The 72,089-nt window shown below is 39.2% G+C and overlaps 3 protein-coding genes across 3 annotated transcripts; all 3 read left to right on the top strand.

Moving 5' to 3' along the window:
- Positions 1–27,642: 27,642 nt before the first annotated feature.
- On the top strand, positions 27,643–32,396 carry LOC114291648 (acetylajmalan esterase 2). The gene is made up of 5 exons (XM_028235504.2): positions 27,643–28,057; positions 29,844–30,053; positions 30,151–30,302; positions 30,762–31,035; positions 31,919–32,396. The coding sequence occupies exons 1-5, from the start codon at positions 27,766–27,768 to the stop codon at positions 32,134–32,136; spliced, it is 1,146 nt and encodes a 381-aa protein (XP_028091305.2). The 5' UTR covers positions 27,643–27,765; the 3' UTR covers positions 32,137–32,396.
- A 12,464-nt stretch (positions 32,397–44,860) lies between these two features.
- On the top strand, positions 44,861–49,656 carry LOC114291656 (Ribosomal L18p/L5e family protein). The gene is made up of 3 exons (XM_028235513.2): positions 44,861–45,159; positions 46,216–46,299; positions 49,187–49,656. Exons 1-3 carry the CDS (start codon positions 44,958–44,960, stop codon positions 49,531–49,533), a joined length of 633 nt encoding a protein of 210 aa, XP_028091314.2. The 5' UTR covers positions 44,861–44,957; the 3' UTR covers positions 49,534–49,656.
- Positions 49,657–56,710: 7,054 nt separating this feature from the next.
- LOC114291657 (dormancy-associated protein homolog 3) lies at positions 56,711–59,747 on the top strand. Its single transcript, XM_028235516.2, has 3 exons — positions 56,711–57,031; positions 57,501–57,647; positions 59,397–59,747. The coding sequence occupies exons 1-3, from the start codon at positions 56,917–56,919 to the stop codon at positions 59,504–59,506; spliced, it is 372 nt and encodes a 123-aa protein (XP_028091317.2). The 5' UTR covers positions 56,711–56,916; the 3' UTR covers positions 59,507–59,747.
- The last annotated feature ends 12,342 nt before the right edge of the window (positions 59,748–72,089 follow it).

The raw sequence follows: 72,089 nt of genomic DNA on the forward strand, positions 1-72,089 counted from the left end.
GGATGTTTGTGGTCCTTTGAAAGTTAGAACACATAGTGGTGCACTTTATTTTGTTACTTTCATTGATGATTATTCAAGGAAAGTTTGGGCTTTTCTACTAAAAACTAAAGATCAAGTTCTAGAAGTATTTAAGCATTTTCAGGTCATGGTTGAAAGAGAAACATGACAGAAATTGAAGTGCATCCGATCAGACAATGGTGGTGAATACATTGGGCCATTTGATGAGTATTGTCGCAGCTAAGGTATTCGGCACCAAAAGATAGTTAAGAAGACTCCTCAACAAAATAGCATTGCCGAGAGGATGAATCACACCATTGTGGAAAGGACAAGGTGTTTGCTTTCACAAGCTAAATTGCCAAGATCCTTTTGGGGTGAGGCATTAAGGACAGTTGTTAACGTGATCAATTTGTCTCCTTGCTATTCTTTGAATGGTGATGTTCCTGAAAGAGTTTGGATCGGTAAAGATGTATCTTATGAGCACTTGAGAGTGTTTGGTTGTCGAGCCTTTGTTTACATTCCAAAAGATGAGAGGTCCAAGCTTGATAGTAAGTCAAGACAATGTATTTTTCTTGCCTATGGCCGTGATGAATTTGGGTATAGATTGTGGGATCCGGTCGACAAGAAAGTCATTCGAAGCCGTGATGTTGTGTTTCTTGAAGACTAAACAATTGAAGACTTTGGCAAAAGTGATCAACCGGAGCCAAAAACTAGTGATCTCATTGACATGGATCCATTTCCTTCATCTTCAGTTGATGATGAAAATGGGGGAGATGTGCAGCCACCCATTGAAGATGCAGAGGATGATGTTAATCCTAATGGAGTTGAGCCAGAGATTGAGGAAGAGCATCCAACTCAAGAACCGCCACTACAACTTGAGTTGAGAAAATCTACAAGGGACCGACAACCTTCAAGAAAGTATCCTCCCAATGAATTTGTGTTGATTTCCGATCAAGGGGAGCCTGAGAGCTACCAAGAAGCAATTGAGCATGCAAAGAAAGATGATTGGAAAAAGGCCATGGAAGAGGAATTGAATTCCTAACTTGAAAATCACACTTATGATTTAGTGAAGTTGCCTAAAGGGAGGAAAATTTTGAAAAATAAGTGGGTTTTCAAATTGAAGAATGATAGCAAGAATCTGAGGTACAAAGCACGTCTTGTTGTGAAAGGCTTTGGGCAAATGAATGGTATTGACTTTGATGAAATTTTTTCGCCAGTTGTAAAAATGTCTTCTATTCGGGTTATACTTGGCATGACTGCAAGTATGAACCTTGAAGTTGAACAATTTGATGTGAAGACCGCATTTCTTCACGGTGAACTTGAAGAAAAAATTTACATGGAGCAACCAGAAGGTTTTATGGAAAAAAGGAAAGAGAAATTTGTTTGCAAATTGAAGAAAAGTTTGTATGGCCTCAAGCAAGCCCCGTGGCAATGGTACAAAAAATTTGACTCTTTCATGATGAATAATGGTTTTTCTAAAACCACTTCGGACCATTGTGTGTTTGTGAAAAAATTTTCGGATCGCAAACTTATTATTCTTTTGCTTTATGTTGATGACATGTTAATTGTGGGTCAAGATTCTACCATGATTAACAAGTTGAAGATAGAGTTGAGTCAATCTTTTGCTATGAAAGATTTGGGATTGGCAAAGCAAATTCTTGGTTTGAAAGTTGTCCGTGATCGCAAAGAGGGACTGATTTGGTTGTCTCAAGAAAGCTACATTGAGAAAGTTCTTGAGAGGTTCAATATGGATAAAGCGAAGCCAGTTAGTTGTCCACTTGCGAGTCACTTCAAACTTAGTTCGAATCAATGTCCTACACGTGAAAAAGACAAGGAAGAGATGTTGAAAGTTCCTTATGCTTCAGCAGTTGGTTCTTTAATGTATGTCATGGTTTGTACAAGGCCGGATATTGCTCACGCTGTTGGTGTGGTGAGTCAGTTTCTCTCTAATCCGGGTAAAGAACATTGGGTAGCGGTAAAATGGATTCTAAGGTATCTTCGAGGGACTTCGAAGGTATGTTTGTGTTTTGGAGATGGTAAGCCGATGCTTGATGGGTTCACAGATTCTAACATGGCTGGTGATGTTGATTCTAGGAAATCTACTTCGAGGTATTTGATGACTTTTGCAGGGGGAGCTGTGGCATGGCAATCTAAATTACAAAAATGTGTTGCTCCCTCAACTACCGAAACTGAATTTATTGCTATTACGGAAGCTTGCAAAGAAGAGTTATGATTGAAGAAATTTTTGCAAGAGTTGGGTTTGAAGCAAGAAAAGTATGTGCTTTATTGTGATAGTCAAAGTGCTATTCACTTGAACAAAACTTCTACTTTTCATTCGAGATCGAAACACATTGATGTGAGATACCATTGGATTCGTGATGTGTTAGATTCGAAATTGTTACAACTTGAAAAGGTTCACACGGATGATAATATTTCGGATATGTTGACTAAGACTTTGTCGAGGGACAAACATTTGAAGTGTCAAACTTTGGCGGGTATGGTTGATCTCATGACCTAAGTTGGTAGGGAGAGAATTGTTGGGTATACCTCATTTGTGGAGTTTGGAACCCAATTGGTTTTGGTTAAAGAATTCTAATTTGGTTTGGTTTGGGTATAATATATTTTATATATATTATATCTAATTTTAAGAGACCTAATTCAGTTTGATAATAACTAGAGATTTGATAAAAAAAAAAACCCTAGATTCACAATATATATATATATATATATATATATTGTTTTCTGTGTGCTGTAGGTAAGCAGCAGCTGTGGCTCAATATTAATAATTGATTGAAATCAATTCGGTGGAGTGGAAAGTTTTGCGTCAAAGAGGCTATTTTTGGTTGCTAGGTTGCTGCGTGTTATGGGTCACTTTGGAGCATTGGTTGCGAAAATATTCGGCTGATTTGGGTCGATTATTTTGGGTCTTCTATAACTTTAGTTTCGAAGATTTTTGCTCATCTATTTGGTGAGGTCTTTCCTCTTATTTATTTGTGATTATTTGGAATTCACCTAAGGGTGGTTTTGTGAGGCCATTTGTGTCTCGTTTATAATCGTTTGGAAACTATTTGGTTGATAGTGGAATCGGATTTCGATCCCGTGGACGTACTTCACATTGAGGAAACCACGTAAAATTCTTGTGTTGTCTTTAATTTAATTTTTTCGGATTAATTTTTATTCCCATTGCTTGATATACTTGTGGAGAATCATATATTTCCCTAATAGAGGTGACTATAAATTCAGTCTCATCGATGGTTTGTGGAGATCCAAAAATTGAAGTATGTCTAAACGTTAATCAACACATTAGTTGGGATGGAATTCATTTGACTCAGCAGATATGACTTTGGCTGGATGGCTCATTCAAGTCATCTTGCCCAAGCTTCAATGCTTTGTTTAAGTTGTTTTTGATTCCTTTGGGCTAATAAATGACATGGTTATATTGAGAAAGTTATATTCATAGAAGACTATTTGATTATGTTGGTGTATAATCTTATGCATATTATATTTTTTAACATCCTACTTATTATATTATGCAAAGACTGTTATGGTCTTTTGATGGAAGTGAATAAGATGAGAAACTGTTTGGAAATAATATAAGCAATTATGTACTTTTAAATTGTGTTTGGATTACAAATTTAAGTAGGGATTTGAAAAGAAAAAAAAGAAGAGGTGGATAAAATATAACTGTATTTTTATTCACATTTTCTCTTTCCATTTTTTCTTTCCAAATCTCTACTTAAATTTATGATCCAAATACAACCTTAATTAATGTATCAATTATTTGGTGTTTGAGAGGGTAATTTTTGGGAAAGAATTGGGCCGAGCTGTGAGTTGGGCCCTGCGGCCCAAAGTGTGAAGGAATCGGTAAGAAGCCGTAATGTTATTTCGGCCCAGTAGAGGCATAGATACTCCAGTCCAGGAGAAGTGTAGGTATTCCGGCCCAGGAGAGGTGTGGTTACTCCGGTTCAAGAATGAGTAAAGCAACTCCGGTCCGGTGGCAATTTGAAGTAAGTCTGGCCTTACATTTAGTCCGGTCGTGTCATAATTTGGTTAGGTCGGTCAGAACTTGCTACTTGGAAGTTTGATCTAAACACACCACGGTTGAACAGGGGAAAGCCGAGATAAGGAGTTGGAGGAGAAGACCGAGCTAAGGACAGTTCGGCCTTCTCTGTGGCTCTGCATAGCCAAGCTTATTTCGGTCATATAGTAGTTCGGCCAAAGTAGAAACCATCCCACTTGGTTTAAGCAGTGGGGGAGGATGTAAAAGGATAAGCATTATCCTTAGGAGTATGAATCCTAGGAGGACTCTGCATGGAGAAATAAAAGTCCTACTAAGATTATGCCACTCGAAACCTATAAAAGCTCACAAGCACCACCTTGGAGGAGGTAATTGAACACAATTCTTTCTAAGAACATAAAACTTTGTCTATTTGTCAAGCTTACTGACTTAGGCATCGGAGAGGTTTCCGGCACACACCCGCCGGCTAGCTCACGTTTGTGTTTTCAGGTGATAAAGCGACGTCGTACGGAGGAGCGTGGACTTGGTCAACAGGATTATACGAGGAGAATTATTTCTTCCCCGTACAATTGGCGCCGTCTGTGGGAACAAACAGACAAGAACAAAAACCTCTTGACTAAGCTTCTCCTTTTCTCAATCAATGGCACACATTGAAGAATTACCGCAGTCCGCCGTCGACGGGCTAACTCCAGACGGGGGCGCAAGGCGAGAAGGATTACCCTCTGTCCCTCCTATGGCAGATCTGGAGCCCCAACAACATAACTCCAGGAGGAGTGGCAGGGGAAGGCGGAATAGCAGCCCTCGTCACTCTCAAAGTCCTGACAGGCAAAGGAGGAGGATTGATCCTTAAGCCCTGGAAGATCGCGTGAAGGAGCAAGATGAACTAATTCGGAAGATGGCGGCGGACATGGAGGCTTTGAAACGCCAGATGAAGACTAAAGATGTGGCGACAGGAGAGGGGCGCAAGCACAAGACGCCCCCTCGCCACTCAGAGAATCGTAGTAGGAATACTACACCCTCCCAAGGAGAGAGCAGAAGCCTCAGGACAGGCGACACTCATTCCTTATCTTCCAGAACTCGTCACTCCAGGTCTGAGAGGACGAGATCCGAAAGATCATACACTAAAGGAAGCACGTATTGGCCTTCGCACTCACACCAAACCAGATCTAGACAGACAGAGCTGCCCAGGTCATCCGACTTACGAACCGTGCTCGAAGAAAAAGCACGATGCAAGGAGGATGCCAGGGCACGCGATCCACACAGAGTCTCTGCCTTACAACGGTTGGCTCCTCGGACGCATGAAAGCGTCGAGGTTGGAATGCCAATACCACGCCCAGCATATGAACCAACGGACAAAGCCTTAGCAAGACTACAGACCTCGCCGTTTGTTCCCGCAATTGAAAACGCGCCCCTACCATCAGGCTTCCTTCAGCCGAAATTCACTACATATGAAGGGAAGACGGACCCATATTCACACTTGAGCCACTTTCGCCAAGTCATGGCTGTGTACAGGCGAAACGAGGCCTTGATGTGTATACTCTTCCCGTCAAGCCTTGGCGACCTAGGCTTGACTTGGTTCGAAAAGCTCCCAGAGGGCAGCATAGCCTCCTGGGCCCAATTGGCAGAAGCGTTCGTAACAAGGTTTCGAACAAACACAAAAACGCCGGTGGAAATAGACCAGTTGCTCTCCATCGACATGGGTGAAAAAGAGACCCTCAGATCTTACAACAGTCGCTACTGGGAGACATTCAACCAGATTGGAGACTGCCCCACCAATCTAGCCATTGCGCAGTATAAAAGAGGCCTTCCAGTCGGAAACAGACTGAGGGACTCGATCACCATGACACCACCCCTTACCATGGAAGCCCTGATGGAGAGAGTGCATCAGCACATCAGGATAGAAGAGGATGGCGCACGTGCCAAAGCAAAATCTAGTGCAACCGCAGTACCAGAAAAGAAGACCTCGGCAAAGGTCAATGCAGTAGATCGGCAGAATAAAAACGGGCGTGGCAGACGAGATAACGGAGAAGACCCAGATAAAAGATGGTTGAGAATCCGCACTGCCATAACAACGGTGTTCAAAAAACCAATATATCGGATTCTGAGCGAAATAAAAGATGAGCCTTTCATCAAGTGGCCAGCCAAGCTAGGGGAAGCTCAAAAAGATTACGACGACAGATCATGGTGCACTTTCCACAAAGAAAAGGGGCACCGAACTGAGAATTGCACACCGTTAAGACAACACTTGGAAGAGTTGGTGGCAGCAGGCCACTTGGACAAATATATTGAAGGAGGGACGCAACCAGCCCTCCAAGATCATAATAACCATCCCAATGGAATGCCAATCGATGCACCGCCTCAAGGTATTATCAATGCCATACATGGAGTTTTTGAACCTGAGCGCGTATGCGAGCTCAGAGGGTCAATTAAAAAGGCTGAGCACTTTAGAGAAGTGCTAGGTGCCCAACCTACCACCAAGAAAGGGAAGACAGAGGCAACAAACGTCATGTCTTTTTCGGATAAAGACCTGGATCGAATATACTGTCCTCACAATGATGCTCTGGTCGTCACTCTCCGAGTCAAAGATTTTGACGTCAAGCGGATTCTGATCGACCAGGGTAGTTCATGTGAGATCATGTACTACGAAACATTCAAACAGCTGAAGCTGCAAGACAAAGACTTGGCGCCTGTAGTTTCTCCCCTAATTGGATTCAACTCCATGCCAGAATGGCCTGTCGGCAAAATAATTCTTCCAGTCAGAGCAGGGAGCGTAACGAAACAAGTGGAGTTCTGGGTATTGAAGGTCCCCTCCACCTACAACATCATCTTGGGCAGAACATGGCTGCATGCCATGCGTTCGGTAGCGTCATCATACCATCAGGTAATGAGGTTCCCCAACGACACCGGTATAATTGAAGAAGTCTATGGAGATCAGATCATGTCAAAACAATGTTTCGCCACGGTGAATGGCAGCCGCGCTGCCAAAGGATATGTTCATTCGGTGGAAGAACCAAAAAGCAATGAACTATTCGCGGACGTCGGTAAAGAGGCTGATCAGAAAGCGGTGGAGGAATTGGTGGAGGTAAAAATAGATGAGAAGAACCCGGATAAGTTCTTCTTGCTTGGCTCATCGTTGTCCAGCGCTGAGAGATTAGAGGTCTTGGAATTCTTGACCTCTAACATCTAAGTGTTTGCCTGGACGCCCTACGACATGCCAGGCATTGATCCAAACTTCATCAGTCACCAACTCAATGTCCACCCATCCGCCAGACCAGTCATCCAACGCACACGCAGATCGGCACTCCACCACGCCGAAATAGTGGCAGAAGAGGTAGACAACCTGCTGGAGGCAGGAGCAATAAGAGAAGTGCACTACCCAAGATGGATCTCCAACACAGTCGTAGTGCCAAAAAAGAATGGTAAATGGCGTGTCTGCGTCGACTACAAAACAGTCAACAAGGCGTGCCCAAAAGATAGCTTTCCTCTACCAAGGATAGATCAACTGGTGGACCTAACGGCAGGGCATAACCGACTTAGCTTTCTGGATGCATACAGAGGCTACCACCAGATCGCCATGCATGAACCAGACTAGGAGGTCACATCCTTCACGACACCAAGGGGATTATATTGCTACAAGGTCATGCCCTTTGGCCTAAAGAACGCAGGGGCGACATTCCAACGGATGGTCACCAAGATGTTTGAACCATTGTTAGGCAGAACAATGGAGGCCTACATCGACGACATGGTGGTCAAAAGCAAGGATGAGAATGACCATCTTAAAGATCTAGGCGAGATGTTCCAGATCCTGAAGAAACACAAGTTGCGCCTCAATGCGTCCAAATACGCATTCGGAGTTGGATCTGGCAAATTCTTGGACTTCCTGGTGACCAACCGAGGTGTAGAAGCAGACCCCTCTCAGATTAAAGCAATCCAGGAGTTGGAGAGACCAAACTCAGTCAAAGAAGTACAGCATCTCACTGGTATGGCAGCTGCGCTCAACTGGTTCATAAGCAGGTCATCAGACAGACTACGACCATTCTTCCAAGCTTTAAAGGCCAAACTTGAGTGGGATGAAGAATGCGACCGAGCTCTGGAAAGCTTGAAGGAGTACATGTCTTCCCCACCACTACTTGTTACTCCAGTACCTGGTAAAGAACTCTTTTTGTACCTGGCAGTCTCTCAGCACGCAGTCAGCGCAGTGTTGGTTCGTGCAGAAGGAATACAACACTTGTCCATCTTTTATGTCAGCAAGACATTGTTGGGAGCCGAAACAAGGTACTTGCCCTTGGAGAAACTAGCATTAGCATTAATGATGGCATCCAGAAAATTGGCGCACTACTTTCACGCCCACACCATAGTCGTCTTCACAACCTTTCCACTAAAAGCTCTGTTTGAAAGGGCGAACTTTAGTGGGCGAATTCTGAAGTGGGCAGTAGAGTTGGGACAATTCGACATCAAGTTCCAACCCAAGACCGCAATAAAAGCCCAATCTTTGGCAGACTTCGTCGCAGAGTTTACTCCTGGAAGTCATCATATCTGCCCAGTCAACTTAACTGACACAACCGAACTAGGGACAGAAGTTGACGCCGGAATAGCGCAACCCCTAGTAGAAGGTAGTCAATCAAGCACCAGGGCAGACCATACTAAGGACAACAAGGAAGAGACAAACAAAGGCTCACCAGCAGTTCAAACAGAGGACGAAGGGCAAACAGCCAACATGGACCTTGAAGAAAACACCAATCTAGACCCCACGACATCATCTGATCCTTCCACTTGCTGGAAGTTATTCGTTGGAGAGATGTGGAAGCTCTTTGTCGATGGAGCATCCAACCGACATGGTGCAGGGCTTGGCATAGTCCTCATCTCTCCAGACGGCCTGGTTGTAGAGCAAGCAATCAACCTTGGCTTCCCAGCATCCAACAATGAAGCGGAGTATGAGGCGCTTCTCGCAGGACTCAAGTCGGCATACTACATGAAGGCCACCGAACTAATGGTATACAGTGACTCTCTGCTGGTGGTAAACCAAATTTCTAGCGAATACGGAGCAAAGGACGACAGAATGGCCAAGTACCAAGAGTTAGTCAGAACAGAGATCAAGAAATTTGATGTAGTAAGGATAGAACAAATTGGCAGGGAGGAAAACAGCCGAGCGGACGAACTAGCAGGCCTTGCCTCAATGGCAGATACATCAATCCTTCATCTATTACTCATCGACTTCTTACCAAGACCAAGCATAGAAGACCCCGAAGCAGAAGAAGTATGTTGCACAGAATTAGGCCATTCTTGGATGGATCCCATCATCCTGTTCCTAAAAGACGGCATCCTACCGGAAGAGAAAAAAGAAGCCAACAGAATAAGGGCAAAGTCACAACGATTTTGGCTATCTCCATCTTTGGCATTATACAAGAAGTCATTCTCTGGGCCTTACCTCAAGTGCGTTCATCCCAGCAAAGTAGAAGCATTCTTGTTTGAAATACACGAAGGGGTGTGTGGAAGTCATCAAGGGGGAAGGTCGCTCGCTTACAGGGCTATTTCGCAAGGATATTGGTGGCCCTATATGCAAGCAGACTCAGAGAAATATGTGAAGAAGTGTGAGAAATGCCAAAAATTCGCGCACCAAATACATCAACCAGCAAGAGAACTCCTACCACTGACAAGCCCATGGCCTTTCGCAATGTGGGGCTTGGACATAGTAGGACCACTTCCAACAGCGCCCGGCGGCAGGAAGTTCTTTCTCGCAGCAACAGACTACTTCACAAAGTGGGTGGAAGCAGAAGCATTAGCATCAATCAAAGAAAAAGACGTGAAGAAGTTTGTTTGGCAGAATATCATCACTCGGTTTGGCATACCAAAAGCACTGATCTCAGACAATGGTACTCAGTTCGACAGCAGAATCTTTAGAAGCTTTTGTGAAGAGTACAAGATAGAGTTCTACAATTCTACACTGGCATATCCTCAAGCAAATGGGCAAGCAGAAGCATCAAATAAAGTCGTCTTGGATGGATTAAAGAAAAGGCTAGAAAAGGCAAAAGGCAAGTGGGCAGATGAACTTCCTCACGTTTTATGGGCTTACCGCACCACACCTCGACGATCGACAGGAGAAACACCATTCTCCTTAGCCTATGGAATGGAGGCAGTAATCCCACTAGAAGTTGGCCTCCCCACAATTCGAAGCGAAAATTTTGATCCAAACTTAAATGGAGAAGCCATAGCCTTAGAACTCGACCTTGCAGAAGAAAGAAGAGAAAGAGCACTAGTCCACATCGCCTCATACCAACGAGAGTTAATCAGAAAATACAGCAAAAAGGTCCATCCAAGACAATTCAAGATTGGAGATTGGGTACTGCGCAAAGTAATGGGAAACACCTCAAACCCAGGAGATGGCAAGTTAGGCCCAAACTGGGAAGGTCCTTATAAGGTGGTTGGGTTAGCAGGCAAAGGGGCATACCACCTAGAAGACAAGGATGGCAAAGCAATCCCTAGGCCATGGAACACGGCCAATCTCAAGTTATTTTACTTTTAGCTTTTCTTTTTTCAAACATGTGTAATTTTTTCTTCCTTCAATAAAACAAGCAATTCCTTTCAGCACAAGATGTTCTTTATAAAAGTTAGCCTTAGTAAAGATTAGGTATATTGCAAGCATTGTTCTAAGTTAGCTGGAAAAAACTAACTTAGAGGTTGGCTGGAATAAACCAACTCTTGTTACTCTTCAGCCGAAGTAAGTGCAAGGCTGAAGAGTGGTTGGCTGGAATAAACCAACACTTGTTACTCTTCAGCCGAAGTAAGTGCATGGCTGAAGAGTGGTTGGCTGGAATAAACCAACACTTGTTACTCTTCAGCCGAAGTAAGTGCAAGGCTGAAGAGTGGTTGGCTGGAATAAACCAACTCTTGTTACTCTTCAGCCGAAGTAAGTGCAAGGCTGAAGAGTGGTTGGCTGGAATAAACCAACACTTGTTACTCTTCAGCCGAAGTAAGTGCATGGCTGAAGAGTGGTTGGCTGGAATAAACCAACACTTGTTACTCTTCAGCCGAAGTAAGTGCATGGCTGAAGAATGATTGGCTGGAATAAACCAACTCTTGTTACTCTTCAGCCGAAGTAAGTGCATGGCTGAAGAGTGGTTGGCTGGAATAAACCAACTCTTGTTACTCTTCAGCCGAAGTAAGTGCATGGCTGAAGAGTGGTTGGCTGGAATAAACCAACACTTGTTACTCTTCAGCCGAAGTAAGTGCATGGCTGAAGAGTGGTTGGCTGGAATAAACCAACACTTGTTACTCTTCAGCCGAAGTAAGTGCAAGGCTGAAGAGTGGTTGGTTGGAATAAACCAACTCTTGTTACTCTTCAGCCAAAGTAAGTGCATGGCTGAAGAGTGGTTGGCTGGAATAAACCAACACTTATTACTCTTCAGCCAAAGTAAGTGTATGGCTGAAGAATGGTTGGCTGGAATAAACCAACACTTGTTACTCTTCAGCCGAAGTAAGTGCAAGGCAGAAGAGTGGTTGGCTGGAATAAACCAACTCCTGTTACTCTTCAGCCAAAGTAGGGGTATGGCTGAAATTGGATTGGCTAGATTAAACACTTTGTACTCCTCAGCCGAAGTGATTTTATCGGCTAAGGAGTGGTTGGCTAGTAAGCATAGTTTAACCAGCCAAAACCGAAATAACAGTTGGAGTAACTGAAGGCATTACAAAGTACAGACATACATAGCAGAACCGGAGCAAGAGTTAAAACAAAATTTTTCATTCATTGAAACTATTACAAAGGAGGTTCATAGTTCGGTTACAACGGCAAAGAGCAACAAAGAAAAGAAGAAAAAATCAAGAAAAAAGTTCTTCAATATCAGCATCAAAAGCTGCATCACCATCAACTTGAAGACCGGTTTCTTGAGGGAGCTCATTCACAATAGGGAGAGTCACTTCGGCTGGAATCACGGTTTCACTGGGAAGACCAACTGTTAGGTCTTCCACAATGGGCTCCGACCGGACTGGCTGGTCCACATTATCGACCGGAGTATCTTCAGAAATGGAGTCATCGGATTCTGACTCTTCCAGAAACTCTTGTTGCAGAGCATTGGCGTAGTCCGCAAGAGAGCTTGGTATAAAATAGGCTGGAGGGTTGAAAACCTCGGTCTGTGGATCAAGACCGAGCTTCTCAACGGCCGCCCTCCAGCCGCACTTGAAGAACAACTCCTTGGCAGCATCGCACTATTTCACATAAGATTCCTCCGCCTTCTTGTAACCCTGCTTGTAACCCTGCTTTTCGGCCGCCTCCACGCTCTTTTTTAGTTGGCTTATTTCGGTATCTTTTCTCTTTTCAAGTTTTACCAGCTCGCGCAGATATTTGTCCTTCATAGCAATAGCCACTTTCTGCCTCTCTGCCTCGGCCGAACTAACCAGATCGACAAGACGGTCGTTCTCCGCTTGTAGCTCGGCCATTTTCTTTTCGACTTCTTCTAGTTCAGCCGCTTTTGCTTCGGCTTCAGCCATTGCCTGCCTTGTGGTTTTTCTAAGCTCCTGGACTTTCTTGAAAGTAACGTTGTTCTTCTGTAAGGCCTGACAAAACGAAGAGTCTCTTGAGCCGAAGTGAAAGTTGGAAAATTTAAACAAGAAAAAACGAACAGAGCTACTTACCAAAATCATGGACTTCGATGTAGACCGAATGAACTTCATCTCGGTGTTCAATTGCTTGAGGTGGTGCTCCATGTCCTTGGGGAGACACACACTTTTGGCCAGATTAAAAGCCAACAGATGATCTTTTTCGGCAACAACCGAATCAGTAGCTTTGATGTCTCGGTCGTTGAAGGTCAGCTGCGGAGCCCATTTCGAAGATTCTGCTCGGTCAGTTTGCTCCGGTTGGAGGGCAGGTTGAGGACTTTGGGGGATGGATTCGACCTCATCGACAAGTTGCTGTTCGGTCGATGTAGATCGGGCACGTTTGGAAGGGCGAGATGAAGAAGGTTGCTGAGAAGGGAGGGCCACAACGGCAGGCTGCGTTTCTAAGGATGGTTGCACTTCGGCCCTGGTTGTTGCGGTCAGAAGGGCCCTCACTCTGCTTTTCTTCGCCATCTCTTCTTCAGCTGTTAGTGGGACAAGTCGTATTTCGGGCAAGTTGGGGTCCGGTTCAGGTGCTTCCTCTAGAAGGAAATCGGTCACTCGGGCCTTTCGACGACCGCTATATCGGTAGGTCGGTTCAAAGCTTAGAAGCTTGGCCCAACCTCTTTCTTTAATCCGTAGTGCGGCTCGAAGTGTGTTCAGATGTGGGTAACTATAGTAGGAAGCAAGGTGGGCCAAGTCTGCAAAAAATATACGACTGTTAGATCGGTCATAACGCCTGAAACCGAAGTAAAAGAAAGACATGCTTAAAACCGAAGTAACTTTACCAGGTTCTCCTTTCTTCCAGTTAATACTTCGGCCTGGGATTTGGGCTTGGTGATCCTCAAAATTGCCCGATACCCAGAAGAAGTCGTCGTCATTAACATCTTTATCTGGGGTATCTTTTATTATCTTTTCTCTACGTCGGCGTATCCTAAGGTAATAAACCCAGCCATCATCTTTGGAACCTATGGAGTACTGGTGGAAGATTTCGGCTAAACCGAGGTTTAAGCCTGGTTGGCGGTTTAGCTCGGCAATACCCATTATTATCCGGTATGTATTGGTGGATAGCTGGGTTGGGCATAGTCTGGCTTGCCTAAGAAATTCATAGATCAATGGTTGGACAGGAAACCGTAGTCCGATTTCTATTATGGATTGAAGGGTAAAAGGGACGAAGCCTTCTTTTTCCCAGGGAATAACATCTTTTTCGGCCAACATCAGATGGACGTCATCAGGAATTTGGTAGTCTTTCCTAAATTCGGCCATGCCACCAGGGGTCTCAACTAGATACCTATACTTACCCATCTGATGTATAATTTACTTATAATTTATATCGGTGCAAAAATCGTGCTCAGCTCGGTTAAGCACAAGAAGGAGGGCCTGGGCAACCTAAGTCTGCAAAGTAGAAAACAGAGGGGGTTAAAGCACTGATCATTGGACCGTGCTACAATTTAAAAGCAAGGTATAAGAGCCCTACTTCGACCTCAAAAAATTGGTTCTATCTCGGTTCATCAAAAGGTTTGGTAGCTCGGTTTGAGCAGTTTGCTCGTTAGACCGGTTTATCGTCTAGGGGTAGCTTTCTGAGTTCGGTCTAAAAAACTAAGAAAGCTGGTTTAGCCCCAAGGCCTAAATCGGTTGCAGTGTGAATAAAGTTACTTTGGTTAAGCCTCTAGGGGCAGCTTTCTGAGTTCGGTTTAGAAACTAAGAAAGCTGGCTTGGCCCCAAAAGCTTAGTTCGGTTGAAAACCGAGGTTCCTAGTTTGATATGTTCAAAACTCGGTGATCTTATTTCGGCTAAAGTGAGTCAGGCGTTGGTGACTCTTTGAGACTTTCAAGTTCTAGTTCGGTTATTGACTACAGTGATCTGCCTATTTAGGGCAAACAGGATCCTAGTTCGGTTGCTACCTAATTTTGGATCTAAGGCAAGTTTTTTACAGAAGTTCATGCACGTATGAGCTCTGCTATTATTTTCATAAAAGTACAGAAGCAAAGCGACAAATGAAAGAAAATGTTTGCAAAAAGCATACAAAACAAAGCTATACAGATACGAAAGCAAGATAAATGAAGCAAAATGAGTTTACTTACCAGGTTGAAGAAGGGGAATCTGATGATGGGAAAGTGGCAGCCAAGTCAGTCTTCAGAAGCAACGGAAGAACAGTAAAAACACAGAGAGAAAAGATGAAGAATGGAAGGTGAATGATTCAAGAAAAAGAAAGGTTATTTTGTGAAAGAGGAGAGAGAAAAAAGCGGCAAAAAGGGGCGGGACTGTTCAAAAAGTTCGAAGTACGAAGGCGGCGTGATAACAGCTCACAGCCTATCAGAGCCCGCCACGTGGCAAGGGAATGGGAAGCGGTACAGTCGTAATTGAAGAGACGTTTTGACCGGATAAAGCAGCGCTCGGAGTAGAACTAGCTCGACTGGATACGCTGAAGGGTTTATATCTCGGCTGGAAAGACTTGTAGAACTTCAGCTCGGTTGAAGGATTTGTAATCTCAGTCATGCTGTGCATATGAAATTAAGGGGCAATTGAGAGGGTAATTTTTGGGAAAGAATTGGGCCGAGCTGTGAGTTGGGCCCTGCGGCCCAAAGTGTGAAGGAATCGGTAAGAAGACATAATGTTATTTCGGCCCAGTAGAGGCATAGATACTCCGGTCCAGGAGAAGTGTAGTTATTCCGGCCCAGGAGAGGTGTGGTTACTCCGGTTCAAGAATGAGTAAAGCAACTCCGGTCCGGTGGCAATTTGAAGTAAGTCCGGCCTTACATTTAGTCCGGTCGTGTCATAATTTGGTTAGGTCGGTCAGAACTTGCTACTTGGAAGTTTGATCTAAACACACCATGGTTGAATAGGGGAAAGCCGAGATAAGGAGTTGGAGGAGAAGACCGAGCTAAGGACAGTTCGGCCTTCTCTGTGGCTCTGCATAGCCAAGCTTATTTCGGTCATATAGTAGTTCGGCCAAAGTAGAAACTATCCCACTTGGTTTAAGCAGTGGGGGAGGGTGTAAAAGGATAAGCATTATCCTTAGGAGTATGAATCCTAGGAGGACTCTGCATGGAGAAATAAAAGTCCTACTAAGATTATGCCACTCGAAACCTATAAAAGCTCACAAGCACCACCTTGGAGGAGGTAATTGAACACAATTCTTTCTAAGAACATAAAACTTTGTCTATTTGTCAAGCTTACTGACTTAGGCATCGGAGAGGTTTCCGGCACACACCCGCCGGCTAGCTCACGTTTGTGTTTTCAGATGATAAAGCGACGTCGTACGGAGGAGCGTGGACTTGGTCAACAGGATTATACGAGGAGAATTATTTCTTCCCCGTACAGTGTTATATCTTTCTATTTTAATTGCATACTATTACAGAGAACCCATGAGGTAGACTGGTATGATCAATGATGTATCTCTTTTATATTTTTGTATTACCATTACACCGGAACTTCACATAACTCGTAAGGATATTTTTATGAATAAGTCTGTGGTGTTGGACTTAACCATCCAGAATTTTTTGGTGGGAGTTTGTGTAATAAAAATTAAATTTATATAGTGTAAGATTATGTGTAGAATAAATTGAAATTACAAAATGATAATTTTAAATAATTTTTAAATAATTAAATCTGAATTCATAATATTATTGTATTTTTATAGTTGAGTTTTGGATTCACCGTTTTTAATTTTTGTTACTTTCATATCATATCCTTCTTGTGAACTTCAACTTTTTCACAACTTTTTGTTGCGTTTCTAAAAATGTAAGGACTATGAGCAAACAAAAAAACAAAAAAGTCTTTTGGTAGTCTCAACTTCAACTTTTTCACCGAAAAGCCATTTCGAAAACATTTTCTCACTAAAATCTCACACCCAAAAATTATGGGAGTCAAATAATATTATTTGTTTATTTATTTATATTTTTTTGTGTGTGTGGATAAAACAATGTCTTTTTTAAGAGTAATTTTTTATTGACTTTAAAATTAAACCAAAACAACTCCTAAAAGAAGCTTATTTACCATATTTATTGTGACAACTCTGTCTCTTATTATGTTAATTGGTCCTTAATACGAATGTGATTATGTGTTTTGATATGATTTCGTGTGCCATTAGGTGAAAATATGTGGTTTTGAATTTCTATCTGTTCACCGTAGGAATATCTGTTTAATTGTCTGCTTTAAAAATTAAATTGAAGGTCTTATTGGCCATAGAACCCGGAATTGATTGCGCCAGTGTGATTGGCATAATTTTTAGAGCCTACAGTGAAATTTAATTAAAAACTGATTCGGATCAAATTAGATTGATTTAATTAGTGACTTAGTGCTCTATTATTTGATATTAAAATAATATAACAAGAAGGGCTTTTAATATGGGCACTACACACCCAATTTCTCTCCTTTAAGCTTTATTTGACTGATCATAAACACTAAGAAAAGGAGAGGGTCGGCTAGAGGGAGAGAGGGTGAAGGAAAATTGAAGTTTTGGCCTCAAAGCTTGGTGATCTTGAAGGCACACTCAAGAATTTACCATAGATTGCAAGGATTAAGCTCCTAGATGAGTAATCATCTCTTGATTCATAAGTTTGGACTTGTGATTTTGTGTATTCAAGCTAGTTGGGTAATCAAGAGTGAGAATTGACGTAATTTGAGTTGTATGTGTTGAATTTAAAGTCAATAGATGCATGCATGTAGGAAATTACTATGAATTTCCATATTTAAACACAATGTATATAATCTATGTTGAATCTTGTTTGAAATCTATATATTTGATCATCTCTTCACCAATTAAGTTGATATGAATGAATATTTCTCACATGCAAGAGTAGATCATGGAGGTATGAGCTTTGCATGTTTGAATTTGATGTATTGGTAATGAGTTTGGGTTAATTTGAGGCATGCATGTAAGTAATTCAAAAAATTGAGCTTCATTGTGTTATGATTTGGTGTTGGTATCATGTGGGTATATGTATGTGTGAAATTGGAGCCATAATATGCAAGAAATACGGTTAAAATGTCAAAATTGAACTCAAGAAACCATTCTGGAAACCCAGAATTTATGATGTCCACTCGAGCGGGGGAACCGACACTCGAGCGGGGAATTCATGCTTCCAGTATTTTTTTTTCAGGCATGGGTCCGCTGTGTGGGGAGCTATCTAGACAGAACTTCCACTCGAGCCCCCGAGTTCACGCTCGAGCGTGAATTTGATGCAACCAGCACTTTTGCAGACCAATTGGGTCCGCTCGAGTGGGGACCCTGTTTTCTGAAATTTTGTTTATGCGTTTTGTGTTTCGTTTTCCGTTCTCCTTCACTTCTAAGTACTCTTAAGCATGCATTGAGCATTGTAATTGAGTTAAAGAGATAAAAATAAAGCCTAAAGAGGAAAATGTGAATTTAAGAACAGATTGAATTGTTGGTGACCCTTTTGTGTTCATGGACTGTGTAGGGTCGAGCTCCAGGGCAAACCAACCAATCGAGCATGGTGAGTAATATCGATATTTGGAAGCTTGTCATTGTCCAATTGCTTATTTTCTTATAAGCCTTATGCCTTATGATTTGCTAGTTTGAATTGTGGACAAATGTCTGATAAGAATGAATGGGCCAGAGGCCGTTTTGACAAGAAAGAATGAATGGGCCATAGGCCGTTTTGACAAGAAAGAATGGATGGGCCAGAGGCCGTTTTGACATGAATGGATGGGCCAGAGGCCGTTTTGACAGGAATGAAAGATAAATGGGCCAAAGGCCAGTATGTTTGAAACTATAGTCACTTGACTTAAATTGTGTATATAAATGTTAAATAAAAACGTGAATTGGGCCCAAGGCCGTTCGGAGTATGTTGTTCTACATATCGTTTGTATCTTCTTATTTGATATTATTCACTAGGCTATCACTCACGCTCATTTATGTGTTTGTAGGTGAGCTAAGAGAGGTCCAGACCCAGCCCCAGTGAAGTCTGTGTGGAACAACCGAGTTTTGGAGAGTCAACCCTAGTGTCTCACGCACGAGACTCGTCTTCACCATTTTGCTATGCTATGTTATTTTTGTCATGTTGGCGAGGACTTTGCATATGTCTGTATATAGTTTTCATGGGTTGACTTAGTTTTTGGATGATCCTGTTTGTACAGAACTTATGCTATTGTATTTCTGTTGTGAGTTATTAATGTATATATGTTTGGTTATTTGGATGTGCCATGTAAGCACAGCTCTATGGACAAAGTTTTGAACTGCTTCCGTTTGGCCCCTATTAACTCTATTAAAATACATTTGTTTAGGTTTGAGGCCGTAGGTAATCTCATGATTACTGGCCGGTTATGTCCTTAACCCACGGGGACGGGGACGGGTTCGGGTCATGACAGAGTGGTATCAGAGCACGAGTTAATAACTCACACACTTGTCCAAAAGAGTAATAAGCGTCTAGAAAAGATCTAGGATGCATTCATGTGATAATATGAACTCAGAAGCTTCGAGAATATGCTTAACTGTTTTGATATGAATGATTATGTGCTATAAGTTAAGAATTGTTTGCATTGAAATTGTTTGAATATGTATGCTTTCTAGTATATGCATACTTGTGCATTTTTGTGTAAAGTATAATGCAAGTTTAATCAGATGGTGAGAACAAGAGGTAATGAGATAGAGGAATCCTCTACTGCCAGAATGGACAGAATGGAAAGACTGATACAGAAAATGGCAGAAACTTTGAGACAGCAACAGGAGTGGCAACAATAGTGGCAGCAACCACATCCGCCACCTCCACCTCCGGCACCACCCGTGCTAGATAATCATAATGATGATCGGATAATAGCTCTCACCAAAGAATTCAAGAAAATGAAACCACCACAGTTTCATGGTGGATTAGATCTGTTGAAAGCCGAAGCATGGGTTCTCGGCATTGAGAAATTGTTTGAAGTGTTTCCCTGCTCGGAGACACAGAAAGTGCTTCTAGCCACTTTTATGCTAGAAGACGAGACAAGAAGATGGTGGATGTTAATGCGAGAAAATTATAAAGATGTTGACTGGGTGAAATTTTTGTAGATTTTCTATGACAAGTACTTCCCGCAATGTGTTCGGGACAGGAAAGTAACAGAATTCATGGAGCTTAGGCAAGACAGCATGACTGTAGCGGAGTATGAGGCTAAATTCACTGAATTAGCTAGGTTTGCACCACATGTAATTAATACTGACTATAAGAAGGCGAGACATTTTGAGGGTGAGCTTCGAAGTGACATTTTAGAAAGAGTGAATGACTTGAAGCTGGAGACCTACATTAGGGTGCTAGACAGGGCCATCATATCAGAGGCTAACATAGCTAGACAGGCTAAGCCAATAACAGAATGGAAGAGTAACAAAAGGCAAGGCTTCTTCTCAAAGAAGAAACTTTCGAAAAAATAAAACAAGGGCTCCTCGAATACTTCAACTCCTTCCCGAGACACTGCTCCCATATGCAATATTTGTAGCAAAAAGCACCGTGGAGTTTGTTACCGTGTGTCAGGAGCCTGTTTCAAATGTGGGAAACAAGGGCATATGGCCCGAGATTATAATCAGAATGGGGGAAAGATAGCTGTTAGTTCCACTACATTGATCCCGAAACCGGGAAATACTTTGAGATCCGCTACCACCGGGGATACCGTGAGACAGGGGAGAGTTTTTGCGCTTGTTCCGGGCAATACACGGAATGCCAACGCAGTTGTCTCAGGTACTATTTCTATATGTAATCAGGATGCTTTTATATTAATTGATTCTGGATCCACACACTCTTTTGTGACATATGCATTTGCATCTAGACTGAATAGACCTTTAGAATTACTACCATATCTGCTATGTGTGTCGGATCCATCTGGGGAATCTGTATTGTGTGAATTTGTATACCGGTTTTGTAATATGCGTGTTAAGGATGCTATCCTATATGTAGATTTGCTGCCTTTGAACTTTAGGCATTTTGATGTAATTTTGGGCATGGATTGGTTGACCAAGTATTGTGCCACCATTGATTGTGTGACAAAATGAGTTGTATTTAAACCACCGGAACATAAAGAGATTGTGTTTGTGGATAATGGGGTAGTGCCTCCACCTTATTTGATATCTGTAACGAAAGCATGTAAACTGATCAGGAAGGGGTGCCAGGGTTATTTGTGCTATGTGTTGTCTGAACAATCTGTGAATGTTGAATTGAATGATATCCCTATTGTTAGAGAATTTCCAGATGTATTTCCAAATGAATTACCAGGGGAATTGGTAGACAAGGAGATAGAGTTCACTATTGAGACTGTGCCAGGCATCCAGCCCATTTCTAAAACTCCCTATAGAATGACTACTGCTAAAATGAAAGAAAACAGTTGCAAGACCTGCTTGACAAGGGGTTTATCCGACCTAGCACTTCACCTTGGAGTGCACCGGTACTGTTTGTGAAAAAGAAAGATGGAACCCTACGCTTGTGCATCGATTATCGGGAATTGAACAAGGTAATAATAAAGAACAAATATCCCCTACCCTGTATTGATGACTTATTTGACCAGTTGCAGGGATCACAGGTGTTTTCTAAGATTGATTTGAGGTCCGGGTATCATCAGTTGAAAGTTAAGGCAAAAGATGTTGAGAAAACCGCATTCAGAACAAGGAATGGACATTTTGAGTTTCTTGTTATGTCATTTGGTGTGACTAATGCTCCGGCAGCATTTATGGACCCAATGAACCGAATTTTTAAAACCTACCTTGACGAATTTGTTGTGATTTTTATTGACGACATTTTGATATATTCTAAAGATAGACTTGAACATGAACATCATTTGAGAACTGTCCTACAAATACTTCGGGAAAGGAAATTATTTGCTAAACTAAAGAAATTTGAGTTTTGGTTGGATGAAGTTGTTTTCTTAGGGCATGTGATCAACAAGGAGGGAATTTCAGTAGACCCGCAGAAAATAGAGGCGATTGTGAATTGGCCTATACCGAAAAATGTAACAGAGGTCCGCAGTTTCATGGGCTTAGCCGGGTACTACAGGAGGTTTGTGAAAAACTTTTCCAAGATAGCTGTACCTCTTACCCAGTTGACTCGCAAGGGGCAATTATTTGAATGGAATGACGAAAAAGAAGCTGCCTTTCATGAATTGAAAACGAGATTGACCACTGCACCAGTGTTGACACTACCGTCAGGTACGGAAAATTTTGTAATTTTCAGTGATGCGTCTTATAAAGGTTTGGGTTGTGTGCTAATGAAGAACGGAAAGGTTATTGCTTATGCCTCCCGACAGTTGAGACTGCACGAGAAAACTACCCAACACATGACTTAGAATTGGCCGCAGTCGTTTTTGCTTTAAAAATCTGGCGGCATTATCTGTATGGGGCAAAGTGTGAAGTCTACACGGATTAAAAAATTCTGAAAAACTTCTTTACGCAGAAGGAGTTAAATATGCGACAGAGGAGATGGCTCGATCTGATAAAGGATTATGATCTAAAGATTCAGTATCACCCCGGGAAAGCTAATACAGTTGCTGATGCCTTGAGCAGAAAATCAACGGAGAGTATGGCGTGTTTGCTTATTGAACAGAGAGAGATCTTGCAAGATTTTGAGAAATCTGAAATTGAAGTGGTAATATGTGAATAGGGCGGATTAGTAGCCGCTATTACAGCCGAGTCGGCAGTCATTGATGAAATCAAACAGAAACACAAGAAGGATGAATTCTTCCAGAAAAGTGATTGATGAATTTGAGGCAAGTCCGAAAATAGAGTTTAGCTTTGAGAATGAAGTGTTGAGGTTTCGGAACAGAATGTATGTCCCAGATATTCTGGAACTAAAGAAGAGGGTTTTAGATGAAGCCCACAGATCCGTATTTGCTATGCATCCGGATAATAATAAAATGTATCCGGATTTGAAACAAACCTATTGGTGGCCTAAAATGAAGAAAGAGATTGCAGAATATGTGTCTAAGTGTCTTCAGTGTCAGCAAGTTAAGGCTGAATATTAGAAACCAGACGGTCTACTTCAACCTCTCCCTATTCCTAAATGGAAGTGGGAACATGTGACTATGGATTTCGTTGTTGGCCTACCTCGGACTTCTCGAGGTATGGATTCTATTTGGGTTGTAGTTGATAGACTGACTAAATCTGTACATTTTCTCTGCCAGTTAGAACTACGTTTAATGCTTATAGATTGGCTACTATTTATGTTGATGAGATTGTCCGTTTACACGGAGTTCCGGTATCTATTGTGTCAGATAGAGATCCGAAATTTGTATCTAGATTGTGGAAGAGTTTGCAGGAAGCTATGGGGACAGAACTAAGGTTCAGTATTGCATTCCACCCACAAACAGATGGGCAATCAGAACGAACAATACAGACTCTGGAAGATATGTTTCGGATGTGTGCTTTGGATTTCCAGGGGAGTTGGGAAGACTACTTGCCATTTATAAAATTTGCTTATAATAACAGTTTCCACTCCAGCATCGGTATGGCACCATACGAGGCTTTGTATGGCAGAATGTGTAGATCACCAAATTGTTGGACAAAAGTCGGGGATATGGCTTTACTTGGGCCTGAAATTGTGCAAGACACTTCTGAGAAAATCAAGACTATTCGACAAAGGCTCAAAAGAGTTCAGGACTGACAAAAGAATTATGCTGATATTCGGAGAAGACCTCTTGAGTATGAGGTTGGTGACCATGTGTTCATCTGTGTTTCTCCGATGAAAGGCTAAGTCAGGTTTGGAAAGAAGGGCAAGTTGTCGCCCCGTTACATTGGGCCGTTTCAGATTCTAGAAAGGCTTGGCTCGGTAGCCTATAGAGTTGCTTTTCCACCGGGATTAGAGCAAATCCACAATGTGTTTCATATGTCGATGTTGAGGGGTTATCTCCGAGACCTGTTTCATGTGATTGATTATCACCAGGTAGCTTTGTATGAAAATATGGAGTACGCTAAATGGCCGGAACGAGTTGTTGACCGGCAAGTAAAGCAACTGAGAAACAAGTCCATCCCAATGGTGAAAGTTGAATGGAAAGAACACTATGGGACGGATGCTACATGGGAAAAAGAGGAGGAAATGCGACTATGCTATCCACATCTGCTTCCCGACGAAGGTAAAATAAGTTTGGAGGACCAAACTTCCTAAAGGGGGAAGTCTGTGATAACCCTGTCCCTTATTATATTAATTGGTCCTTAATACAAATGTGATTATGTGTTTTGATATGATTTCGTGTGCCATTAGGTGAAAATATGTGGTTTTGAATTTCTATCTGTTCACCGTAGGAATATCTGTTTAATTGTCTGCTTTGGAAATTAAATTGAAGGCCTTATCGGTCACAGAACCCGGAATTGATTGCGACATTGTGATTGGCATAATTTTTAGAGCCTACGGTGAAATTTAATTAAAACTGATTCGGATCAAATTAGATTGATTTAATTAGTGACTTAGTGCTCTATTATTTGATATTAAAATAATATAACAAGAAGGGCTTTTAATATGGGCACTACACACCTAATTTCTCTCCTTTAAGCTTTACTTGGCTGATCATAAACACTAAGAAAAGGAGAGGGTCGGCTAGAGGGAGAGAGGGTGAAGGAAAATTGAAGTTTTGGCCTCAAAGCTTGGTGATCTTGAAGGCACACTTAAGAATTTACCATAGATTGTAAGGATTAAGCTCCTAGGTGAGTAATCATCCCTTGATTCATAAGTTTGGACTTGTGATTTTGTGTATTCAAGCTAGTTGGGTAATCAAAAGTGAGAATTGACATAATTTGAGTTGTATGTGTTGAATTTAAAGTCAATAGATGCATGCATGTAGGAAATTACTATGAATTTCCATATTTAAACACAATGTATATAATCTATGTTGAAATCTATGTATTTGATCATCTCTTCACCAATTAAGTTGATATGAATGAATATTTCTCACATGCAAGAGTAGATCATGGTGGTATGAGCTTTGCATGTTTGAATTTGATGTATTGGTAATGAGTTTGGGTTAATTTGAGGCATGCATGTAAGTAATTCAAAAAATTGAGCTTCATTGTGTTATGATTTGGTGTTGGTATCATGTGGGTATATGTATGTGTGAAATTGGAGCCATAATATGCAAGAAATGTGGTTGAAATGTCGAAATTGAAATCAAGAAACCATTCTGGAAAACCCAGAATTTATTATGTCCGCTCGAGCGGGGGAACCGATGCTCGAGCGGGGAATTCATGCTCCCAGTATTTTTTTTGCAGGCATGGGTCCGCTCGAGCGAGTAAGTCCACGCTCGAGCGGGGAGCTATGCAGACAGACCTTCCGCTCGAGCGCCTGAGTTCACGTTCAAGCGTGAATTTGATGCAACCAGCACTTTTGCAGACCAATTGGGTCCGCTCGAGCGGGGACCGTGTTTTTTGAAATTTTGTTTATGCGTTCTGTGTTTCGTTTTCCGTTCTCCTTCACTTCTAAGTACTCTTAGGCATGCATTAAGCATTGTAATTGAGTTAAAGAGATAAGAATAAAGCCTAAAGTGGAAAATGTGAATTTAAGAACGGATTGAATTGTTGGTGACCCTTTTGTGTTCATGGACTGTGTAGGGTCGAGCTCCAGGGCAAACCAACCAATCGAGCACAGTGAGTAATATTGATATTTGGAAGCTTGTCATTGTCCAATTGCTTATTTTCTTATAAGCCTTATGCCTTATGATTTGCTAGTTTGAATTGTGGACAAATGTCTGATAAGAATGAATAGGCCAGAGGCCGTTTTGACAAGAAAGAATGAATGGGCCAAAGGCCGTTTTGACATGAATGGATGGGCCAAAGTCCGTTTTGACATAAATAAGTGGGTTAAAGGCCGTTTTGACAGGAATGAAAGATAAATGGGCCAAAGGCCAGTATGTTTGAAACCACAGTCACTTGACTTAAATTGTGTATATAAATGTTAAATAAAAATGTGAATTGGGCCCAAGGCCGTTCGGAGTATGTTGTTCTACATATCGTTTGTATCTTTTTATTTGATATTATTCACTGGGCTATCGCTCACGCTTATTCATGTATTTGTAGGTGAGCCAAGAGAGGTCTAGACCCAACCCCAGTGAAGTCTGTGTGGAACAACCGAGTTTTGGAGAGTCAGCCTTAGTGTCTCACGCATGAGACTCGTCTTCGCCTTTCTGCTATGCTATGTTATTTTTGTCATGTTGGTGAGGACTTTGCATATATCTGTATATAGTTTTCATAGGTTGACTTAGTTTTTGGATGATCCTGTTTGTACAGAACTTATGCTACTGTATTTCTGTTGTGAGTTATTAATGTATATATGGTTGGTTGTTTGGATGTGCCATGTAAGCACAGCTCTATGGACAAAGTTTTGAACTGCTTTCGTTTGGCCTCCATTAATTCTGTTAAAATACATTTGTTTTGGTTTGAGGCCATAGGTAATCTCAGGATTATTGGCCGGTTATGTCCTTAATCCACGGGGGCGGGTTCGGGTCATGACATTTATAGCACTTGAAACCGACTACTTTGCCTTGGCATACCTAGGGTATTGCTAATAATTGTCATTGGAAAAGAAAATAAAAAACATAAAACATTTCAATAATTTCAAATACTTTTTTATTCATTTCAAAATATTTTTTGTACAATTATATAATGTTTCAAAAACATTTGTTAAGGCATCTCCCATTGACTCTCCCAAACTTGTTATTAATGTCACTTGTTAACCATTAACAATCACTCGCAAAAAATTTTATCTCCAATAAAATTGTTAATTAAATTTATTAAAATTGTGAGTTATTGTGTTAACATATAAAGTAGTGTTTTAAAAAGTTGGTAAAAAATTGATTTTTTAACTTTTTTGGTAATTTTTTTGACAAAAAAATTAGGTTATTTTGAATAAAAAAACTAACCTTTTGACTAAAAAAAGTAAAAAAGTCAAAAAATTTGGCTTTTTACTATTGTTCTCAAAAGAAAGAGTAGGAAGAATGATACTCAAATTTGTGATAAAGTGTTTGTTAATTTAGGCGATGAATGGATATTGCAATATAGACATATAGACGTTCAAGTGTGTTGAAATTAAATAAATAAATAAACTAACTGTGCTTGACACAATTTTTTTTAAAACATCAAGTGATTTTTTTTCTGTAAAATAATTAGTTTTTTTTTTTTTTTTGTGAAATTAAGATTTGTTTAATTTGCCAATATGATTCGCATCAACTCACAAATTTTCACAACTCACTCGATCAATCTCGATCAGATGCGAATAAATTTTTTTTTTTCAATTCAAACCCTATTCGATCGGTGGTGAATGACATGTAAGCCACTCGAACCCCGCCCGGAAGCACCCTTATTTTCTCATTCTCATTTTAATTTTTCTTTTGTTTTCAAAAATGTTAGAAATTTTAAAATTTTTACTAATGTTGTGTTTGGTTAGGGGATTTGAGAAAGAATTTAAAAAAAGAAATAAAAAAAATAGGTGAAATGTGAATAAAATATACCTATATTTCACTTAGTTTCACATACATTTTTTTTTTCTCTTTCCAAATTTCTCTCCAAATCTTCCAACCAAACAGAACGTAAATGTCTTTTATATAGGTGTGAGACTCGTGAGTTCCATATTATATAAAATATTTGGTAAAAATTTTAATAGAATTTATGAAAAGTTTACTATGCTTGGTTTCACTTTTCAAAAAATACTTTTCAGAAAATTCTACTTTCTTATTTTTCATGTTTTTTTTATTTTTATTGATTTTTTTAATATTTTAAGCATTTTTTAAAACTTTTAGACATATCTAACTTAGATATATCTAAAAAGTAAAAAATTTGTGAAATTTTTTTTTTAAAAATTCACTAAATATCCAAAATATCAAAAAAAATACAAGAATTCAGTATATTTTTTTGTATATTTATGTATTTATTAATTTTTTAAAATATTTTTTCACAATTTTTTTACTTTTAGATATATCTAAGTAAGGTACATCTAAAAAGTAAAAAAAAATATTTAAAATTTAAAAAATATTCACTAAAAATAAAAAATACGAAAATTAAAAAAACTTAATTTTCAAAAAATTTAATTTAAAAAAACTCATATCAAAGTTTTTTTTTCTCTCTCCTCACTCGTCTGCTGGATTGCATGGCAGGGCCCCTCCCTGCTCCACTCCTCTCTTCTCTCTCTTCCTCTACTTAAAAGCCGGGGTACCTTCTCCATTATTACTGAGAAGTAGTTTATCCTTTTTTTCTTGGTGCAATGGTGACCACCCAAATCCTTCTCTCTCTACTCACAGTAACACTAATGAGCTCCTCTATTTTTCTTCTTCTTCCAACAACCCATCTGGATCTGAGTAATGCCAATTCACTCAAGAATTGTGGGTTTGATCGGATATATCAATTTGGGGATTCAATCTCAGACACGGGCAATTTCATTCGTGAGAGCGAAGCTGGTGCCGCCTCGTCGTTCGCTAAGCTTCCCTACGGCCAAACTTTCTTCAACAAGGCCACCGGTCGTTGCTCCAACGGACGCCTGATGATCGACTACTTTGGTACGTAATTTCTCTCTCTAAACTATAGGATTAGGTCTTGCCGTTCCTTTTTAATTGATCTAATTTTTTGATATACACAGAGTCAGGACATCATATATTAAACTGTTTGAATTACCAAACGAGAGCCTAGTTTTACATATGCTCAAGTTTTCTCAAACCCCAAGTATGTTTTTGGTGTGTAATTTGATTTTTGTGTTAATTTGATTTATGTGGGTGAGTTTTTGATCAACTTATATGTTTTTTTCATTACTGTTTTGTCTTTAGTGATATTTTTTTAAAAAATAAAATTTGTGTCAATTTATTTATTTATTTTTAAATGTGTCTAATCTAAAAGAATTTAAAAAGTAATTTATTATTATTTTTTTGGGAAAAAATCCGTTTTATAATTGACATGTTCTGTATAAAATATAATTCTTATGATATTTAGGTCTCGTTTGGGAATATGCTAATTTAGTAATTTTTTAGTTATTTGGCTAAAATATAAACTAAAAAAAATTAGTATGTTTGGAATGACTTTTTGGCTTTTTACGAAAAGATGTGCAAAAAGTAAACAGAAAAGAAAATTTTTGACTTTTTGGTATGGATTGTTGGCTTTTTGGCTAATTTAGTAACTTTTTGATTTTTTGGCTAAAAATAAAGGTTCCCAAACGAGGCCTATAATTTATTCTTTTTACGAATTTGCGCCATATACCAACTCTTGTACGTGCATCGAACCAATTCTTTGGCGAAAAATGCTTCAGAGCTCGAATTCTCTATGGCTCGAGTGGCCCGAATGCAAAACGACATCATTTTGATTTTTTTTTTTTTTCTCTTTCCCTCTTTTATATCTGAAACAGAAACAGAGGGAGGAAGGAAAGGAGAGAGAAGGAAGAGAGAAGAGAGAAGAAAGAAGGAAGAGGGAAGAAGGAGGGGAGACCATCACCGGCACTGGAGCCCGCCATCCTCTATGTGTATACACAGATAGATCTATGTATGTATACACAGATCTGTATCTCTCTCTCTCTCTCTCGTTCTTTGTATCTCTCTCTTTGTGAAGTCTCTGTGTAATGATGATGATGTGTTGGTTGTTGATGATGATGACGTGGTATTGATGATGATGATGTGTTGGTTGTTGATGATGATGATGTGGTATTGATGATGATGATGTATTGGTTGTTGATGATCTCTTCTTTTCTTTCTTCCTTCTTCTTCTTCTTCTGTGAGTTATGGAAATGATGAAGAAAATGAAAAAAAAAAAAAAAAAAATCCCAAAACAACGTCGTTTTGAAATTTCAGGCCACTCAAGCCACGGAAAATTCGAGCTACGTAGCGGGATTGTTCTTTGGCTATGTGATTTGGGTTAGGTTAGGTTGGGACTAAATTAGTTATTAAAGGTTTGCTTTGCATGATCTAAATAAAGTATATTTTTTGAATTTTTACAAAAAGATAGGTAGAAAAATAAAAATGTGATATGATTCAAATAAGTACACTTATTTAAATAATTACATAGTCTATGCCAAATAGTGCCTAAAAGACAAAATAGGTTAAAAAGTTAATAAGATAAAATATCACATACAAATCATAATCATTTTATTTTTTCTCTCACAAAAGTAAAAAAAAAACTTAATCCAAACAAATTTTTTTCATCCCAAACTAAAAGGTCTCAATTTCAAAAAACCAACCAAAATTTTTTTTTGCCAAACCACAACTAAATCTCACGCTCTATGTGACAGGATTGCGTCCGATTCAATAATCTTATACTTGGAATTTTTTTGCACCAAACAATTTATATTTTGTAATTTAACAGCTATGGCAGCCGATCTTCCGTTTCTCAATCCTTACCTGAATACTAATGGGGACTTTAGACATGGAGCAAATTTCGCAGTTGCCGGCTCTACTGCATTATTGGTTGAGGTTTTGGTGAACAAGAGTATTCCAACCATGTCAACCAACAGTTCGCTTAGCGTACAAATTGATTGGATGTCCACACATTTCAATTCCATCTTCCATAAGAGAGGTTGGTGACCTTGTGAAATTAAGCGCATATTGGGAATTCGAAAATTGATAATCAGAAAAACAGAAGTTAAAAGCATTTTTTTTTTTTTAATTAACAGACTATGTGGAGAAGCTAAAGAACTCTCTATTCATGGTTGGAGAGATTGGAGGGAATGATTATAATTATGCTCTTATAGAAGGCGGCAAAACCACTGAGGAGGCAAAGAGCATTGTACCTGAGGTTGTTCGAGCCATTATGGATGTTGTTAGAGTAAGTTGTCCTACAAATGTGTATTTTTCATTAAGATTGATTTGTAGTGCATTCTTTTTGTTGTACCAAAAAAAATTATTTAGCCAGGGAATATCATGTATCAATGTCTATGTGGTGCTTCTGTCAAATGAAGAACTGCAAAACACTATGTGGTTCATCACTACGTGATGTTTCTGCTACGTTATTGATTGAAAGCACCACGTCCCACACACCAAGGATCCTCTAGAGTGTTTTTTTCCTAAAGTTTCCTAAGTGTTAAATATTCACAAAATTAATGAAGGTGCGTCCTTTTCTTTTTTTTCTTTTTTTCCTAGGTATGGTGAGGGTACACATAATGTTTGGTGTGTGAATCCTCTCAAGAGGTGAAAAAACTAGTGAAATTCATCAAATGATAAATATGACTTCCCTCTTAATCTAATCACCAGCAAATCATAATCCTAATTCTCTTATGGGTGGCAGAGAGTCATCCATTTTGGAGCTGTCCGCGTGGTTGTCCCTGGGAATTTTCCTGTAGGTTGTTTTCCAATCTATCTTACAGTATTCCAAACCAATGACTCAGCTGCCTATGATGAACATTACTGCTTGAAACAATTCAACGAACTCACGATGTATTACAATGATAACTTACAACAAGCCATCGAAGAGTTGAAACATGAATACCCAAATGCAGTTATCGTGTACGGTGATTATTACAACGCTTTCCAGTGGCTTCTCCGTTTTGCTCCACATCTTGGTGAGTCTATCTGCATCCAGACATGGTAGGGACTAAAAAAATGCAGAAAATAGACACAATGGGATATGCTATGTTTGTTCTGTAGGATGGCAACTCAAACTGGTTTAGTCAGGCTAACTCAAGCCGAAGTATAGTTGAATTTGCCCAAGCTGACTCCTAGCCTGAAGTAGCTTTGCCTGAGCTTGAATTTATGTGAAATAGTTTGTTCTTTTTTTTTTTTTTTTTTTTTAAATGATTCAAAGGAATAACAGAACAAAACAAGAGTTTTAAAAAAAACACAAACAACGGTGGGTTAGCCCCTCGTGAATTTATCTCAAAGAGTTCAATTATAGGCTTGCGTTAGCCCAATTCAACCCAAATATTCATATTGAGTTGAGAATGAGTTATCCCAAACCAATATATCGCACTTCTTTTTAAATAAAAAAATCTCAACAAAAAATTACAAACATAAGACTATAATTAGAAAATTGATTGTGGTTATGTGCATCAAGGAATAGAATTGATTACAATGCAATATGATTTAATCTAACTGTGAAAAAAATAATTAGTATTTTATATTTATTATATATATATGAACAATAGAATTCATCAGGCCGGTCATGTTATGAGAGTTTCTGCCCAAGCCTTGAACTAATTTAAAATTTTTGCTCGAGTTGGACAACAACCCGTGCTTGACAAATCTTAACCCAATCTTGAACAAATTTAAATTTATGTTGTCTAAACCTCAAAAGTTTGTGGCGTGGACTCAGATTGTTCTGAGTTGGATTAACCCAAGTTGCGCCCCTACTATTCGTCACACTTTCTATGCATTTTTCCATTTTACTGTAATTAAGTAGTATAGATTCGTCATGATCGTAGTTGTCTTTCTTTTTGTTGTCAATAGGTTTTGATCCTAGTTCTTTCCTGAAACCTTGTTGTGGGACTGGAGGTGATTACAATTTCAGTCTAACCAAATGTTGCGGAGATCCAGAGGTTGAAATATGTCCAAACCCAAATCAGCGTATCAGTTGGGATGGAGTTCATTTGACTCAAGAGGCTTATAAGATTTTGGCTGAATGGCTCATTCATGACATCTTGCCTGAGCTTCAATGCTTTGTTTAAGTTAGTTTTGATTCCACTAGGCTAACATTTGAGATGGTTAATAAGATAGCAGACTATTTCATTCCTTTTTTGACCATTAATAGGCTTGAAAAGGAGATTTCATTGAATACATGGTGGTGGTAGTTTTTTTTTTTTTGGTCAATATGATTAAATAAACAATTTCATTTAGCTATATATAGAAGGATTTATGTTGTGTTTGAATAAAGGATAAAAGAAAAGAGACGGAAAAAGTAAAAATAGTTTCATTTTTGTTTCATTCACTTTTATCCTCTTTTATTTTTTTTTACAAATTTCTCCTCAAATTCTTAAGGGTTGTTTGGGATGATTTAAATAAGTGCACTTTTTGACTTTTTATGAAATATGGATTGGATTTGGGTTGGGTTTGAAGTGATGGGTTAGAGAGGTGATGTGACTTAAATAAGATGATGTGATTTAAATAGAATAGTGATTTTTTGACTTTTTTAAAACTTGTCAAACTAACCCTTAATATAAATTGCGTGGGTAATGTGGAATAGGACAATGAGGGGCATGCCGGTGTCTCTCGAAAACAATCTTGCTAGTTGCAAGGATGCTTTAAAAACAAGCCTAACTTCGCTTGGCTCCTTTGCTCTCTCCTACTTGGAGCAAATCTGACACGGGTTATTGTTGCAGTGGAAGAAAATGTGGGCTTTGGCAAGGAAAAGGGATCCTTATATATCCTGGATTTTAGAAAGGTGTTCAAGCATTTTTGTATTGGGGAAATTGCACAAGTTTTTTTAAAAATTTACAAATAGGTGAAAAAGTTCATCCATTTTAATAATTTAAGTTATAAGTATTTTCATAAATTTGTAAATATTTTATAGAAATACCACTTATTTGTAATTTTTGCTGTTGTAATTCATGCCGAAGGGAAAGCAGTAGTGATTGAGACTATTTGGGAAAGGAGAAATTTTTATATGCCAATAGGTACCACGTGGCACTACTTTTCACTAATCACAAATGTATATGTCCATTATTATTTCTTAAACACTCAATATAAATGTAGTTACCCTTACCGTCAAAATCAATCACAATAATAAAAAATATTACATGACATGTATCCTATCCGCATACAAAAATTTCTTGAAAGGAAGGCCGAACAAAGATAGATGTTGGGGCCTATAGGTTTGGAAACACTTCTGTTTGCTTGAGTTTCAAAACTTGTTTATTCACTTTTAAAAAATTAAAATTAGTTTGACAAAATAAACATTGACATGGACAGGCCCACGAGGCATACAGCCCACGGCAAACCACCCCGAACCCATTGCTTTGGACCCATAGCATAACTTGGTTGGCAAAGCCCAGGACAGCTGGAGGCCACCTGGACGTGGAGGGCCAAGGGCATTCGGACACATGACAGATGAGACACAGGCCATATCAGCAGACAAAGATCTGCAGAGTTATTGCCACAACACATCACCATTAATGCAGCCCATCACAGCATTTATTACGACAACACCTCCCCGTCGGAACAGAGCCCCCTCACCCTGAACAAGGTAAGCTACGGCACAGGCTTTCGGCGGAAAGGGGGCACGTCACAAGGGACAGTGAAATGATTACCAAAGGATATAAGCAACAAGAGAAGCACAAAAAAAAGGTTAAGCTTTTTATCTCTCCATCTTCTTCCCTACATTGTCCTGTTTTTCTCTACTAATTCTCTCGCCGGAGGGTTCACTGGGGGACTGCCCCGTTCCCCTTTGGACTTGCTTGCAGGTCATTTGACGGAATCACCACCCGAAGCCGGAACCTGAAGAACCTGGGCCAGCCTGACCCATCCACCCGGGACGGATTGTATCATCAGTTGGCGCCGTCTGTGGGAACCTGGTGGTTTATTCGCGCGCTAGTTGTGTTCGCTATCGCCGGAGCCCTCCTTTCTCACTATCATCTTTTTCCTCTCACCCGTCCAAGTGTATGGTCACGACTAGGTCCATGGCCTCCCACCATAATGCCACCGATCATCAAACAGACCCTTCCCATCCAAACAACCCACCACAGTACATCATCGAGCTTACCAACAGTATTAACCGCATGGCCAAGCAAAACCAGGCCCTGATCAATGCTCTGCTCCAAAGAAACCTCCCTGCTCCACCCCCAGACATTCCACCCAACCAAGAAAGAACCCCGAACCACACGGCTCCACCACCCCTTCCCCCCAACCCAGAAGGTCTACGACCCCCTCCTCCTCCACATATGAGCCTACCACCTCCATCTCCACGCCCGCCAGTCGTGCCACTACCCCCTGAGGGGGAAGCCATCAGTGTCCAACCCCCATTTACCGACCATGGAGACAACATTCCCCTCTGGGACGCGGAACTCCGAGCTATGAAACTCCAACTACAAGGGGTCATCCAGAACATCCAACACAAGCCCTCAACCACCGCCCACTCGCCTTTTGTTGCCTCCATCCGCGACAAACCGTTGCCCGCCAAGTTCAAAATGCCTACCATTGACTCATTCGATGGCACAACAGACCCCGTCGACCATCTGGAAACCTACCGCACCCTCATGATCCTTCATGCTTTCCCTGACGAGATCAGGTGTCGAGCCTTTCCAGTGACACTAAAGGGATCAGCTCGATTGTGGTTTAGCCAGTTACCGGCAGACTCCATCTCCACCTTCCAACACCTCAGTGACTCTTTCCTAAGCCACTTCATCGGGGCCCAGCGTCAGAGACGCCCAGCCACCCAACTCCTCAACATTCGTCAGATCGAGGGGGAGTCGCTCCGCAGCTTCGTCACCCGCTTCAACACCGAGGCCCTTCAAGTAGCGGAGAATGACGACAAGGTCATCCTCACCGCCTTCATGGCCGGCCTGCGGTCGTCGGATTTCCTTTTCTCCCTCTCCAAAAACCCTCCAACCACCATGGCAGCCCTCCTATCTAAAGCCCAGAAGTACATAAATGCTGAAGATTCTCTGGCCGCTCGACAAGAACCCACCCCTAAAAATCCGACCCCTAGAGACAAAAGGAAAGACTCCGAACCAAGAACCGCCCAGTATAATAACCAACACACCCCACTATAATGACCGACCCCCCCGTGCCGACCGGACGACTCCGACCAGACCGCCCGGTCGGTTTGAGCGATACACACCTCTCAACTCCCCTATGGAGCACATCCTCAATCAAATCCAACGGGACTACCCCCTCAAGTGGCCCCTACCTTCACGAAACCCTTCCACTCGAAAAGATCAGTCCAAATACTGCCGCTTCCACCAAGACCATGGTCATACCACCAACGAGTGTATTAACCTCAAAGATCAGATTGAGACCTTCATACGCCAGGGCCGCCTCAGCCGATTCACAGATAACCGCCCTCCACAGAGACAAAGAACCGACCTCACCAGGAACAATCACCGACAAATACCACCCCGCAACCAAGGCCCACCTAACCAAGGCCACGATCGCCCACCACCACAGCCTCGGCCTCCTGGTAATCCCCCTCCACCAGTCGGAGAAATCCGAGTTATCTCAGGCGGCCTTGCTTGCGGGGGACCATCCCGCTCGGCTCAGAAGGCAGAACTCAGAAAAATCAGGCACGGCTCAGACAAAGCGGTGGCGACGGTGGACCGACCTCCCAAACAGTCAAAACAATGGATCGAACCCATCACCTTCACCGACACCGACTGTGCAGGAGTCCGTTACCCACATGATGACCCCCTTGTCATTTCCGCCATCCTCTCCAACTACAAAGTCAGACGAGTCCTCGTAGACAACGGCAGCTCTTCAGACATTATCTTCCTCAATTGCTTCCGCCAGCTCAAGATTGGGGAAGAGAGATTGTCTCCTCTCCAAACCCCTCTGGTCGGCTTCACCGGCGACCGCATTACCTCCATCGGCTCCATCGATCTACCTATCACCATTGGTGAGCACCCGCGGCAACCACTAAGTTGCTCACCTTCCTTGTGGTTGACTGCCCCTCTGCTTACAACATCATCCTCGGCCGCACAGCCCTCAACGCCTTCCAAGCCATCACATCTACATATCATCTTGCCATCAAATTTCCTACCGATCTCGGTGTCGGCACTGTCAAAGGAGAGCAGACCGTGGCCAGGGAGTGTTATGTCGCCTCACTCAAGGAAGTCAAGCTAAAAGAGGCCATGATCATCGAAGGGCTTGACGTCCGAGATGAGGACGAGCTGGTCAGAGGTGAACCTGTAGAGGAACTTATTGAAGTTAACATTGATCCCACCAACCCAATCAGAACCGCCAAGATTGGCAGCCAATTACCTGCCCAAGCCAAGGCCGACCTTACTGCTCTCCTGACCGAGCACAGAGATGTATTTGCCTGGACCCATTCTGACATGCCAGGCATCGACCCCTCCTTTATAACCCATCGCCTCAGCATCGAACCCCACTTTCGACCCCACCGCCAGAAGCAACGCATTTTCCATCCGGAGCGCAACACCCTTATAGCCGCCGAAGTTGACAAACTCCTCGAGGCCCAATTCATCAAAAATGTGGACTATCCTAGGTGGTTGTCCAATGTGGTCCTCGTCCGCAAACACAATGGCAAATGGTGGCTCTGTGTCGACTACTCTGACCTGAACCGAGCTTGCCCCAAAGACAGCTACCCCCTTCCCCGCATAGATCTGCTGGTCGATGCCACGGCCGGTCATCAAATGCTCAGCTTCATGGATGCCTTCTCAGGGTACAACCAAATCCTGATGCACACATCTGACCAGGAGCACACATCCTTTATTACCGACCGAGGTACCTACCACTACTGTGTAATGCCGTTCGGATTGAAGAATGCTGGGGCCACTTATCAGCGGCTGGTTAACACCGTCTTCCATCACCAAATAGGTCGGAATATGGAAGTCTACGTCGACGGTATGCTAGTCAAAAGTAAATACTCCTCCGATCACCTTACTGATTTACGTGAGACCTTTGCCACCTTGCGCAAGTACCAGATGAAGCTCAACCCAGAAAAGTGCGCCTTTGGCGTAGGGTCTGGCAAATTTTTGGGCTTTATGGTCAGTCAGCGCGGCATCGAAGCTAACCCTGAGAAGATCAAGGCTTTGGTTGAGATGCAGTCGCCTAGGACGGTTAAAGAGGTTCAGAGACTCACCGGCCGAGTGGCGGCCCTCAACCGCTTTATCTCCCGTGCGACAGATAAGTGCTTGCCCTTCTTCAAAGTTCTTCAGCAGACTTTTGAATGGACAGCTGAATCCGAGGAGGCCTTTCAACAGTTAAAGCAATGCATGGCCAACTCCCCCCTTCTCTCCCAAGCAATCACAGGCGAACCCCTCTTTCTCTACCTAGCAGTATCAGGAACTGCAGTCAGTGCAGCTCTCTTCCGAGAAGATGGCTCAATCCAACGATCGGTCTATTACATTAGCCGAGCTCTCAGGGGCGCGGAGCAGAACTACCCCTTGCTGGAAAAACTGTCCCTGGCTTTGGTCATTGCCTCTAGACGACTCCGCCCATACTTCCAAGCCCACTCCATAGTGGTCCTCACCGACCAGCCCCTGAAGAAAGTCATGCAGCAACCAGAACTCTCAGGTAGACTGATGCAGTGGTCCGTAGAACTCAGCCAGTTCGACATCTCTTACCGCCCTCGGACAGTAATTAAGGGGCAGGCTGTAGCTGACTTCATCATGGAGTTCACCAAGCCGACCCCGACCACAACACCTTCGCCCCTACCAACTCCAACAGAGCCAGAAGATCCTCATTCTTGGACTCTTAATGTCGACGGGTCGTCCCGAAGAGAAGGAAGCGGTGCCGGTCTCATCCTCACCTCTCCTGAGGGCGGCTACTTCAAATGTGCACTCCGTTTCTTGTTTGAAGCAAGCAACAATGAAGCCGAGTACGAGGCATTAATTGCAGGACTCCACCTCGCCAAGGACATAGGGGTCAGCCACCTCCGAGTATTCAGCGACTCCCAACTCGTCGTCGGTCAGATGACGAGGGACTTTGATGCCAAGGACGACACGATGCGAGCTTACAGAGACCTGGCACTCCCCCTTGCTCACCTCTTCAATACCTTCCACATCAGGCATATTCCTCGGGCAGAAAACTCCAAAGCAGATGAGATGGCTCAGTTGGCTTCTGCTGACCATCCTACTCTCAGCCATGATATCCGCGTTGAATATCTACACCACCCAGCCGTTTCACTCGATCTACAAGCTGTACAATACATTCAAAATGAACCTATCCCTTGGGCATCCGACATCCTCTTATTCTTGACCACAGGAGCACTCCCAGATGACCAGCAACAGGCTTCCAAAGTCCGATCCCGAGCGTCCAATTACGTCATTGTCGACGATATATTGTACAAACGCGGCTTCTCCCGGCCATATCTACGGTGCCTCAATCCCGCGCAAGCAACTTATGTAATGCAGGAGATCCATGAGGGGATTTGTGGTAATCACTCAAGAGGCAGGTCCCTTGCCCAGAAGATACTCCGTACTGGGTACTTTTGGCCAACTCTTAATCAGGATGCGACCGACTTCGTGCTCAAATGTGATAAATGTCAACGCTTCGCCAACATCCCTCATGCTCCTCCTACAGAGTTAATCACACTCTGCAGCCCTTATCCGTTTGCCAAGTGGGGGATCGACCTAGTTGGTCCGCTTCCCACCAGTCGAGGTCAGACCAAGTTCGCGATCGTTGCCATTGATTACTTCACCAAGTGGGTCGAGGCTGAACCCCTTGCCACAATCACCGAGCGGAACACCACCAGGTTTATCTGGCAATCGATCATTTGTCGATTTGGTATCCCTCAAGCCATCATCTCTGACAATGGCAAACAGTTCGATAACGCGAAGTACAGAAAATTTTGTGCAGATCTCCAAATTCAACCGTGCTTCTCCTCCCCCGATCACCCCCAAGCAAACGGCCAAGTTGAGGTCACCAACCGTTCACTTCTGAAAATCATCAAAACCAAGCTCGAAGCTGCTAAAGGCCTTTGGGCTGAAGAACTACCAAATGTACTCTGGGCTTACCGAACCACTGCTCGCACTCCCACTGGTGAAACCCCTTTTCGCTTAACATATGGCGCTGAGGCGGTTATTCCGGTAGAAGTCGGTTTGCCTACTCCCAAGATTTTACATTCGGATCTGGCCGCAGCCGAAGAACTCCACCGCACAGACTTGGACCTCGTCGAAGAGCTCAGAGAGACCGCTGCTGTCAGATTGGCTTCGTACCAGCAGAAAATGAGAACACACTACAACCGCCGAGTTCGACCACGAGAGTTCTCCGTAGGGGACCTTGTCTTACGAGAAGTGACTCTTGCCACAAAGAATCCAACCGAGGGCAAACTGGCAGCCAAATGGGAGGGGCCCTACGTTGTGAAAGCCCGACCACGACCAGGCACTTGCCGACTTCAAGACATGGAAGGCCGAGACCTGCCCCATCCCTGGAATGCAGAACATTTGAAGCGTTACTACCAATATGTCCATACTTTTGTATTGTCAACATCGTTGTATTCCCCTTTCTATACATAATGTAAATTCTGACTGGTGACCTCGGTTTTCGTAATTCAACTGTCTATATGTGGCCCCAATAACTTTTCCACTTGCAGCACTTCAAAAGCCTCGGCCAGACCGAGCATTTCAAAAACCTCAGCCAGACTGAGCACTTCAAAAGCCTCGGCCAGACTGAGCACTTTAAAAGCCTCAGCCAGACTGAGCACTTCAAAAGCCTCGGCCAGACCGAGCACTTCAAAAGCCTCGGCCAGACCGAGCACTTCAAAAGCCTCGGCCAGACCGAGCACTTCAAAAGCCTCGACCAGACCGAGCACTTCAAAAGCCTCGGCCAGACCGAGCATTTCAAAAGCCTCAGCCAGACGGAGAACTTCAAAAGCCTCCGCCAGACGGAGCACTTCAAAAGCCTCGGCCAGACCGAGCACTTCAAAAGCCTCAGCCAGACTGAGCACTTCAAAAGCCTCGGCCAGACCGAGCACTTCAAAAGCCTCGGCCAGACCGAGCACTTCAAAAGCCTCAGCCAGACCGAGCACTTCAAAAGCCTCGGCCAGACCGTGCACTTCAAAAGCCTCGGCCAGACCGTGCACTTCAAAAGCCTCGGCCAGACCGAGCACTTCGAAAGCCTCGGCCAGACCGTGCACTTCAAAAGCCTCGGCCAGACCGTGCACTTCAAAAGCCTCGGCCAGACCGAGCACTTCGAAAGCCTCGACCAGACCGAGCACTTCGAAAGCCTCAGCCAGACAGAGCACTTCAGAAGCCTCGGCCAGACCGAGCATTTCAAAGCCTTGGCCAGACCGAGCACTTCAGAAGCCTCGGCCAGACCGAGCACTTCAAAGCCTAGTAGAACCACATTTTCAACACTTAGTCACATTATGAAGTTTCTTCACAGTTCCAGGACCACGTTTTTTCCTAGTTAAATTCCTCACGTACTCTCACGTATTTCATTCACTAATCAGATTATTCGCCAACTATTTAGTTACAATTTGCAACCTGCCTCTTACTCCAATTTTTGAATTATCCTTTCAATTTTCATACAACTCCAATCGCACTCCGCAGGGAAGAACTTTTAACTTTCATTTTACACGATATTTTTATTGACCCAATCTTTACGACCAGTTTTTATCATAACACTTCATTCATTCTGGCAACATAAGCAAAATAAATAAAAATTCAACTGGCAACATAAGCCAAATAATCTTTGTACACAAATTCATTACAAGTAAACTCTTCATACGTTCATTCATTCATTCACTCCTTTACAATGTGTTCACAAGTTCAAAAAAAAAAAAAAAAAAAAAAAAAACATAGAGCACGCCCAGCTTTCCTTCCCATTGGCTATTCATTCTCGCTAGATGCCAGATCCTCTTCTTCAATACCTTCGTCCAGGGGGGTCTGGGCCACATCATCTTCCCCTATCGTCACACTACTAAGGTCCAAGTGTGGGAACAGCTCTTCAGCTCTGCGCTTGAACATTTTCCAACCGTTGTCCCAGAACTCGGCCATTTCGTGCTTATAGAAATCTGACTGCTGGAAGCTTTCAATCACCTCTGTCTCTGTCCTACCTCCAGCAGTCTTCCTTGATGGGCCCACCCCCCAACTCTTGACTAGCTAGACTCCTGGCGACAGCGGCGTCTACCACCATCTGAAATTCGGAGGACCCCTTATATTACTCCACTGCTGCAACGCACAGATCAGGGTAGGCTGCCTTTTCAGACGCCGCCTTTGCCCTCTCCTCGTCCAGCTTTCTTTGCAGGGCCCCCCTTTCAGCCGCCGCCGTCGCCCTCTCCTCCTCCACCCCCTTCTTCAGACTCTCCAGCTCCGCCACCGCCTTCGCCTTCTCTATCTCCCACGCCCTCAGAAGCCTCCCATTTTCCTCTTCTGCTCTGGCGCGTTCCTCCCCCAACTCCTTCAACAGCTCTCCAATTCTGGAATCTGCTTCATCCTTTTGCCTAACCAGCTCTTCATTGTTGGTCATGGCCTCCTCATACCGCTCGACTGCCACGGCGCAGGCCCTCTCAGACTCTTCCAACTTTTTCTGTTCACTAGCCAGTTGGAACTCGAGCGACACGACCCTACGGCGTGTGTCCTCCAGCTCCAACTTGACTACTGGCAGCTCGTCATGGGCAGTTTTCCAGTCGGCACTGTCCTTCTTCAATTTAGCCAACTGGACCCTGGTCTCCTCAGCCTTCAACTTGGTAGCCCCTGCCTTCCTAAAGAGGGCCCCTGCCAAGGTAGTCACCTCCATTTGGGCGGAGCATAACCCCCTCAGCAGGTCAGCCTCATTATATCTTGATGCCACGCGCAGAGCCGTCTCCTCCACGATCTTCACCAGCCGGTCTGCCCCCGCCCTGGCTGGGCCTTCTTCTCCCTCCAACCTTCCAGCTACCGCACGCGCATGATAGATCGCCGTAGCCGGACGAACCCCTCCTTCCTGGGGGTCAGGCCTCTTCTGGACCTGTTCCATTCCGCTCGGCACTGCCTCAGTCGACCCAGCCTCTACTTGCACTAATGGAGCAATCTCCACAACCTCCACCGTTGGGATGATCTCCACCACCTCTGGGGCGTCCTTACCCACAGGGACCTCCACCTCAGTTGGGGCCGCCTTAGCCCTCTTGGCCCCAGACGCATCTGCTGCCTCCTCTGGGGCACTCCTCCTCTTCTTCTTCTTTTTTAGAGCCTCCACTGCCTTTCCAGCCTTTTCCTTTACAGGGTCTACAGGCGGCGGCCGCGGCTCAAAACTGCTTAAGTCTTTTTCATCCAACGGCCTTGGGCGCGGTCGGATTCTCTCTCGCGCGATCGGTTGAGGCGGACGGTCCCTCTGCGCCTCCGCGAACTTCGCGGCCTTTGCCAGAATGGCCCGATCCTCTATCTCCTGAGCTTTTCTCCTCGCCTCCAATTCCGCCGGCCGAGGTCTCCGCCTTTCGGCTGCGGTCCCAGCCCCGCCTCAAACAGTGCAGACGGTTGGACAAGCTCGTCCCATCTGGCCTTCTCTCTCTCTCTCCACTCCTTCACCCGCTTCACCCTCTCTTCCGTCATCGCCCCCAGTCTCGACTCCATCGACCTGGTTGGCACCTTCCAGATGGTGCGCACCCCCATCTCCCCATTAACAGTCACGTAGAACCACCGTGGCCGCCACCCCTTGATCGACGTGGGCAGCCCCGCCACCAATCCCCTCCCCATCACCGCCTGTAAGGTGACCCAAGTTTCTTGCTGCCCCGACGCCTTGTAATACGAAAAGAACTCGTCTACCGTCATAGCCTCCCCCCCATTCGCCTTAGGCCACGCACTCGCATAGGCCAGCAGAATCTTCTAGGCATTGGGCATCAATTGCCTCGGCGCTACCTCCAGGCGATTCAACACGTCAACCACCACTTGAGGCAGTGGCAACCTCAGCCCCCCTTTTAGCGCCTCCTCGTACAGGGAAAACTCCCCTGGCCTCGCAGTAGACGGCCTTTCCCCCGATGTTGGCAGCAGTAACTCTACCTCCGCCGGAATCTGGTACCGCTCCCTAATCACCTCCAAATTCGCCATCGTGAGTGTGGATTTGTCCGCCTTAGTGTGCCACTGCTCTGGCTCCACCTGGCTTAGTGGCTTTGGGGCCAATATCAGGGCCGACGCCTGCGATTCTCCCATCGTCTCACCCACCCCCGCCCCCACCATCTGTGCCTCCGTCCTGTATTGCGCTGCTAACTCCTTCCCATCATCATCCCCCAACGTGTCCACCCTCACATTAACTCCTTCTTCTTGTGCCATTTCTAGGGTTTGCTTGCAACTCACTTCTGACGCAGGAACGAGGAAGTTCAGAAAATGCTACACAGGTATGTCGTATGCAGTGAAGGAATTAACACTTGGATATTTTGGGTTTTTGTACACAGGTAGTTGAAACGCATTATATCAACAACCCACGATTTACCCGTATTCCATGAATCCGCATTAATTTTCGCCCGTTTCAAAACTTTTCATATCAACCGCCAAAGCCGCCTTTTCAAAACCCCACTCGTGACCTATCGTTTCATTTCTGCTCCAACGCTTCACTTCCCCCACGATATTACCACGTGTATGGCCACGATGCACTGTTCCCTTCCCTTCCCCTGTCCTTTCCATTTCAAATCATCACATGGCCCCACCCCTACCCCCTCTCATTTCGAGCCCCGCGCCGTCCTGGTCGGCAAGCCCCACGGCCGACCCCTCTCACTCGGCCACCCTCGCGGTCGGCACGCCTCTCGGCCGACGCCTCCCTCTCGGCCACCCTCACAGTCAGCTTCTCCCGATTCAATCACCCTGGCGATCGGTACGGCTTCCCGTAGACCTCTCCACTCGGTTCGAACTTCTCTTCCTTATTACTATTCCCTTCGTTGGACTAAAGCTGCACTCGGAAAATGGGGGACTACTGACATGGACAGGCCCACGAGGCATACAGCCCACGGCAAACCACCCCGAACCCATCGCTTTGGACCCATAGCATAACTTGGTTGGCAAAGCCCAGGACAGCTGGAGGCCACCTGGATGTGGAGGGCCAAGGGCATTCGGACACATGACAGATGAGACACAGGCCACATCAGCAGACAAAGATCTGCAGAGTTATTGCCACAACACATCACCATTAATGCAGTCCATCACAACATTTATTACGACAACACCTCCCTGTCGGAACAGAGTCCCCTCACCCTGAACAAGGTAAGCTACGGCACAGGCTTTCGGCGGAAAGGGGGCACGTTACAAGGGACAGTGAAATGATTACCAAAGGATATAAGCAACAAGAGAAGCACAAGAAAAAGGTTAAGCTTTTTATCTCTCCATCTTCTTCCCTACATTGTCCTGTTTTTCTCTACTAATTCTCTCGCCGGAGGGTTCACTGGGGGACTGCCCCGTTCCCCTTTGGACTTGCTTGCAGGTCGTTTGACGGAATCACCACCCGAAGCCGGAACCTGAAGAACCTAGGCCAGCCTGACCCATCCACCCGGGACGGACTGTATCATCAAACATCAACTGTTTTTAAATTTTTAAAAATTATTTTAACTCCCAAACAAGAAAATCATATGCAAAAAGTGAGTGATTTTATTTTTATTTTTATTTTTATCAATTTAGTTTTAATTTTTTTTAAAAAAACTCTACCAGGACCTTGAGGCGAAAAGTAGGGAGACAAAAGGAGACCCATTGCAGGAGCTAGAAGTGTAAAGTGTAATGCGGTGCACAATACCCTCAAAAACCGCTTTGAATCGCACATTTTTTCAACTCTGGCCGGCAGGTTGGACGGGTGGGGCTTCCAATAGTGGCGGGTTGGAGCGGGGACGGTTTGAAATTTGCCAACCTGCGTAAGCAACCGACCCGACCGCCTATCCATATTTCAAAGTCTGCTGCTATATATACAATACAAACACATGGCAGCAATCTCACATGCAATAATTCATCAATTAAACCTAATTGACGCCCAAACATCTCATCTCATTCACACCCAAACATCATCGCCGATTCGCCGCTGCTCTCATTCACACCCAAACAACCAAACATTATCGCTGATCCCGCTGCTCTTCACTCGCTGTTGTTGGTCTCCGCTCACCGCCGCTGCTCTCCTCACCGTCGGTACGTACCCCTCTCTCTCTCTCTCTCTCTCGATCTGCTCTCTCTGCTTTCTTTCGCTCTGCTCTTTTCTCTCTCTGTGCTCTCTCTCAAGTGTAACAGTGCTGTTTGGAAAAGAAGGAGACACAAAAAATATTAAACACAAAAATATTTTTAAACACAAAAGAATTAATAAAAAATATTTCAATAAAGCACTTTTAGTAAATTATTATAACATAATCATCATTCATGAATTTGTGAAATTTCCATATTATCCTATTTTTTTTGGGTACATCGGAAGTAAATCATATTACCCTCTTTCACAAGCTTGAAATTACCATTTCACTCACCTTGTTTAGAGACAAATTTTGTTGTTTTCCCTAGGAGTATTTTGGTAAATTTGTATCATGGCTTTTTTTTTTTTTTTTTAAACAATATCATGGCTTATTTGGTCTTCCAAAGAAAAAATGCACAAAATAAGTTGTTTTTGTTTGTTTGTTTATTTATTTCGAAAAAGCAAAAAAAACTGTTTATTTTGTTCTTACCAAAATTATTAATGCTTTTTTTTCTTTTTTTTTATGTCCATTTTATTTATTTTTAAATCTAAAAATAAAAATTTGTCTAATATATTATTTTCATTTTCAAAAATTGAATTTGGTTTCACAGTTTAAAAAATATATATATTCTTCAACCAAAAAAAAAAAAAAAAAATTTAAATTCTCTAGTAACAACTGACCACCACCAAATTTTAGACTAAAATAATTATATAAGATAAAATAAATTATTTTAATCAAATAAAATATTATATTATATTCAATATATAATTATTTTATTTTAAAAATCAAAAAAATTATTTCAAACAAAATTTTTTAATCTGAAATTACAATAATCAAAACACCTCCACTCTCACAACTAATAAGTGAATCCACTCTCTGCCTCCAAAAAATTTTCCGTGTAAAGATCACTTGAGAGGTCCGCACACATTTAACAATCATCAAACGTATTCTTTATTTTTATTTTCATAACATTTGTAAGTAAAAATAAAAAATAATAATTCTTTCCTATTATTTATTGATAAAGAGAAAACAGGAGCTTCTTCTTCTTCAGAAGCCCTAGAGAGACGATCGGTGAATCTAACGCCTGTGCAATTCCTGCTCCAGATCGGTGAGTACTGCTTTCAGGTTAGTTAATTCCCACTCTCTTCATCTCTCTCTAATTCTCTCCCAATAATGTCTCATTTTGAACTCATTGATGTTATCACTATTTCCAAAAGCCACCCGCCCACCCACCCACACACACACATATATGAACATACACATGGGTTTGTGCTCGATTACACAGAGGTATGAACCCTAGATTTTAAACTGCTCAGAGCCTCAGACAGATAGTTTTTGGTTTTTGTGTTCCATAGTTTAGGAGTGTCATGTGTTTTCAGGCCAAGAGGTGAGTTTATAGTTGAAGAGTGTTATATGTTTCCAAGCCATAGTTAAAAGGGTTTCTATAATTGGCTTTGTCTACATTTTGGGAACTGATTGTTTTAAATGGTTGTTTGATAATATGTCATGCCAAGTGTTCGATGAAATGTCTGTTTAAAAAAAAAAAAATAGACCATGTTAATGTTGGGTTAAATGTAGTTTCGGTTTTCCACAGAGATGAGAAGATGCAACCCAATTAGGTGAAGATATTGATTTACATTCATACTTGCAAAGGCATTTAGTTGGGAGTGATTGGAGATTTAGAAGTGATACTAGTTAACAATTTGTGCTGATAGCAATTTGTTATGTTTAATGTTTGTTTATATGGTTATAATTAAAAACCCAATACCCATTTCTAGATTTCGCCTTTGAGGTTGAAGGTCAATATAAATTGTGCTCAACTGTTTATGAGTTTTGATCTTTGATTTGATTTGATTTTTTTTTTTTTTTTTTTTTTTTTTTGGGGTGATAAATATGTTGACCATTGAACTATGTAGACCAATAGATAAGTTTTGCAACCACTGCTAGGCTAATCTTGATGCTTAAAGATAAAAATTCTTGAAAGTTGAAAATTGTAAATTTAGAATTGCATGACCATAGGGGACAATGGGACACCATTTCTAGCGCCACTTCTAAACTCATATTTCTTGATATTATTTCATGAAAAGGTAATGGAGCCTTAAGTCACAACACTCTACAACATTCTTCTTTTAGGTTCAAAGTCAGAGCTATGGGAGTTTTTATCCTACCATTTCTCTACCCATGTAATGTTATGTAGGACTTGAAATTTTGTTTCTTCATTGCTTGGGAAGACGTCACTATTGTGATGAAAATATTGATACAGTTAATTTATTATTATTCTTTTGAGAAAAACATATTTAGGCATTTTTTATTGTAAATTATCAATTTTACTCTTTGATTATTTCATAAAACTTCAATGACAAATTGTTATATTTCATACACAATGGTATTAATTTTAAACATAAACACCATTCCTATGTCCAATTCATGTTTAAAACTTTGTTTGAATTGATTGCCCATGAATACACATTGTTTTTCTCATGTGTAAGCCCCAAAACCGAGGATTTCCTTAGTTTGGTTCCCTTTGATTTGGTTATTGTTCCATGTTTGGAAAACTGAGTGTGGTCTGTTTGGATTGGGTTTTGGCATCAACAAAAACCAACATGCATTAGAGTTGCATCCCTGTTGGCAGTTCATGGAGGGTTAGAAACCAATGTAAGGACTTTGTAAATGCTTCTTATATGTTTAATGATTCCCTCCCTCTGTGTATGTGTGCATGTGCATATGTGGTTGTGTGCATGGAGACCGTCAGCCTGTATGGTTCATACATGAACTTCATTTCCCTCCCTCTATGTATGTATGCATGCATGTGCGCGATTGTGCACATGGAAACAGAGAAAGTCAGCCTGTGTAATTGATACGTGAACTTTAAGTTAAACACTGTAAGCATGCCAATTTTTTACATATTTTCAGCTTTAAAACATTTGTTCGCATCACATTTTACCTCCAATTTTTGTTTAATCAACACACTTCATGTATTATAGCTTTCTTGCATCTACATGTACATCGTCTTCTACAAATAAATCACAATCATTAAATTGAAGGGAAAATTTTGCACCGGACCTGAATGTAGGATATGAGAAGGCAAGGTGACCTACCGACCTTCCACCTAATGCCGTGGAATTTATCAACTGAGCCTCTCTTATTGTAGATTGGGAGGTGTTATCTGATTGCATAAATGTTTTCTCAAATTAGCTATTCTTCATTTGTATGGTGTCTTTACTAGGGCTGTTCAAAAATTCGTTTAAACCAGTTATCTGGAGGAACCAGACCGAATCGTATGGTTTGGTTCGGTTCTATTAAGAATTGGTTCGGTTTCGGTTTCGGTTTCGGTTTAAGAAATATGAGAACTGTAAAAACGGTTCGGTTAATGGATTTTATGAAAAAATCACGGTTTGAACCGAACCAAACCGAATTTTGAAAGATATATGTACAATATCAAGTTTTATTTGAGGATGATATAGATATGTAATGTTGAGTAATGCCTTAATATTATTAGTTTTTATCATGAGTTAAATGTAATTAGTTTGAGTAATTATTTTGCTAATATTAACAATTTATTCTTGTAAATAGAAATTTTTAGAACCGTGAACCAAACCGAAATCGAACCGTTATTTGGGTTTGGTTTTAGTCCGGTTTTACAAGTGTAATAGTCTGGTCTGGTTCTCAAAATTATAGAACCATTAGGATCGGTTCGGTTTTTGGATTTTCTCAGAACCAAACCAATCCGGACCGTGTACACCCCTAGTCTTTACTGGCTTCATTTTTTGATTATTGTGATTCATGAATTCACCGTTGCATGTGGGAATGTTCGCATCTTTGTTCACAATGGGCCAGGAAAGCCATTTAATTTAAAGTAGCCTCCACTGGCTGCTAACCCTGTTTTGGAAAAAAAAATTTCTCTGTGATGCTCTCTATATAATATATGGGAATAATTTCACATTAAAATTTATTCTCTACATTAATGTTATATGGATATTTTATTTGGAAAGCAGAAATGGTTATTCGTCCTCCAGTCAAACAAGAAAGAATCACCAAGTTTCTCAAACCGTACATCTTGAAGATGCACTTCACAAACAAGTTTGTGTCAGCCCAAGTCATCCACTCACCAACTGCCACAGTAGCCTCCGCTGCAAGCTCGCAAGAGAAGGCACTGAGATCAAGCATGGAATCGACTAGGGACGTCGCTGCTGCTGCAAAGATAGGGAAGATTCTCGGGGAGCGCTTGCTGGTTAATGAAATCCCTGCTGTTTCTGTTTTCTTGAAGAGAGAGCAAAAGTATCATGGTAAGGTGAAAGCTGTGATCGATTCCTTGAAGGAAGCAGGAATCAAACTTGTCTGACGGACAAATAAAACCTTTGTTGGATATTCTTGTTTAACTGTTTTTCCTTGAACAAATATTTTATCCAATGGGTTCTTGTTTTTGGCTATGTTTACTGGAGGAAAATCGATATGGATTTCAACTTGTCGATGCTTTCTGTTGTTCACGAGTTATTGGAGTGTAATTTCTTGGGTTGATTCGTCCTTGGTTGTGCAGCTATGCTCTGTCCAGAGTTTACCCAGACACAGAAATTGAAAAACATCTTTTGATGATTTTGATGTGCTCCAGATATGCATTGTCTTGGATCAGACTGATTCTTTCGCCAATGAAGGCTGATAAATGAGTGAGTTTGCTGGTGGTCCGGTGGTGTAGATTCCGAGTGTCTAAGCTAGTGGGGCTCTCTAAACTAGATTGTCAACAATGTTTCGAAATTTAGACCACTGTATAAACCGAAAAAGGGAACGGTTAAGGGTCATTACGGCTAGTTGAACCAGAATCGAACTGAGATGTTATAATTACCAAATATTAAGATACTTTTGATACCTCTATTTAAATTATTTTTATACTCATTGTTAGTAAGAAATTTATTTAGATTTGATGTTGAAAATAAATATTAAAAAAGAAAAAGAAAAAGAAAAAGAAAAGGTGAAGGTAATAAATATTATATAGTTACCAATTATTCACAAAGTGACTGGTTGGTGTGATTAATATTGAGGTGTCAACTAACAGTCAGGTCAGATGACTGGCTGGTGTGATTAATATTGAGGTGTCAACTAACAGTCAGGTCGGAAGTCAGTCTTCACACCTGCACTTGATTTTTAAGTTGTTTCGCAGCTTCAAACCTGATTTTCACCAGTTACTTAAAAATAGGCTGGTTTTCTATTTGAAATGGTTTTGATGGTTGATTGGACTAGTCGGTTTGAAATTTTGATTAGTTGATGAGCAACTGGTCGAACCATATGGTCTGGTTCAGTTATGAAAACATTGTCTGCTGAAGCGAAGTGTGGTGGTGATAGTGGTGGTGGAGGGTAGGTAGCACTAGTTTGGCAATATTACCCTTGGTTTTATTCTTGATATGGATCAAAAATGCTTTAGGGCTATGTTTTTTTATGGCAATGAAGCAATGTTGAGTCACAAAAAGTGAGCTCAGACCATGTTCATCAACTTGGGCTTGTGGGCTACACAACATGGACAATAGAGCTTGTTTGGGAAGATGTTTTGGGCTAAAATAATCATATAAGATAAAATAGGCTATTTTTAGTTAAATAGGATAAAATGTCACATCTAACTCATAATTAACTCACAAAAATCAAAAAAGTTAAAAAGTCTATCCTAAACGAGACTTTTTAGCCCCAGATTAAAATACTCAAAAAGTCAACCCACATCGCACATCCCAAACGAGCTCTGGACTTTTATTTATTTATTTCTTTCTTTATGACAATATTGATTTGGGTAGAGTATTTATATATTTTCAAACAAAGCTATCTTGAATTTGCTGTTAATAATGATAATGTGAGAGACAAAATACTTGTGGTAAGTTGGCGTGGTAAGTTGGCGTGTAATTAAATCTTAAAGCGCAGTAAATAAAGGTTATGGATTTGAGTTGATGGAACAGGCTTTTTAAGTGGCACACTAACTTTATTAACAAATTTAACTAGTTAGAATGTAAATAAAAATTAAATAAATAAAAAAAAGTAAGAAAAGTAAAAAAAGGACGATGTGGGAGCCATAAGAGAGACAAAGTGGGACCTAAAGAGCAAAAATTGAATTGTTATATTTGAAGCTCAAGCCCAACTTGGACAATGTGCTTCTTTGTGACAAATGATTTGGTTGGGGTTAGTTATTGATATTTTAATCAAGGGAATAATATTATGTTTATTGTATTTTTTTTATTATATTTCATGATGATGAATATATATCACATTTTTTTTTTTACCGTTTTGTACCACTGGAGTACTTGGCAAAATATTATTGGTTTCATTAATTCCTTAAATAATTGCCTTCAAACAAGGAATATTTGGTTTCTTGAAATATTTTTGGTTTCATTAATTAATTTGCTGTGAGAGAGTGAGAGAGAGACATAGAAAATATGTAAATAAAAATAAAAAAGTGAAGCACGTGAAACGTATTTTAAGATTTTCTATATTTTGACACTTTTCTTTCCTAATGAAGATTTAATGGATTTTTTTGGGTGAATAAATATTTAATGGATTGTCTTTAGTATGATCATTTAAACAAAGAAAAATTATATCCATACAAAAATATATAAAAGAAAGTATATATATATGTTATGGGTTGAGTTTCTTTTGAACTTGAGGGCTTGTGAGTTTCACCATAAATTTTCTTTTAATAATTTGAATTGTTTAATTTGTAAGATTTTCTCTGTATATTATTCTTGAAAATAATTAGATCGATTCTATAATCATAATTTTTTTATATTTCAAAAACATACCTTTGTTCATTTTTTTTAGGCAACTATGATATAAAGGAAATGTTACAATCATTAGATCAACTTAATTTTTTTTATAAATAATATACACTGAGACCTGTACAAAATAAATTATTCGAATTATCAAAACAAAATTGATGATAGGTCTTACGAGCTTTTCAAATTCCCTTAAAATTCAAATTTAAAGAACAGTCCAACTCTGACACTGAATCACACCATTCCAATAAAATAAAATAAATATAAAAAAAAAAATCATCATAATTTGGAGCTAGTAAGGCCAATAAGAAAGTTGGTAAGTGAGAAAGGGGAGCTAAGCAATAAAAAGTGAATTATTATAATTATAGTAACCTCACATCAAGAAATTGAAACCGACCCACCCATACCAAGCTCAATGAGACAATGGCCTTGTGGGCTTTGTTTAGGACAGTCAAAGGACCAACGAGTGCAAAGCCTTTTGCTCGATTGGGGCATGGCTAGTCTTCCCTACACTAGAGCTAGCAAACTCAAAGTAGTACATTTTTCCCAAGAATGAAGTACACTTTTACCTCATGAAAATATTAATAGATTTAACTTTTGGCTCTTAATTTTATCTCAAAGTAATCAAATTATTTTCGATTTACCCCCAATAATCAACCATCGTCCAAAATTGTGGAGTGAAATTGCAGAAAAAAATTCATTGCAACATTGATACCGCATTATTATTGATACGGTATCGTTTGAGAACATGCTTTTTTAGTAATTTTTAAATTTTTTGGCTAAAATAGGATATAAAAAAACTAATATATTTGAGATGACTTTTTGATTTTTTCGAAAAGATGTGCAAAAAATAAAAAGAAAAATGAATCTTTAACTTTTTAATATAAATTGTTAATTTTTTTGATTTTTTTAATGACTTTTTAATTTTTTGAATGACTTTTTAATTTTTTGACTAAAACAATCACTTGCCAAATAGTATCACTATCCAATCATCAATTGTTATATAAGTATAAAATCTATCCCATTGTGTATATGTGTAAGTTAAATGAAATAGTTATGTTTACAAAGAACTTATTTTCTATTTGATATTTTTATCATTATATGATAATATCATGTGTCACTACTGATATGATATCACTATTATACTCAAGATGTACTTTGAAAATTAGTAGTAAGGTGTGCTAGGAGGGAGCGATGGAAGGCCGTAATAGTGGTATTTAGTGAAAAGTTTGTTGTAATTTGAGAAGCTACTCAATATTTTTGTAGTATATTTATGTGGTATTTTAGATTAATTATTCATTAAGATATTGCTTGATAGTAATTATTCAGTAGTTTCCGAGTAATCATGTGGCATTACTTATATAGTATTGCAAACCAATTATGTAGCAAAAAAATTTATGGTGCTGTTTGGGAAGTTTGTTTTTTGGTTTTTTTTTCACTAAAAGACAAATTGGTTACAAAAAAAAAAAAAAAAAAAAATTCAAACAAAATATCACATCAAATCTCATAATCATTTTACTTTTTTTCTCACAAACATTACATCCAACCACAAAAAAAACCTAACTATTTTTTCAAATACAAAAAATAATTTCTCCAATAATATCATACAACTAAAAAAACTTACAAAAAAATTCCATTTCTCAAACACCCACTATATGTGATGCATGCTAACTTACTTTTATTTAGTAGTTACGAGATAATACATTATACTTGTACAAGATGCCACATAATTTTGTATGTATATATAATTTTATTTATATTGGTATGTCTTAATTTAATTATTTTATTACAATAAACTTGATTTCATTACGCTATTCACGGTAATTTGTTTCTACAAAACAATGTTTTATTCTTTATTTACTTATAGTATATCAACTCAAATTAATGAGTGATTTGGGAAGCTAACTAAAAGTTAATTTTTAGTTTTTAATTCATTTTGAATTATATCAATTCTCATATTTTTTATATACAAAAAGATAAAAAAGTTTTGTTTGAAATGTGAGTTGCCTTTTTGACTATTTTAACTTGGGGCTAAAAAGTCTCATTGGCTTTTTGATTTTTTTAACTTTTGTGAGAGAAAAAAGAAATAATTATAGTTTAGATGTAATACTTTATCTTATTAGACTAAAAAATTTATTTTATCTTTTTATGACTATTTTAACAAAAAAATCTCATTTTGACTCATGCCAAACAAAAACTAAACAACTTTCCAAATCACCCCCAACCGACCCATACGGGACCCTAACGGACAAACTTTTTTTTTCCCATCATATAAAGTAATTATCTAGTCTTTCAAGAGTTACAAAATAATAGAGTGCTCATCCAATCACAAAAAAATATTACCTACATGTAAGGGTGTTTGCAGTTCGGTTGTGGTCGAGAAATCTCTAATCTGTCATCCGTCCACTGAATTGACGAATTGAAAAAAATCAATCCGCATCCATCTACCGGATTAATAGATACAGATTGAGCGGATTGGCAGATTGACGAATTAACAAATAAATGCGAATCGGATTGATTGTTTAAATTTTTACAAATTTTGAACATAATACAACAACTTATCAACATTTTTTTTTGGATAACAATCCAACTCAACTTAACCAAAAGATTATTAAGCAAATTGTCAAATACCAATAATAAATACATATAAGAAAACTATGCATTATCAAAATTGTTTCATTACTTTTTTTATATTCAAAAACTATTTAATTTGATTTTTTTTTTAAATGAAAAAATTAAGCCTTATATTTTACACACAAAAATACCAAATATTAATAGGGCTGAGTAATGAATCCGTAAAATTCATAATCCGATTCAGTACAGTCTAATCCGGTAGGTTTGGATTGGTTTTTTTAATCCGTGGTTCGGTTCCGGATTGAAAAATTAAAATCCGCAATCTACGGATCGGTTTCGGATTGAATCCCATAGTTCCGGATTGTAACCAATTCGGACAGTATACAGATATCCTATATTTATATTATATACCGTCATGCATAGTATCTTCTCTTATTCCATATAAAATCTCTTCGCATAGTATCTTCTTTTATTATTCTTGTTTGTTGGTTTTTAGTTTTAATTTATAATGGTTTAAATACTTATGGTGAAACTAATTTTCTTATGATTGTTTAAATTCTAGAATAGTATATCGCTATTGTGGAACTAATATGATATTATGTTTATATTTTTATGAAATTAAAATGTTCTATATATATATTTTTGTTATTTAATTATGTGAATCCATGATCCTAAACCGACCTAATCCGTGTTTAAATGGATTGGTTTGGATTGGTTCCAAAATTTAAACGGATTAGATTGGTTTCAATTTTTCAAGAACCGTAGATAACGGATTGATTTTGGTTTTACTCTAATCCGGACCAATCTAGACCATGTTCACCCCTAAATATTAACACTTGTCATTGATAAAATAATTTTCAAATTAAAATCAAATTGAAAACACAACAGAATATTCAAACTCTTTTTCAATTGAAAATATAAACAGAATATCTAAACAAATTAAAAATACAAAATCTTACAAATTACTAGGAGTGTTTGCTGTTTAGCGGTTCGGTTGCAACCAATGAAACTTTAAATTCGACATCCGTCTAAAATTAGGCGGATTGAAAAAAAATTAATCCGTAACCGTCCATTCGCCATCACGCATTAGTCCAAAATGTAACGGATCGGTTCAGTTCGATCAGTTTTAACAGATCAAAATATCTACTGCTCACCCCTACTTACATAATTCCAAAAAAATATAAATTATAAAAAAATGACAAAATACAATTGATTGGACACACTGACACGTGATCTTCTACTCAAACAAAATTATTTAAGGAACTTACACCTCAGTAGAAGTTTTACAAAATATTTATAGATTAGTTGAAAAATTTATAAATTTAATTATTAATATTTATATATTTTACACTGATTTAAAAATATTTTTGAATAGATAGATTAAGGATTTATTTGACATGTACTCAAATAATATCATTGAGATTACAATCATTTTATTAAAATTTTATCACTTCTCTACAATATCATTTCAATTTCAATCTATATTATATATTTTTTTTATAAAAAATTAAAAAATATACTAAACTAACATTTTTCAAATTACCCTAAATTATAATATTCCCAAATAATTCTGCATTGTATGAGTTCAGTAAAATTCGGTAAAATATGGGGTGCTCTTGTTTGGATAAAGTTGTGGGACAAATAGAACTTTGATAGTGATCCGTCACGTGACCTATCCTGCTCACCCAAAAAATTATTAATTGATGCAAGACACCACGTAAATATTTTTCAATTACATAATACAAATCATCTAACTTCACTCATTTTATCAATTACTATAGCCTATTTTGGCAACTAATTAAAATTTTTTTGACTTTTAATTTTTTTTTATATATTACATTACTTTTCTATTTTTTTAAACAACTTTGCTACAGACCCTGGGATCGACCCCCAGTGAAGTGGCAGCGTGCCATTCGTCCAAATCACAAAAAAAAAAAAAAAAAAATTTTTTTTTTTTTTGACCAATGGAAAGCCTCCATTCATGACCCCAGTGACCCCACTGGAGACTGGGGGTCTGAGACATTTTTCTTTTTTAAATATATTTTTACAAAAAAAATAAAAAAGACCAAAAAAAAAAAAGACAAAATTTTTTATTTTTAACCAATTTCTCAAAATAATCGAATATATGTGGAACGCCGCATCAACCAATAACTTCTCCTCCACCCGTCTTAAATTGCCACGTGTTATCTCAATACACTTGCATCTTTCCGATCTTATCTTTACTTTGCGTGGTTCTGGATCCATTCGACCACGTCACCTCAGATCCACCAGATCAAATCCAACGGCCGTAAATCCTCCCGACTACTAAAACTCGTTCGACCTTTAACATCCCCTTCGTCGTTAAATATCTCTCTCCTCTCGTCGATTAACACTCCACTTTTACCCTCTGTCGGCTAACGTACGCCATGAGCTTACTCGACCAGCTCTGGGACGACACCGTCGCCGGGCCTCGGCCGGAAAGCGGCCTCGGAAGGCTCCGTAAACAGCCTTCGTTCACTTTCCGGCCTGTCTTCGGCAAGGGTACGCCCCTCGACTACATTACGCCGGTTGCACAACAAACGCAATAAATTATAATTTTTTTAGTAATGTTAGAGATTCAAATATTTTATCAAATATCTTATATGATATAAGATTTATATGAGACACACTGTTTCATATTTACGTGAAGTATTCGATAGAATATTTGATAAAATATTTTGAATTCTTAATATTTTGTTAAATTTTTTTTACCATAACAAATAGTGGGTCAGTAGTTGGATTATACTGTGAACTAACTTCTATTTATAAAGTCGAACTTAAAAACTCATCCCTTAAACAATTGTCCGAGTCACTCAATTAGAACTTGCGAATTATTAAAACTGATAAAATAGTGTGTGAATTGAATTTGGATCAAAACAAACGGCTGTGATCTGTATGAAATATTGTAATTGTGAAGTGACGACGGATTGTTAACTTCCTAACCGTTTGATTTTAATTTTTTTTAAAGCAGAATCGGACGGTGGAAGTACGGAGGAGGTGATGAAGGTTACGAGGCGAATCATGATTGTGAAACCTCCTCCGGTTCAGGGGACTAATCAGAACGGCTCGCCTCCGGTTTCGCCGGCCGGGTCTACACCTCCGGTATCTCCTTTCGCGGGTAAGGTTTTTTTTTTTTACGCCGGGAAGTTTGTTCAAATGGCCCTCCAAGAAAATTGGATCCAAACCAATTCTGGGTACACTAGGGAGGGTACTTTGGTCATTTGATATGGTTGTCAATTTATCGGTGGATAATGAAATGTTAGGTTTGGTGGATACGCAATTATTTTTGCAGAGAGTAACAAATTCTATTGTTTTAACATAATTATTTTGATTAATATATTAATGCTGTAAAAATATAAGAAAAAATTCTATTTTTTTAGTATAAATGATTTGATAATTTTTTTAAATTTTTTTTATATAGCTACTGAATTATTAATTAAAATGAAATTAAGTATCATATAAATTTAATATAATTATGTTAGAATTGTAGAATTTATATATATATATATATATATATTTTCAAATCTAGAGTCCAGTATAATTTACTCATTATCTTTCGTTTGCTTAACTAGACATGACATGACATGACAACAAAATTATGTTTGGTAAATTACAAATTAGTGATACCTTCACAAAATAATAATATTTCGTGGGCTCGGAGTCATGTTTGGTTGAGATAATCTCCCAAATAATGATATGAGTATTCTTATGGGGATTAGATAGTTGAAAGCTATTTTACTCTCATTTATAAAAATAATAAAACAAAAGTTATAATTTATTTTGTACTTTCAATCTAAGCTACTTTCATTATGAGTAGACGGTAAGAATTTTTGTAAAAAAGTGTGTTGTAATATTAATCAAACACTAGTTATTCTATCACTCAATCATACTGATAATCTCACTTAATTTAAACATGCTGAGTTTCATGAAACTATGAATTCTCAGAAGGAGAATCACTCCATAATGGGATAGAAAAATGATACACAAACATGGAAAATGTAACTCATCTTGTGATGGAGTGAAACTCAAATTCTGTGTGGATAAAACTCTGAATTGCACCATGCTTTTGTATTTTTTTTGTTTTATTTTGTCCCATTATTTGGTGATTCCCATTTAAAGGTGAAATTGGCATTCCCATGGAGTGGGGTGGGATTGCTAATGTTATGGTATGGGATTGGAGAAAAAAGAAGACCATCTTGCTTCTACTTCACAATAACAAAATAACCACCATATATGGATAGTTTTTACATAATGTTATAAATTTTACTCTGAATCAATTAATACTATCCATAAATAAACATAATTTATCTTACATCTTTAATTTAAAATCACCATACTAATTATATTACACAATCTTATGATGCTCATAATCTCAGTTTACCTAATCTAAATATTATAGGTGGTGTGATTGGATTTGGATTAATAATTTGATACTTCCATCAAAATCATGTTTGCATATATGTGATATGATGGGATTATTTATTTATTTATTTATTTATTTTTAACATAATGCAATGGGTTGACTAGAGTTAAATGAAGGGTTTTATATTGTATAATTTCTGTATAAAATTTTTGTAAAGGGAGAGGAGAGGATTAAGAACTTGAGTTGTCCCATAATGGTTTTAGGTAAAGCTGACCAACATTACCTAACACTACAGCTGTATTATATAATTTCTCAAAATATGAGTTTATCATGATTCATGTGAGATAGATAGATGATTCATTTGCCTAACTTCATTTATTTATTGTAGTCAGTTGACTTTATTTTTGTATAAGACCGAAATAGAATTTATTACTAATTTTTTTAATATTTTTTTTATATCAAATGATTACTAACTTTGTTGGTGGATGATAATTTTGTTTATAGGAGGGAAAGAGTTTCAGAAATTTCGAAGGAGATCAATGTCAGATGCATACGAGAAAACAAATAATGGGATCGGAGGACACAGGAGCCCTCGTCCGCCTTGCGACTTGTGAGATTTTGATTGAGAGACTCACTCTTTCTCTCTCATCATCGACCGGCGACAAATGTTACACTTGTCTTTGTGTTCAATGTGTGTTCTGATCCGTTCTGAAAATGTCTCTGTTTTTATGTAGTCTGTATATATTTAGTTTTGTAGAAATATCATATGTAATGTGGCTTGTGCTGGGAGGAGTTATAGTCCGCATGAGGCTGTTTAAAAAACTTGTTACCTTTCTAGTCATGTAGAGTTCGTTATGCTCTCTCTCTCTCTCTCTCTTCGCGTGGCATTTTGGTGTGTTTTATATTAGAATTCTAGAGTGAATGGTGTTTGCCAAAGTTAAAACAGGAAATAAAGGTGCGCTTGTTTGGAAGGATTGGATAAAAGAGGATTATAATCTATTGAACTATTAGTTTTAGGATATATTGTCATGAAATTATGTAGTTTGGTTAGATTAAATTTGTATGGATTAGATTATTTTTAATTATCTAATGTCTATTTAAAATATTATGGAGAAGGATAAATGTTTAAATGATTATTTTATCTTTTTAATTATTTACTAAGTAATAGTAATATTAAACATATTTTTAATATTTTAATTATTTTTAGTTAGATTAAATAAAAATTTATTTTATTTTATTTTTTGCACAATATTTTAATTATTTTAACTTATAATTTATATAATTTATATTTTTTATTTAATATATAGTTTTAAATTAACAATATTAAAAAAATAATTTAATTTAATATGTAATTTTAATTTTTTAACAACGCTAAAAAAATTTTATTTATAAGGCCATAATTTATAATTTATTATTTTTAATTTAATTTAATTTATAATTTATAATTAAAATTTTTTATTTAATATATAATTTTAAATTAACAACACTAAATGAATAATTTATAAATGTTCAAAAGATTATTTTATCATTTTCTAATTGTTTGCTAAGTAATAGTATGGAAGGTAAAATGAATATTTCATAAAATAATCTCATGGTTTCTATCCCACCTCCCCCATGGGATAAAGATAGTCTCATATTTGTGGGACTAATAGTCCGGAGAACTATTAGTCCGGAGTAAAAAAAAATGAAACAAACAATGGACTATTAGTCCGGTGGAACTAATAGTCCAATCCCACTCTCTAATCTTTCAAAAACAAACACACCCTAAATAAATTTATAATAATAGGGGAAGGTGAATGTGGAAGACAGTGGAATGTGGATGTCGACTTATATAAAATTTATAATAATAAAAATGAAAAATAAAAAAAATATGTGCCAAGAATAATGTGATAATGTTGTTATTGTAAATAAATTTATCTTTAAGCTGGTTTAGATGAGGTAATCAATGAAGTTTGTTTGATAATCACAAATAATATCATTTAAAATTTTAAGTGATTTTGAAAATGTATGCCAAAAAATAAGAAAATTTTAAATGATAATAACTGATTTAATTCTAATTTAATTTATAAATATTTATACATTAGTATCAACCTCTATTGTTATAAATTATAATCTCATAACCTCTACCATCACAGCTATCCATTATCTTTTCATGACCATCACCTTCTTTACTATTATCATTGTTATCATAAATACCATTATTATTTTATTATCATTATTACAATCATCACTATCATTGCCATCACCAATACAACAGCTACTACAAGCCTTGATATTCCCAATTATTACCACTGGTGTCATAACTAGACCATCATTCAATCTACACAATAATCGCCGTCATTCCACTACTTTTATTATACCACCACCACCCTCCTCTAATTTTCATCACCACTATATTACCTTTCCATCATTTGTACGAACAATCTCTTTATCTGCACCACTATAATCATTGGCATTATAATTAAATCCGAACCCGATAGAGACCCGCATCGTCCCACCATGCTATTATTAGAGCAAAGTTCTCCCAAAAATTTTCCCACGGGTTATATATAATATGCTACATATGATGAAAAAAATATCATAAAAATAATCATGAAAGATTCTCCACCGTCAGATTACACATACAAGAAAACACCATATACCAATCAAGGGATGAAAAATTTTCATGAAGCATTTCATGATATATTTTTTCATAATCCCTAATATTATTCATATAATATCGGTTGGTAAATCCCCGATTTTTTCGGGGCTAGGTTGGTGAATACCACTGGTGAATTACCTAGCCGCTTGTCTCCGAGTCAAGGTCAAGCAAAAAAATCAAAGAAATGGTGATTGCAATCTTAAAAGATGCGAACTTGGAAGAGGCGACATAGCTCAAGGTCCGAACCATGGCCACAGAGAGGCTCAGCATTGACCTGTCCCACCTTGACCACAAGTGGCTCGTCAGGCGAGTTGTGGAGTCGTACTTGGTTTCTTTGGAGGAAGACAAAGTCGAAGAACAAACCAAAGAGGTGGTCGTACCAGAACAAAGGTCGAAACAAGGTTTTGGTTTGAAGGAGGCAAGTGATGGTGGTAAGGATCGAGTCATTTGCAAGGTGAGAGTTGAAACCCTAATTTATGCTTTCTTTGGTTGCTTAGAAATTGCGAGAAAAGAAGAGAAAGTTACACTAGTTTGTTCCTTTACATTTGCTTTTGATTTTTCTGTTGTGTGAGCAAATGAAAAGCTTAGGTACTTGCACTTTAGTTGGGTTCCTATGTTTGATTGCTGAGAAGTTGCTAGAAAAGAAGAGAAATTTTTAGTAGCCTTTAACTAGGTTTTTTTTTTTAAAATTATTATTTTTAGATTATATTTGATTCGTGAATTTAAGAAGAAATTTTTTTTAAAAAAATGTCTATAAAATCTATCTAAATCTATTCTCAAATCTATAAACCAAACACAATCTTAATTAATTTGTCTCTTTCACTCACTGTTTTCAATACTTAATTTTTGCTTTTGATTTGTTTATATTATGGATACATACCTGAAGCAAAGCAAAACGGGCGGGGATGTTTTTTTTTTTTGGGTTTTGGGGGGGGGGAATCGATCCCCTACCCATCCTATTGCCATCGCTAACTATCGGTACATTATTATTTCTACCATCAACTCTACCCATTCCATTGCCATCGCTAACTATAGGTACATTATTACTTCTACCACCACCACCACCACCATCAATTCATTATCACAATATAAAATTTTAAAAAAAATTAAATAATAAATAATAAATTTTAAATTTATAATATCTTATATATCAAACAATTTATTTTATTTCAGGCCTTTTATTTTTATTAAACAACTTTTTTGATATAAGTTTATCAAGTATGTTATTCATATAAAAAATTAAGTTAATGAAAAATATGTAGGTCCATGATTAGATTTTAATTGTTTTTACAAAAAATTACCAGAATCATGTAAATCATTTTTTTTTAAATTTTAAATTTGCTCTTGTTATGAAGCTAGAGATGTCTAATCAATTTATTTTTTTTTTTGTATGGATGATAAACTCCATAAACTTTATCATATAAATAGTTTGAATTATCAAAAAAGGCTGGGGACAAAACTCTCACCAAGGCACCACAGCAGCCTGTAAAAACAACGACCACCAACTCAATCGGTGAAAGGGAGTTTACCCAGCCAAATTTCAAAAATGGGCTTGAAATCAAATAGCAAAAAGGACAATTCTGATAGAAAATGCTAAAATACAAGTCTTTACTTGCAAGAAATTCTTATATATATATATATATATATATATATATATATATATATATATTTATATTAGTAAAGCATGCCCGTGCAAGGCACCGGCTGATTGCACGAGATATTTGGATTTTGTTTTTAATTTGAATAAATTATAAATATATTTTTTAAGATTTGTAATATAACCTTAATGATGTAAACTTTTGGCCCTGTTTATTTTGGGATGTAATGGATGAGAGGGGATTAGGATGGAAGTTGTACGGGGAAAGAAAAATCACGTACTTGTTGATAAAGAAATCCAACGAAGAAGATGAATAGCACCACTACACAATCACTATCTGTAAGACAAAACACCCCCAGCCGTAGCCGGGGGTCCTCCGACGCCCAAGTCAGTCCTCCAATATTATCAAAATATTTAATGGAGTAATTCATATAGAGAAATTGCGTACCTCTACCCATAAGGGTGTTGCTTATTTATAATATCTACTTACCTCTCAAGTAATTTGAATGTTCCAGAAGTCCTATCCTAGATAATCTCCGGTTGTTCAGGACTTCTATATCAATAAGATTTCATATCCTGATAAGTTTTGCATAACATAAAACACTAATGCAGGATAAGAATTTGATAACTGTCATATACATGATAATTCATAACCATGCCACGTGGCAATGCCTGGACCCATATAATTTTTGTGGTTATTTTTATTCCCTCTCAATTGGCCCCAAGCTTTCATTCTCTTTGAACCCAATGAAAGAGTGGAAGCTTTCTGTTGTTATAATAAAAATAGCTGTGTAATAATGCCTAGCTAAAACCATACCTATGTGCTAGGGCTTATTCCAAAATGCATAACTTTATTAGGATTTATTTCGAAAATGCCTAGCCTTGCTGAAACTTATTCCAAGAATGTCTAATCTCGTTAGGACTTATTCCGAAAATGCCTAGCCTTGCTAGGACTTATTCCAAGAATGCCTAACCTAGTTAGGACTTTATTCCAAAAATGCCTTGTTAGGACTTATTCCAAGAATACCTAACCAAGTTAGGACTTATTCCGAAAATGTATAACCTTGTTAGGACTTATTCCAAGAATGCCTAATCTTGTTAGGAACTACCAAAACACCAACTTGCTTATTGGCAATGTCACGACCCAAACCCGCCCCTATAGGTTTAGCATCGTAACCGGCCAGTAATCCTTGAATTACCGAAGGCCTCTGAACAGATTAACAAAAATAAAGGGGCTAGCGGAAGCAAATACATAAATATAGTTGTCCAATGAGCTGTGCTGACTTATATGAAACGGAATATAAAAAAAAAACTTTATATACATAATCAAAAGCCAACCATATCTTATACCCACACACATTAAAGTATCTTAAGTACAGCCAACAGAACAACCGAGTCTTATATATATACAGAAACAATCAGAACTTAAACACTGGACACTTCGGGAACCTCCATGTGAGGCACAATGGTTGGCTGACAACAGAACACAGATCCAGACAAAAGCCTTCAGGCTCAGGCTCCAGAATGCTCACCTATACATATATATACACATAATGAGCTAAAGCCCAATGAATAACATTAAGGTAAAGGGGTTAGTGAACGAATTCCGAACATATCATAAGGGTAAAACAGATCATAGCATAATCATTCTCATATCAGAACATAATAATGGTACATCCCATAGAACACATCACAGAACGTCTTCCGACTAGAGTAATCGGTTCTGGATACTGATTAAACACATATCACCACAATGAAGTGGCTAACGAGATCTCGTAATTACTTGTATGTCATGGACCCGCATTTTCATGCCGTCCCCCATGACTTGGGACTATTTATGGATGCCATAATAGATTTCAAACTTGGGATGTTCGTTCACGTAAACAGATATCTTTTCAAAAATCATAGCTTATTACATTTCATTTGGAACATAATTCATATCAACATATCTTTACATAAATGTTACTCACAGTGGTTCCAGTAAGCGGTCAATCAATCCTCGACTCTTGACCTACAACCACAAAATACATAACACAAGCATGTCTTATCATTACACATTCAAGTGGCCATTAAGTCTTAGCTCTCATTACATTGGTTCTTATTCTTTCTTATCACATTGCCTAACACACACACATTTGCAGTCTCGGAACTTAGTACATTCTTCTCTTAGTGTGTTTCTAATCCATAACCTCATTACTATGGCTTAATTAAGGCTTAGGAATGCCTAAGATGCCAAGAGGATGCCAAAATGTGTGTTGGAATACTTAGTAAAATTTCTGAAAATAAGGTCTCCGCTCGAGCATAGACTTCCTCGCTCGAGCGGACATGCAAAATGAGAGGGGTCGCTCGAGCGTGACTTCCTCCGCTCGAGCGACCTGCAAACTTGGAAAAAGTACTGGTTGGTCGAAATCCACGCTCAAGCTACAACTCCCACGCTCGAGCATATCGACAACATGCATAGGGTTCGCTCGAGCGTCCAAGTGGTCGCTCGAGCGGGGAGCTCATGTCTGGAAAAAAAATACTAAGAGCTCGCATTCTCCGCTCGAGCGCAGGTTTCCTCGCTCGAGCAGACTATAAAATTCTGGGTTTTTCAAAACAGGGTTTAAGCTTCAAAATGTGATTTTAATGGCTATATTCATGCAAAGCTTGATCAAAACACTTGGAAGGCCTTTCTAAAACACAATTACATGATCACTCTCAAACATTTAGCTCAAAACTCATGGATTTAGCAAATTTGAATTCCAAAGCTCATGCATGGAAGATTTTCAAACTCCTTTCTTTTGTTCTACAAAACATGCAATGAAAACCATAAGCTTATGAAATTTTGAAACATGAAACATGATAATTTCTTGAAGATGATGAGTAAAACTTACATGCATGCAAAGATTTCAAGGGCAAAACCCAAGTCATGATGAACAAGGTATAATCCTCCATAAACATGCACACAAGCCATTTTCTTGCTCAAAAACCCAACTTCACTTCAAATTCCAGTAATTGATTCACCGATTTCTTAGTACAAGATGCATGGAAGGTTGTCTACAAAAGAATAGGCTCTAGACTCTTACGTAGCTTCTTGATTTCGAACAATGAGAGACGGTCCTCCTAATTTCCTTCTTCTTCTTCAACCTCAAGAGCTCACTCTCTCACTCTCTAGTTACACTCTCTCTCTCACACAAGAGACCAAAGAGGCAACCTACTACACCCCCTCACTCAGCTGAATGTACACAACACACACCTCACTTTGAGTACCATACACGTGCACACACATGCACACTTCCAACACACACACATGGGTTTTAATCCCCTACACCCAACACCACAAAATGCCTCAACACATTATACACTCAATCACATCTTGGATCATTAATAGGATTAGATTAGGTACCAATCATGCATTATTTAAATCAAACATAAGTAACCTTAATTTATTCAAGTTAGCGCGAAATTCAATTAATCCAAATTAGTTCCCGTCAAGGTTCAATTTAATCACATGCGATTTTTACCGAACTGAATCAATTCTTAATAAAATTTGCCATGGTGTTCTAAAATTTCCAACTAACACGTTGATGTAATCAATTTCAATTTCGGATGCCGATAAGGCTTTCAATTTACATCTTAAAGCGGAATCCAAACAAATATTTCTACACGTATTAGATAGGAGGCCAAAATCATGTAAAATTCCATAATAATCCCATAATTTATTTTATCTGCTTAATTACCATCCTTGATTACTGACTAATGGCTAATTACGGGTCGGGGTTATTACAGTCTCCCCACCTTAAAAAGTTTGGTCCTCCAAACTCAAGTTATCTTATAATAAAAGAAATGATGTTCAACGAAAATATAACTGCAATTCTTTACAAAACAGAAGCATAACCATATTCATAAATATGCTCATACCCAATCTCGACCTTAGCTTCGCACAGAAACAGAATCACAAATCATATATTGAGATTAGGGTTCGTATCAAAACAGAGTCTTATACACATCCAGATTTTAATCAGAAAGAGATTCATATACATGTTCATGTTCATATTCTTGTCCAGATCATACACAGATGTCACAATTCTTCTTAAACATACGTGGTGCATTCATTGGCACTAACAAATCCGATGACCCATAACGGGACCTGATGACCCATGAAAGGACCTGATAACCCATAAAGGAACGCATGTTATATGATGCTAAGGATGTCACGAATACATATCGCAAATTGGACAATCATTTAGCATACAACATATAACATTTCAGAAAACAAAACTTATTTTGTCACACAAAAAATAAATACAGTTGGACATAACTTTATTAAGTTATTATTCTCATTACTTATATCAAGTACTTATCGGGGTCATAGATTCACACTGTTTCCATTTTCATAAGTAATTTTTCCCGTTAAGTTACAGAGATTTGATTTACACACTCCCGAGTCATCCATCCAGTCCTTGTTCGATTGGGTTTCAATCCGGTAATCTTATTACAGTTAATCCAGGTCATTCTGAAGTTATCATTCATATACTATTCATCAGCCTCGGTTTCCACAGATTCAATCATACTATGTGTCAATACAGAAGTAGTCATACTGATTGCATATCCTCCTAGGTAATTAGAGTCTATAATCGAACCAGTCTGTTGTCAATAAATTCCATCAGTTTTGAAGTACAGTAACACAAAAGCAATCATTCTCTTAGTTAAACAAGTTCATGGTAGTAACAGTAATACCAGAGTAATTAGCCACGTGTCATGTATACGGTATTCCCATATTCCCCAAACACAAGTTACCAAATTTCATAATCTCATTCACGTGTTTTCCTAATCGGTTACAGGCATATAGTAAGAAGCTATTCGTAATCACATAGTCTGCTGTTGACGGTTCACATTCTTCCTAAGGGTTCAAGATTGATTCTAATTCTCATTCGGTTAATTCCCTTAGCAACACGGACCTGCTATTCAATCATAAGTAATTCACACTCCCCCATAATGTAACCAAATCAGATAATAGCTCTCAATAAGGGTCTTCGCAGATCAAATCATTGAAAGTTCAATCAGGTCATATCAGATGAAAGTTCTACCCAGTCATATCAAATAAAAGTTCAAAGTGTGAGTCATCAAACAGAAGTTCCATCAGTTAAACAAAGGTCTCATCAAACCACGGTTCTATCAAGTTAGATCAGGTGAAAGTTCTATCCTTATTATTTCCAAACGAGGTACATTAATTCTATAGTTCATACTCTATTCGCTTAGGTGCATAGTTAGTAATTCCATAATTAGTCTAAGTTCATCAATTCTCATAGTCATATCAGAGTCATGTATCACAATAGTTCATATCAAAGAGTTCAGGTCATATACAATGTTACATTCTCCAAGTAAGTTTATATGTGGGTGCACAGGCATACAGTTGTTCATATCGAGAGGTAAGCATCACAGTCAATATAGCAATTTCCCAAATGAGTCTCAACGGTCAAGTTATCAACAATAATCACATCAATCATTCTGAGCAAGGGTATAGGCATATGCAAGTCCAAACATGTTCCATATGCAATCAATAATAGTGTGTCTCCATATTTAACAATCCAAGCACAGTTCAACAGGTCAGTCACGATAGTTCATATCAATCAGTAGGTCTCAAAGTGTTCATTAACCATGGTTCAATCCCATCAATTCTAATAGTATTACAAGCATGGAAACACACATACAGGTACGAGTCTAAAATCAATTATCATTTAGGCATTTGTTCGCAAATGCATAAGTAGAAGTTCATTCTTCCAAATTGACATAGGTTCTCAATTTCAGAAGTTCCCTACGTGACTGATTCACAAATACTATTCAAGATCACGGGTCTAATCATTTGATGATGTCAGTTAATATATAATAGTTCAGTTCAAGTCATGGTCATACCTACCAGTTCATACTAAATTTTTGCAATACGGTACAAAGATTTAATCTGGCAAATTCTCATTGTTCACAAGTCCCAACAATTTCCAAAACTCAAGTGATTCGTTATAGGGTTTCGGGCATCTCACATAAAATTAGCAAGTTTTCGAGGCAGTCAATAACTAGGGGTTCATAATTCTAATAATTCAATTGGTTCAATTAACATGTCCACAATCTATATCAAGTTAAGGAATGTATACCTTCCACACAAATTCCCATATAAATAATTGCACATAGTTAAGGTAATACCTGCGTCAGTTGTTTCAGTATTCCGAGCATTTTCTGGAACTAGGATGTAGGAACGGACTGGGTGTAGGAACAGAACCAGTCGTACTAGCATTAGGCCTAGTGTTGTTCGGATGAGTTCGCGGGCAAGATTTAGCCAAGTGCCCTCTCTGACCATATCTAAAACAAGCCCCAGGCAGGCGGCGACAGATGCCCCAATGTTGTTTCCCACATTCTTTACAACTAGGTATACCATTGTTCACATTGCTTCCCCGGCTTTCTTTGTTCACAGTTTTCGCCCTAGATTTTTCATTCGCAGAAGTTATTGAATTACTAGTCATTTCAACCTTCTGTTTCTTCTATTTCGCTCTTTCTGATTCAGTTAATGATGTTGATTTTGATATTTTCAAGGCTGCTATGTTTGCCTCGGACATTAAGGCCCTATCAAGAATATCCACGTATTTTGGCAATTTTAAGACGCCAACTCGATCAAACACATCTAAGTCCAGCCCACCTTCAAATTTTCTAGCCTTTTTGTAGTCAGTGTCTATTATGTGGGGTGCATATCGGGCTAACTCAGTAAATTTTGTTTCATATTCAGCCACAGTCATTTTGCTTTGTTTTAGTTGTTCAAATTCGGATACCTTCCTATCCCGGATGCATTGGGGTTTTCGAAGAAAATTTCTTTAAATCTATCCCATGTCACACCCTCATTATCATTTCATACTAATATCCACCATCTCCTAGCTTCTTCTTTAAGTGTGAATGTTGCCAACAAAACTTTCTATGCCTCAGTACACGGAAATACTTCAAATATTTTCTTAGTTTCTAAGACCCAAACCTCAGTTTTCAACGGTTCAATACCCCCCTGAAATTCCGGTGGTTTCATCTTATTGTATTTCTGTGTCAGTGTTACCATATCATAATTAGCTGGTTCAGGTACATATATTTGCTCTTGTTGTTGCTGTTTCAGATTTTCGGTTAAGGTTTCAACCATTCTTTCTAATCGGCTAATTCTAGCGTCAGAAGATTCAGATTCGTCTATATTCCTTGTCCTTTCCATTGGCTACACACAAACAGGGTGCTTATTAATATAAGGAAATTTCTCACTGATTTCACATTTCATTCCATATCAGACGTGTTTATACTTTCATTTCAATTCAGATACAGTCACATGATCCCTTACTTTCATACGTTCATGTTCACAAAGATTCCACATTCGGTATTGAAATTAACATTACATGTTATTCCACTTAACTTCTTTGATCATGCACAAAGTTTCATTTCAATTCATTTTCAATAATGATGTGTTCATAATAGTTCACATACTTACACATGATAATGCAATGTCCCTATTTCATTTCTAGAACAACCTATAGCTCATATGGACACGTGTGTGTGGTATAACTCGTGCTCTAATACCACTCTGTCACGACCCAAACCCGCCCCTATAGGTTTAGCATCGTAACCGGCCAGTAATCCTTGAATTACCGAAGGCCTCTGAACAGATTAACAAAAATAAAGGGGCTAGCGGAGGCAAATACATAAATATAGTTGTTCAATGAGCTGTGCTGACCTATATGAAACGGAATATAAAAAAACACTTTATATACATAATCAAAAGTCAACCATACCTTATACCCACACACATTAAAGTATCTTAAGTACAGCCAACAGAACAACCGAGTCTTATATATATACAGAAACAATCAGAACTTAAACACTGGACACTTCGGAAACCTCCACGTGAGGCACAATGGTTGGCTGACAACAGAACACAGATCCAGACAAAAGCCTTCAGGCTCAGGCTCTAGAATGCTCATCTATACATATATATACACACAATGAGCTAAAGCCCAATGAATAACATTAAGGTAAAGGGGTTAGTGAACGAATTCCGAACATATCATAAGCGTAAAACAGATCATAGCATAATCATTCTCATATCAGAACATAATAATGGTACATCCCATAGAACACATCACAGAACGTCTTCCGACTAGAGTAATCGGTTCCGGATACCGATTAAACACATATCACCACAATGAAGTGGCTAACGAGATCTCGTAATTACTTGTATGTCATGGACCCGCATTTTCATGTCGTCCCCCATGACTTGGGACTATCTATGGATGCCATAATAGATTTCAAACTTGGGATGTTCGTTCACGTAAACAGATATCATTTCAGAAATCATAGCTTATCACATTTCATTTGGAACATAATTCATATCAACATATCTTTACAGAAATGTTACTCACAGTGGTTCCAGTAAACGGTCAATCAATCCTCGAGTCTTGACCTACAACCACAAAATACATAACACAAGCATGTCTTATCATTACATATTCAAGTGGCCATTAAGTCTTAGCTCTCATTACATTGGTTCTTATTCTTTCTTATCACATTGGCTAACGCACACACTTACAGTCTCGGAACTTAGTACATTCTTCTCTTAGTGTGTTTCTAATCCATAACCTCATTACTATGGCTTAATTAAGGCTTAGGAATGCCTAAGATGCCAAGAGGATGCCAAAATGTGCGTTAGAACACTTAGTAAAATTTCTGAAAATAAGGTCTCCGCTCAAGCGTAGACTTCCTCGCTCGAGCGGACATGCAAAATGAGAGGGGTCGCTCGAGCGTGACTTCCTCCGCTCGAGCGACCTGCAAACTTGAAAAAAGTACCGGTTGGTTGAAATCCACGCTCGAGCTACAACTCCCACGCTCGAGCGTATCAACAACATGCAAAGGGTTCGCTCGAGCGTCCAAGTGGTCGCTCGAGCGGGGAGCTCATGTCTGAAAA

This window comes from Camellia sinensis, chromosome 5 (assembly GCF_055761805.1).
Source record: "Camellia sinensis isolate YWXY chromosome 5, ASM5576180v1, whole genome shotgun sequence".
Classification (NCBI taxonomy): Eukaryota; Viridiplantae; Streptophyta; class Magnoliopsida; order Ericales; family Theaceae; genus Camellia; species Camellia sinensis.

Coding starts and splice junctions, on each gene's coding strand:
- LOC114291648 (XM_028235504.2), top strand. CDS start 27,766: ATGGTGACCACCCAAATCCTTCTCTCTCTACTCACAGTAACACTAATG. Junction 28,058..29,843: donor CCTGATGATCGACTACTTTG/GTACGTAATTTC, acceptor GTAATTTAACAG/CTATGGCAGCCGATCTTCCG. Junction 30,054..30,150: donor TTCCATCTTCCATAAGAGAG/GTTGGTGACCTT, acceptor TTTAATTAACAG/ACTATGTGGAGAAGCTAAAG.
- LOC114291656 (XM_028235513.2), top strand. CDS start 44,958: ATGGCAGCAATCTCACATGCAATAATTCATCAATTAAACCTAATTGAC. Junction 45,160..46,215: donor CGCTGCTCTCCTCACCGTCG/GTACGTACCCCT, acceptor TTATTGATAAAG/AGAAAACAGGAGCTTCTTCT. Junction 46,300..49,186: donor GCAATTCCTGCTCCAGATCG/GTGAGTACTGCT, acceptor TTTGGAAAGCAG/AAATGGTTATTCGTCCTCCA.
- LOC114291657 (XM_028235516.2), top strand. CDS start 56,917: ATGAGCTTACTCGACCAGCTCTGGGACGACACCGTCGCCGGGCCTCGG. Junction 57,032..57,500: donor CCGGCCTGTCTTCGGCAAGG/GTACGCCCCTCG, acceptor TTTTTAAAGCAG/AATCGGACGGTGGAAGTACG. Junction 57,648..59,396: donor TCCGGTATCTCCTTTCGCGG/GTAAGGTTTTTT, acceptor TTTTGTTTATAG/GAGGGAAAGAGTTTCAGAAA.